The sequence below is a fragment of the Mizuhopecten yessoensis genome, unplaced genomic scaffold, assembly GCF_002113885.1.
Source record: "Mizuhopecten yessoensis strain PY_sf001 unplaced genomic scaffold, ASM211388v2 scaffold716335, whole genome shotgun sequence".
Lineage (NCBI taxonomy): Eukaryota > Metazoa > Mollusca > Bivalvia > Pectinida > Pectinidae > Mizuhopecten > Mizuhopecten yessoensis.
In genome coordinates this window covers 780,029-843,910 of record NW_018480065.1, presented here as the reverse complement: position 1 = coordinate 843,910, position 63,882 = coordinate 780,029, and the positions used below count along the sequence as shown (strand labels likewise).

The 63,882-nt window shown below is 36.5% G+C and overlaps 4 protein-coding genes across 6 annotated transcripts in view; 3 read left to right on the top strand and 1 right to left on the bottom strand.

Moving 5' to 3' along the window:
- LOC110443259 (glycine-rich cell wall structural protein 1.8-like) overlaps positions 1-4,265 on the bottom strand; it is a 20,322-nt gene extending 16,057 nt beyond the window's left edge. Inside the window, exons 1-2 of the mRNA XM_021487375.1 lie at positions 4,157-4,265; positions 3,337-3,826 (exon numbers count right to left, since the gene is read on the bottom strand). Coding sequence (XP_021343050.1) covers positions 3,337-3,811 — 475 coding nt within the window. The 5' untranslated portion in view covers positions 3,812-3,826; positions 4,157-4,265. The remainder of the gene's footprint in view (positions 1-3,336; positions 3,827-4,156) is intronic.
- Positions 4,266-21,620: 17,355 nt separating this feature from the next.
- On the top strand, positions 21,621-26,764 carry LOC110443267 (sulfotransferase family cytosolic 1B member 1-like). 2 transcript variants are annotated; one of them, XM_021487388.1, is made up of 6 exons: positions 21,621-21,706; positions 22,306-22,487; positions 23,556-23,876; positions 24,196-24,302; positions 25,383-25,554; positions 26,265-26,764. In XM_021487388.1, the coding sequence occupies exons 2-6, from the start codon at positions 22,313-22,315 to the stop codon at positions 26,372-26,374; spliced, it is 885 nt and encodes a 294-aa protein (XP_021343063.1). In that variant the 5' UTR covers positions 21,621-21,706; positions 22,306-22,312; the 3' UTR covers positions 26,375-26,764. The 2 variants fall into 2 exon arrangements, with proteins under 2 accessions (XP_021343063.1, XP_021343065.1); XM_021487390.1 differs by lacking the exon at positions 21,621-21,706 and adding an exon at positions 21,789-21,890.
- A 3,213-nt stretch (positions 26,765-29,977) lies between these two features.
- Positions 29,978-40,092, top strand: LOC110443265 (sulfotransferase 1 family member D1-like). Its single transcript, XM_021487386.1, has 6 exons — positions 29,978-30,236; positions 35,587-35,785; positions 36,406-36,726; positions 37,238-37,341; positions 38,191-38,365; positions 39,686-40,092. The coding sequence occupies exons 2-6, from the start codon at positions 35,611-35,613 to the stop codon at positions 39,799-39,801; spliced, it is 891 nt and encodes a 296-aa protein (XP_021343061.1). The 5' UTR covers positions 29,978-30,236; positions 35,587-35,610; the 3' UTR covers positions 39,802-40,092.
- A 2,618-nt stretch (positions 40,093-42,710) lies between these two features.
- LOC110443260 lies at positions 42,711-59,997 on the top strand. 2 transcript variants are annotated; one of them, XM_021487377.1, is made up of 4 exons: positions 42,711-43,102; positions 57,971-58,114; positions 58,447-58,559; positions 58,917-59,997. In XM_021487377.1, exons 1-4 carry the CDS (start codon positions 42,976-42,978, stop codon positions 59,091-59,093), a joined length of 561 nt encoding a protein of 186 aa, XP_021343052.1. In that variant the 5' UTR covers positions 42,711-42,975; the 3' UTR covers positions 59,094-59,997. The 2 variants fall into 2 exon arrangements, with proteins under 2 accessions (XP_021343052.1, XP_021343051.1); XM_021487376.1 differs by lacking the exon at positions 42,711-43,102 and adding an exon at positions 51,789-52,188.
- The last annotated feature ends 3,885 nt before the right edge of the window (positions 59,998-63,882 follow it).

Sequence of the window (63,882 nt, the reverse complement as noted above, 5' to 3'; positions counted from 1 at the left end):
TACATAAATTGCATATTGACTACATACTTTCCTTTTGTTTTAAACTGAGTTATGGCTGCTGGACACATCTCAAACTTGACTTTTTCAAATATCTCTCAATTTTAAGTGAATAAAAGGGTGCATGACACCCTTTATATGCTATAAGTATAAGATATCAATTGTTAGTATTGTATATTATATATAGCATATACTACTTGCTCAACACCTGTGGCTGAAGTCAGTTTCAGGTCCTGATTTGTTTTTTTACTTATCAAAGTTAACTTACAAATCAAAAATAGCATTTGCCACTACAACTACTGTAAAATAATTGATTTAATATATGAAGTTTGATTTGCTGGTAACTTTAAGTCTCCTAGCCTCAAGGAAAGTATCTGCTTTAATCGTTAAAGTTAACCGATCTATATTTGTGATTTACCATACCCCTTTTGGTACCCCCAGAAACCCACTTTCGGTCAAAGTTTTACCTTAGTTTTTCCGCATGTCATACAAAAGGACAGCTTTGAACAAAATAAGGAGATGAAAATCCGAATATACCGGGTCCAAAAAAGGGCCTTATAGACACCCTTCCTTTATCACAACATTTGTATTGCTCTTAAAGAAGAATAACATGTATGTATGTTTTTTTGTGATATTTCGAAGGCTTTTGATCGGGTTTGGCATAAGGGTTTGATGGTTAAGTTAAAATCCTACGGAATTGTTAGTGAATTATATACCTGGTTAGAAAATTATTTATTTCATCAGCAACAAAAAGTTTTCTTAAATAATTCGTATTCCCAATTAGGTTTGAACGAAGCAGTGGTTCCTCAAGGTTCAATTATTGGACCGCTATTGTTTTTAATATATATTAATGATACATTGCCGATGTGTTTGAATCAGCTGCTCGTCTTTTTGCAGATAATACTTCTTTATTACAGCCTTCGTCTTGTCATGAAATTCAAACAGTATTGAATAGGGATATTGAGTCTTTAAACTTATGATCTAAAACTTTAATCTAGACAAAACTGAGATAATATCTATTTCTAATTCTATTGACAAAGATGAAGATTTAAATTTGAAATTTAATGGAAAAGACTTAAATTTTACAGACCATCATAAGCATCTGGGAGTAGTATTTAATTCAAGCGCAAAGTTAGGGTATCCTATTAATTCCATTTATAGTTCAGTTATGAAGAAAATTAACGTCTTACGGAGATTGAAATATTTGCTAAATAGGAATAGTCTTTAAAAAAATTATAAATCATTCACTTTATCAGTTTTAGAATATGCTTGTGAATTATGGGATGATTTTACTAAATTTGAATCTAAAAAGTTAGAGAAAGCCCAAAGAGAACTTACTCGAATTATATCTGACCTTCCTTCATTTGCCCGTATCGAAGATTTACATTTTGAAACAGGTTTAGAAACTCTTTCTAATCGTCGAAAACGTAGAAAACTCCAATTTGTATATAGAATGCAAAACAACTTAACTCCAGATTATTTAAACGATCTCCTGCCACCTAGTATTGCAGAAAATAACAGGTACACTCTTAGAAATAACTGTGATTATAGAGTTCCTCTATTTGGGCTTTCTCTTAAAAGCTTTCCTTTATACCTTCCACTCATCGTAGCGCAAACTCGATAGATCTATCAGTACCATCGTTGCCTTCTATACATTCTTTTGAAAACTCTCTTACTTCGAATGTACAACCATCCCCTCCTATCTACTTATGTTTTGGAGAACGTAATTTAAATATCATACATACTAAACTGAGGCACAATTGTAGTTCCCTTAATTATGACCTTTACAGATTTAATCTTGTCGAGGGTCCATTTTGCATCTGTGGACATCCATGTGAGAATGCCTTTCATTTTTTCTTTGAGTGTCAACGTTTTAGCAACGAAAGGCGTATTTTGTTTCAGAATGTGAATGCCTTAGGTATCGATTTAAATTTAGAGCTTCTTTTGATTGGCAGTTCAGATCTTTCGGTGGACCTTAACCTTTACGTTTTTAGACATATGCATCACTTCATCGAATCCAGCAAAAGATTTTGAACGGTGCTTTTTTAAAGTTGTGTAATTGTACCTGTGTGGAAATTATATATATATATATCTAATTCATGTTTATACCTATTATCATTGTTGACATTTAATTGTTAATGCATGACGGAAGAAGGCTGTGATAAGTTGTAATAACTATTGCCCAATCCCTTGTTCAATTTTATTGGCAATAAATATGTTTAAAAAAAACAAATTTAATCAAAGACATATAAATTGTATCAAATACACTTTTCTTATCATGGCTGAATAGGGAAATGTTTGCTTTTCGCCTTTTTGCCTTTTCGCTTTGTCGTGGTGACCAAGTGACAAAGTGCAGTTTCGTTTTCCTAAGCGATGCTTTTTCAGCGTCAAAGCGCTGTCCAAGAAAAAGAATCGGGGCTTGTTTACTTCGTGACCACGACGAATCACCATATGGAAAGTATTTTTTAATCAGTTTCTTTTGAGAATGACAACAAAATGGGACTAATTTCTCCTTTAGCTCATGTATAGTTTTGATGAAATACCGACCGAAAAGCCGAGTTTTCTGGATTGAAATTTAATAGGAAAGCGAACTTTAAATGTAGTTTGGTTCCTTGATTACAGCGTGGTTTTTAACTTGTCTTCTACACAGAGGCTACATACTGTACGTTTACCAACCAGTGGAGTATAAGATGTGCCTCAAACTTGAAGTAGCCCATGAAAGGAGACACTTGTATTAATATCTTAGCGAACAACTGGTACATCTGACATTTATTCCTTATACATAGCACGCCGTCCAATATATTTCGGATTAACAAAAACTATTTTTTAATTCTATACCCTACACTTATTTACGTTGTCTATGAAGTACGTTGCCTGTGATTACCGTTGCAAAAATAAAGGAAAAAAAGCATTGCTTTCTCTGATATTTTAATATTTTTTGCCAAATTAACACACTCTATGTACACGGAAATCAAGTCGTCAATCCCAAGCCTCTTGTATGGATCGTATTGGGTTTAGTAACCTCCGAAACCTGCAAACAAAAATGCTGATTTTACAAAGGGTAGATTACAATTATATGTGGACGATTATATATCACATAATATTCATTCGTTGTCTAGGAATCGATAAATAAATACATATACATTTTAATCATGTTTGCTGAAATCATAATTCTTTCGACTCGAGTATAATGACACTTTAAAGGATAAATAATATACTCTATGGAAATGTCGAAATGTATCTACAATAAATGCTCATGCGCAACGAAGGATAAAATTGTTTGAAAATTCTATAAATAGATCGTCACGAAGACATTTCCCATATAAAATAATGACTTACCTGATTTCTTTCCTCTTCCGAATCCTCCGCCGATGTATCCACCCTTTCCACCGCCGAATCCACCGTATCCACTGCCGTATCTATTACCATATCCACCTCCAATAACGTGTCCGCCATTTCCGTATCCGCCGTTTCCGTATCCACCGTAACCACCGTAACCCTTGGACACTATCACCCTCTTTCCGTAACCTCGTCCGTACCCTTTGTATCCTCCAATACCTCCGTATCCGCCCTGTCCGCCATAGTAAGACGAACCTCCGTATGATCCGTATCCTTGGCCGATTCCATGTCCGATTCCTTGTCCGATTCCGTGTCCGATTCCGATTCCATGTCCGATTCCTTGGCCGATTCCGATTCCGTGTCCGATTCCGATTCCGTGTCCGATTCCGATTCCTCCAATGTAATCGTCATCGTTGTACCAGTCCTGGGACATGGCGGCAACCAGACACACAGCAAGAACGACTAATCTCAACATGATTATGATGGGTATCTGTAAGAAAACAAAACAGACGGCTACAGTGAAAAACACGGTTTATGGCTTTTTACAAAGGTCTAATAATGCAACACAAGGAAGTTGATTTCCAAATGAAGTTACCTTAACCTACATTTAAATCTGTATTGGTTTCCAACAATATAGTTTACACCGGTTTTATGAAGACAGCTTAAGGGATGTTCAATGTATAAGTAAACACTGTACAAAGATAAACTTGTATGCTTTAATCGAGAATTTGTATCTAAGAACTGGTTTCATTTACATGTAAATTACAGTGACCTTTTTGCAATGTTTTTTGTACGAGATAGAAACATATATTTCACTTACCTTCCTGTAGTCGGGGAATATATGTCAGCTCTTGATTCGTGGATGGAAAACGAATAACAACAGTTGAGAACATCGCCTCTTATATCCCGGTCCTGTAGTTATGCAGCGAGCCATTTTTCAATGAAACTTACATATATCCGCAATAACATGCGTGTAGCTTCCGTTACGTAACCACCCCCGGGGGACAGCACCTATTGTCCTGTTGTGCGCTCATATGACAAAATGGACATTGACGGGCCGAAATAAGGTTCCACAGAACTAAGACAGGCGAGCGGACACTTCTTGTCATTCGATTCATTAATAGCAATATACATGTAATTAGTGTTTGTCAGTTATGACAGACTACTCACTCTGCGTCATTGTAGCTCGGTCTTAGTTGCATAAGGTATGGATTGCAAACTTTATGAAAGGTCAAGCTAGGTCCATATTATTATAACTCATGTATGACGCAAAACAGGAAAACACGCCTGTTCCCCACTTTTTCTGAAAGCATTTCAAACCCCTAATTAATGGTTAATTAATAAATGCCAGTTTCAATTATTGTCGGCGATTTTTGGTGTCAAGAGTATGCTACAGTACCTTGTGTACCCAACCTGAAACCAGACCACCCGAATTATAGCAATGGGAACTTCGCACAAAACAAGTAGGCAATTATACAGGAAAAAGATTTTTCGCAATTATCATTTTAATCAGTTGTTCGGAAAACATGAAAATGAAGTTGCAGACTTTTCCTGAACAAAAATATAACATACGCGCATAGCCATAATTCTAGAAAGTTTGGAAAACATTCGTTTACGCAAGGAACGATTCGTGGGGTAAAACCCACAAAAATACTGTTTTTAAACAAAAATAATGAGATGTGAACTTTAAAACTAGAATCATACGTGTTTTTTTCTATTAATAAGCTGACTATAAAAAACCTGTTTTAAGTATAATGTCAAAATAAACTTGTATGTCTGTGTTATATTTTTCGAGCTTTTTTTAATACAATTAATCTCTTACGGAACATATACTTTTTTTTTTATTTAACCATGGGAAGTTTGTGCACGCCTACAAAGCTTATATCACTGGATTTTAGCCCTGATAAATGACTGATGTTATATTACTTAAATTATGATGTCATAGATGAAGATTAAGAATTTGATTTAAGTTGGGTAAATTTAAGTTATCACCATACTGCCAAATGGTTTCAAATTTACTTCAAGTGACAGGAAAGGGGATCGCGAGGTTTTATATATTTGGTCCTGGTATCATCAACGGTCTGAACTCTTAAGAACATTCTTAATTTAAATATTCCTAAATTTCGCACACATTCTCCAATTATCCTAGAGTTACATATGTTTTGCAATTCACCAACTGTTTAAGTCAAGATGCGATTTATTAACATAACATGTTGCTTTTTAACCATTTTAATTAACGTTTGAGGAAACATGATCCTTAAAAAATAAATTGGACTGAATTGAGAATTTAAAGCATTCTTAAAGTAAAACACTTCATAGAATATAAGGCCGGGCATCACGAATATAAACGACTTCCGAACACTCATTTATAAAACGAAGTCGAGGTACATGTACTCTTAGATAGTTTACAACACAGCTGTTTTAAAAGTATTAGTGTATATTCAAAATGTATTGGATGACCATGTACTATTTTCTTTCTATATTCCCAAAAGAAGATGACATATTATAATTAATTGAAACTGGTATATCGACTCTTTCTAGTCGGGGATAAACAACAAAGTTCAGCTCTTAAATAAATATTTTTCCAAACCTCACCTGATCATTTTTTTAGAGAAAATAATATATTAACTGGAATAAAAATCTTACAAACCAGTAAAGAGACATCATTTTTTCTATGAGTGTACACGTTTTGACAGTCAAATAACCATCATGTTGTGAAGGTTCAAATGCAGGTTTGGGTGGTGGAGGAATGCCGGAGTACCCAGAGGAAAAACACCGACCTGCGGCCAATGCCTCGTTAATGTAGGCCTCGAACCCGTCACTTCATCGAATCTAGCAATACTTTATTTTTTATTTTTTTTGATATTTATATATTAGTATTTGCCTTTCATCACTATGTCTGCTTTCATCGCTATCATGCTAGTATATTTATGGGCGACCATTCCACAAATTTCTTTCATTGTGTTTATATGATCTATTCAAAGAAGTTTGTTAAAACGTGGCATATGATTAGCTCATAATTTAAGTCTGTTTGATCATTCTTTTGTAACNACAAGACAAGACAAAATATATATGACATTGTTCCTCAGTACATGATTGTTCATACAATTTAAACAAAGATCATCATCATCATCAGACATCATCATCATCATCATCATGTAAGATATTATTATTAACACGTAAGCAGATATTAAGCAAAAAATTGCCAATGTCATGTACATACATAAAGACATACACCGAGACACTGATGCAAAAACAATATATATAAACCTATGACATCAAACACACAAGAGAAAAAACAAATAAACTGAAACAGAAAAAAACCCACAAAACACAAAACATAAAACATTACAGGGGATGGGGAGCACTGAGCACAGAAATGAGTTGACTTTGATTATTTTGAAACATAAGATATATTCTTTAATTTCTTTTTGCATTTACAATGTGAATATAATGCAATAAATAATTGTTGAAATAAATTTTAGAAACAAGTTTCAGAATTTATATAAATTCATCTCCTGTTGAAGATATACATATGAAAGAGGACCAAAATTATGATGGATGACTATAATATTTGAGAAAGAAATATGCAGCAATATATATGGGTTAAGAACAGAACGAAAGGGAGGGTAGGATAGGAAACAAAGCAAAAACATAGTTGACCGACCAGATATACCCTGTGTTAAATAAAGGTAAAGAGATAATAACACGGAGAATGCCACAGAAAATGACAGGTGTATGTTGAAACCTCATTAAAATATGTTTGAGCCGATAATGAAGTTATGACTGCACAATTCATTTTGCTGACCATGATGACTGACCATGAGAAATCTTGTCATACACTATTCTATGACATATGTTCGTAATGCTACTAAATCATGTATTATCTAACGTTAATTATATACTTAGGTCATGCGAAACATGATTTCTCTTTTATTAGCCGTGCAGAGGCTTGCCTGTCTCACAACAAGATGATTGTGCCTCTGACAACACACAAACATCATAGAAAAATACTCGAGTAACTTATTTCAGCGGTATTCATATGTAAAACCAGTGGCCGTGTGATCGCAATGAATACATTAACTTTATACCAAGTGTCCTTTCTTGACATGTAATGTTGTTTTAATAGACTAGACATGTTTTAAATATTATTGCACTTTTCAGCTTCAATGTTGAAAACATGTCTGGTGCATTCATAACGTCACAGAATGTTATAAAAATGGCATATCCTCTAGAGATCATTTGCCGATTTAAGAAACATAGTCTTTATTTTCTTATTCATAATCTTCTAAAAGATATTTCCAGTGAATCTTTTTGTAATTCTAGTAGTCTCTCAAGGCAGCATATATCTTGATTTGAGACTGGTATGGCCCTCCACAGCTAGTAAAATAGAAAATAAGCTCCGCATGATATAGGTTCATGCACAATGTATATACAAATGCGATTTCATAGTGTTTCATACCGTTTAGTTGCGTCGCTTAAGAGATTGACATGTCATAAGTCCCGCGACTAATTTTACGGGAAAAAATAGCCTTAATGCCTCATTATCTACAACGTTAGCCTTGCTATACAACGTTTTAATAACTATGTACTCATTATATTAAAATTACTTATATGAATTCCGATATTTAATTGGGTTCTTTGAATATGAGTAATCAGGGGTTGGAGAGATTTAGGGGGACTATAGCCTTTCATGGGGCTTGTTGAACCTTAAGAGCTGAGAATTGAGCCTTGAGGGATCCCAGCTTTAAAGAACCTATCTCCGAAAAGGATTTTCCAACTAAATTTCTTGATATTTTGTAATCAATTCAATAAATCATCAGTAATACCTATGGGCTGTAATTAAACAATAATACTTTTATTCCGAAACATGCCAATCCTTCAATAAACCAAACAACACATTGAGGCATGCTTCTATAAGACATGAGTAATATTCTTAATCTGGACAAACACAATGAAATACATCAACTGATATACTGTGAAATGACTTGTCATGAATCCTGATTGGTGTTCATAAAATAAAGAATAATCCAGAAGACGTTTCTGAATATATTTCAAAATGACTCTCGGGAAACCATTAGCTACCATAGATAACAGAGATATCGCTCTATTATTTGAAGCATCACCAATGTTTCATACAGAGGCAACACTTCTGCTTTCTGAGCTTTAGGATCAATTTCCACTTTTAAGTGAAAGATTATTTAGTAATAGTAAATGTTTACAACAGTATTGGCAGTGTATCTGAACAAACGGTGACGTATACCGTTGTTTCCTGCTACTTGTCCAAATTCCAATATTCGTAAAATGTCTATTATCTCTGAGTGTTTGACCTTAATAGTATGGAGACGACTCTCTGTCATGAACAAAAGGAATTTCTACATTGTCAACAACAATTTAATACGTAAATGAACAAAAGCAGGAATTAAGAACGTTCCATAGGTCATCGTCCTGTATTAAACAGTAATACTTTCTTCCGTAGGATGTACTATAGATGGAACTTGTCGAGCTGATCAAACTGATTTCCTCAGACGTTTGATTAATCTCCAACACGATCTTGGATATGTAGACGAGTGTTGGTGTAAGATTCAGTCAATACTTTTATGAAAGTCCAGACAAGCTTGTTCTCCGTGGTGTTTACCATGTTAGCTTGTGTTTTATTTTAGAATTTCGACAGACTTGCGAGATGACCTAGCTCTCCTATGACACCTATCCCTGACTGTGATGTTTATCCTTAATTCAGAAATCATCAAAGTTTATCACCTAGTCTAACAGTAACTTAAATCTGTGCTGGACATACATATACAAGCTTTGGCAAATAAAAAAACTACATTTATGCCTACTCCACATAAAACTCAACGCAGATATAGAATTGAATAAGGCCATCATTATAACAATTCATTATAATGATATCATGACACAAACTATGAAAATGATGTTTATTGTCAATTTACATCCTTAGGTGGAGATTCGACAGAATTGCGCTTACGCCCACACCAACACATATATATATAAATCACAAAACAAACAATATTAAAAAGGGGTGGCATGCAAGTTTTTTTCTTTTCAATAAGGCAAATTTGGTTTAAATTTCTAAAAAGATGCTGCCACAAAATGGCGCCGTTGAAAAATTTCTTAAAGATTTCTTACAGCCAATCAGATTGTAGCGTGGGATGTTAGCCAATCAATAACCTCAAAACAATGGAGGCACCAAGAAGGGGGGAGCGGCACCCTAAGGGGGCTATGTTCGTAGCAACTTTTTAACAATACTTGCCAAACAGTCTAATGGAGGGTTTATGTGTCGCGACATAAAATCAGCTATGTATATAACTTGCATATATAGAACTATTTCAGCAGACGCCAAACTATGATAGTGGAATTTTTTGTCTATAGACAGTTAAAACGTGGATCTATTCAAGTGATTTGAACAATTTCATAGATATAGGATCCGGTATTCTAGATCTAGCGTTTCAAATGCTAGTTGGTTCTGGTCTTACATTTCAGGGCGAAGTCCATATATTGATAGTAACTCGTACAAAGCCTGTTCGGGTTTAATCGTTAACATGTCTACAGCTGCACACCTATCTAATATATGTGCACACCTATCTAATATATGTGCACACCACCGACACATGTATGCACCGTACCGCACACATACACACGAACAGAGTGAAATATACCAACAGCATCGCTGACACCTTTCAACCGACATCAAAGAAAGAGGGAAATGGCTGCAGTAACGAGCGTGTCAAAACAGTGTTAGCTACGACAGGCGATGACTCGCTTGGAAGCGTACCACATGCAGTACTCCGCGCCTGTATTGGTCACCGTACGTGTGTCAGTTCATCATACTTACGGACAGACCGGACATTGCTGAAACACGTTTATCTGAGGTACTTTTACAGACGATATCACACCGTATATCCGTGTAACTAGGGCCAATCGTGTCAAAACTGACAATAACTGATTCACACAACTTCAGTGGTAGACGTACAGTCTTAGTATAATATATAGGTCAAGTCCCATCAACTGTTGCTGTGATAAAGCTGTAAACTAGTTCAGAAAAAAAATCCAGAAAATAAGCAGTTTCCTGTACATCAAATATCCTCAGCTGCACTGTTTTGGATTGGCAGGCCTTTAGCATGGCAAATCCTTAGCACGCCCATAATCCGACAAAATGTTCAAAGAGACTTTTTCGTATATTTTTTAATAGCTTGATATGAAATATTTTCCGAAAGAATACAAGTTTTTGACGTCGTAAAGCTCCTTTCTACAAGTTGGTTCTGATACATTACATTTATATTTCAGATACTTTTCCAGATAAAACAACGTTAAGGATGGTTAGGTAGATGATACAATTTGCAAGCACATCGTTAACAGTCCAACGGCGACGCCCTTGCCTCTACGAACGGCCATTGTGCAAAGAGCATAGTCTGTATCCTTGCAATGTCCTTGTGATAAATACCCAACTTTGAATATGGTTTGTCCTTGTGATAAATACCCAACTTTGAATATGGTTTGTCCTTGTGATAAATACCCAACTTTGAATATGGTTTGTCCTTGTGATAAATACCCAACTTTGAATATGGTTTGTCCTTGTGATAAATACCCAACTTTGAATATGGTTTGTCCTTGTGATAAATACCCAACTTTGAATATGGTTTTTCCTTGTGATAAATACCCAACTTTGAATATGGTTTGTCCTTGTGATAAATACCCAACTTTGAATATGGTTTTTCCTTGTGATAAATACCCAACTTTGAATATGGTTTGTCCTTGTGATAAATACCCAACTTTGAATATGGTTTTTCCTTGTGATAAATACCCAACTTTGAATATGGGTTTTCCTTGTGATAAATACCCAACTTTGAATATGGTTTTTCCTTGTGATAAATACCCAACTTTGGATATGGTTTGTCCTTGTGAGAAATACCCAACTTTGAATATGGTTTGCCCTTGTGATAAATCCCCAACTTTGAATATGGTTTGTCCTTGTGATAAATACCCAACTTTGAATATGGTTTCTCCTTGTGATTAATACCAAACTTTGGATATGGTTGTCCTTGTGATTAATACCTAACTTTGGATATGGTTTGTCCTTGTGATTAAGTAATACCAAACTTTGGATATGGTTTGTCCTCGTGATTAAGTAATACCCAACTTTGGATATGGTTTGTCCTTGTGATTAATACCCAACTTTGGGTATGGTTTGGCCTTTTGATTAATACCTAACTTTGGATATGGTTTGTCCTTGTGATTAAGTAATACCAAACTTTGGATATGGTTTGTCCTTGTGATTAAGTAATAACCAACTTTGGTTATGGTTGTCCTTGTGATTAATACCCAACTTTGGGTAGGTTTGTCCTCGTGATTAAGTAATACCCAACTTTGGATATGGTGGTCCTTGTGATTAATACCCAACTTTGGATATGGTTTGTCCTTTTGATTAATACCTAACTTTGGATATGGTTTGTCCTTGTGGTTAAGTAATACCCAACTTTAGATATGGTTTGTCCTTGTGATTAATACCCAACTTTGGATAGGTTTGTCCTCGTGATTAAGTAATACCCAACTTTGGTTATGGTTTGTCCTCCTGATTAAGTAATCCCCAACTTTTGATATGACTTGTCCTCGTGATTAAGTAATACCCAGCTTTTGATATGGTTTGTCCTCGTGATTAAGTAATATCCAACTTTGGTTATGGTTTGTCCTCCTGATGAAGTAATACCCAACTTTTGATATGACTCGTCCTCGTGATTAAGTAATACCCAACTTTGGTTATGGTTTGTCCTCCTGATTAAGTAATACCCAACTTTTGATATGGGTTGTCCTCGTGATTAAGTAATACCCAACTTTGGTTATGGTTTGTCCTCCTGATTAAGTAATACCCAACTTTTGATATGACTTGTCCTCGTGATTAAGTAATACCCAACTTTTGATATGGTTTGTCCTCGTGATTAAGTAATACCCAACTTTGGTTATGGTTTGTCCTCGTGATTAAGTAATACCCAGCTATGGATATGGTTGTCCTTGTGATCCTGATTAAGTAATACCCAACTTTTGATATGGGTTGTAAGTAATACCAAACTTTGGATATGGTTTGTCCTCGTGACTAAGTAATACCCAACTTTTGATATGGTTTGTCCTCGTGATTAAGTAATACCCAACTTTGGATATGGTTTGTCCTCGTGATTACGTAATACCCAGCTTTGGATATGGTTGTTCTTGTGTTTAATACCCAACTTTGGATATGGTTTGTCCTTGTGATTAAGTAATACCAAACTTTGGATATGGTTTGTCCTCGTGATTAGGTAATAGCCAACTTTTGATATGGTTTGTCCTTGTGATTAAGTAATATCCAACTTTTGATATGGTTTGTCCCTGTGATTAAGTAATACACAACTTTGGATATGGTTTGTCCTGGTCAATTAAGTAATACTCAACTTTGGATATGGTTTGTCCTGTTGATTAAGTAATACCCAACTTTGGATATGGTTTGTCCTCGTGATTAGGTAATAGCCAACTTTTGATATGGTTTGTCCTGGTCAATTAAGTAATACTCAACTTTGGATATGGTTTGTCCTTGTGATTAATACCTAACTTTGGGTATAATTTGTCCTCGTGATTAAGTAATACCCAACTTTGGATATGGTTTGTCCTTGTGATTAAGTAATACCCAACTTTGGATATGGTTTGTCCTTGTGATTAAGTAATACCCAACTTTGGATATGATTTGTCCTCGTGATTAAGTAATACCCAACTTTGGATATGGTTTGTCCTTGTGATTAAGTAGTACCCAACTTTGGAAATGGTTGGTCCTTGTGATTAAGTAATACCCAACTTTGGATATGGTTTGTCCTTGTGATTGAGTAATACCCAACTTTGGATATGGTTTGTCCTAGTGATAAATACCCACAAATTCGGTATTGTTTGTTCTTATGATGAATACCCAACATTTGATATGGTTTGATTCCATAAAATCGGAATATCAATGCAACATTACTGACCGGACAGAAAATTGCCAAACGGTAGCCTCTGAAATTAACCATTGAGTAGAACGTTATAGAAAAGGGTGAATATAAAAACTTCAAAATGCAAGGAACTTTAAAGGATGTATCAGCTCAATTTGTTTTCCTCTAATGTTGCCTAATAACAGAACACAGAAGAAAAGCCAATTATGCAGGTGGCACCAAATTAAGTGCCTCATACAATCATGCAGTTGGATTTATATGAGAGGTTTATCCTCTCTCAAGAACCTTTGTCAGTGCATTCGATATTCGGGCACTGATTATTTCTTGTTAAACACTAAAATGTATCGGCCGATTCTGTCGTCATACATCTATATGTTATGGAACAGGAACCTATATATTTAGGATTAATCTTAATCGCAAACCGTCGTCAGTTTCTATCAATAAGAAAATGGTTGACCTTTTCGGAAAATGCCAACGGTTACCGTTGTCGATTTGAATGAATGATGCGTCTGTTTGTACCTCCGGTGCACGCGACTTGTTTAGTTTCATTTAGTCATGATGTTGTCTTCTTCTTTGATTTGGTGTCAGATGATATAGATATCACAATATTGACATTAATTATCAGCATTCATATATATACGCTCGCAGTTAATGAGGAAAAACAAATAACGATGCTAGTATTTCAAACTGATAAATGCACTTAGAAAAGTGGCAGGAATCAGGAGTAAACTACATGGCTAAAACTTGGTACTGCATGTCACCTGTTTTGATTTTCTTGAGGTAGAAACTTCTCCGTTCAAATCAATGTTTTTTAAGGGGTTAACATTCTCAATATTCTGATGTTTGTTTTATCTTACATCGGTGTATAAGCTGACACGGTGACAATATACCAAGGACTATACACACATGGGTCATGTATTGTATGGTCAAAACAACATTACGCATCAATGGTTCTTTCGCTGGGATTTCGACAAAAATACAGACACTTTCTTCTAAACATTTTCCTCAGGTAGCAGTGTAAAGTGGAAATGGCCCGACTCTGAAAAACAAGGCACATGTCGAGGAAATGTAAACACAGCGGATTTATCCTACACAACACATATATACATTATATATATTTGTAAACTGCATTAAATTTACAATACATGTAAAGTACTGAGAAGTGTATAAACCTCTTTTTTTCTATGTATGTCACTTGTGTGAAAACCATGCCAAATAATGCTATTTTTGACCAAGAATTTGACTCCCGCAACTAGTATTTTTTTCCCCTAAGTTCTGTCTGAAATTAAAGCTGTCCTACTTGGTTGCAGAATTATCTGGGTCCCAGTAAAGTTGTACAACCTGATTTCTTTGCAATTTTGCGTCGTGTGCTGTTGTCAAAATTTTACCTCCTGTAAAGCTAGCTTTTCCTGTGTAGGCACCCTTTCGGATTATGGCCAAAATTTATTCTCGAACCAAAAAATTTTGTTTTGTTTTTTACAAATGTGCAGCTCACATAACCCACTTCATCATGCTTATACCAATTTTAGTACAGTTTTATTTTTATCTTTTTACATATCATTATACAGGGGTTAGCCATTTAATAAAAATATCACCCATGGCCACAACCCTCTACTGTACACTGCTACCTCAGGTTGGTAAGTATGAATAGTAGAAAGGTTATGTATCACAGCAAGTGTTTATGGACGAAGGTGACAGGGAACGTATCACCAAAACGTCACACATAATTCCTTACTGGTTGTAGAACATTACCTTTATGTTATTGATACAAACATACGTTTTTTTCAGTTTTAGCGGTGATAAAAAAAATAGTGAATTTGACTTTGGGGATCCATTCAATAATGAAGAATATCAATAAATGTAAAAACAAAAAGTATGTTTTATTTTAAGATATCATGATTTTTAAGGAATACTTCTTTTTAAATATCCTTTAATTTTTTGGTACCATTGATACCTTAAAGATTGATAGGTAAATAATGGAGGATGATAAGACATTTTGAAAAAAAAAATTATAAGGAACTATTATTTGTGTTCCAAAGCATCATATATCTTAAAAATTCTATAAACTAAATTTGTAAGTCGTTTTTTCGGAACAGTTATGCTCGATCCGATCTTCAAGTTCTATATGATTTCTATGATATCATACATATTTTAGACTTAATCCTGTTATAGCACTTTTCGCGCTTATTCGAAAATTGTGATAACCGCTTAAATCGCCCGTATTTCTCCATATTTTTTTATTTTTTATGTATGCATCGCTAAAATATGATTCACGGAAATTTAATAGGATTTGATAGGATATATAGATGATGGACGCAGGCAATTACTTGCCGCTGTGTCCATATCATATAATATAACAATTTTAATTTAAAAATAACTCCCATTGCTAGATTTGTAGCTAGCTAGGTGATTAGATTTACCAAACTCAAAATCTCTAATTGTTGTAGCCCGTATGACTGTTCCATATACATTGTATCTACCTAATATCTTATTTACAATGGGTTTTTTTCTGTATTTTTGGTGTATGCCCTCTTGTTCTAGATGACGAATCTAAATCAAAGCAGTAACTTTGTTGTCGTGAAAATTGTTTATAATTTTATAGACGTTAATTATTTCTCCCTTCATTCTTCGGTATGTCAGTGCTGAGATTCCGAATTTTTTAAGACTGTCGCTGGAGGATAGATCCTTCAGCCGAGGCATTCGTTGTGTTGCCCTTCTCTGTACCTTCCCACTTGTGTCAATGTCTTTAACTTTGTATGGGTTCCATACACTTGCCACGTATTTCAGGTGTAGACGAACCAGCGCATTTAACAGCTGTATATACGTTACTTCAACCAAATATACAAACGATCTTTTAATACGCTCTATCATGCTGTTTGCTTTGTTTACTGCCTGTTGAATATGAGGCGATAAGTTCAGATCCTTACCTATCAATACTCCAGTATCTTAACTTCTGCTGCATTAGCCATAAGGTAGCTTCTTACTTCCCTATCCTTTTGCTGAAAGTACTTTACATTTAAGAGGTTAAAATTTCAAAAGCCACGTGTTGTACCCGTCTTGTAACTTATCCAGGTCTTGTTGTATCACTTTTCTAGTCTCATCACACCTCATTTCTATGTAGATTTTTGTGTCATCGGCCAACAAGAAGGTATTCGACAAGGTACATTCTGATCTTTTGATGAATTTCCATTTACTATTACCCTTTGCTTCCTTTGTTTAAGACAGTTTTCTACCCAATTAGTGACTTGTTCGTTTATTCCGTACTTCCTATTTTCCCGATTAGTCTACGGTGTGGTACATTGTCAAATGCCTTTATGAACTCCATGTAAATGACACCAATATCCCCTCCATGACCAAAAATATCTGTCTAATCCTCAACTTGAAAAGTGTCGCTCATGCGCAGAAGCATCAGAATATTAATTATAATATAAATGTAAGTATGAATACAGTACGTAGTTTCGACAATTGTTATCCGAAATTTTGGTCCACCGTCATTCTTAATATATTCCTGTGACTGTGCGGTTTGTAACCTTTCTGACATAGCGGTCAAACGATTGTCGTCTGCTTCATTTTGCTGACTGATTGCTTCCTGGTTCCAATGAGTCGCCAGAATATAGCGACCTTGACATGACTGACCTTTGATGACATTGACCCAGTGAAAAAAAGCCGTAGGACAAACTGCTGCAAGTACAGGTAGCGCATTACAATACCTTATTTACAGGTCATTATCTATTACACATCGACAGTAATATGCAATTTATTACAAAAACAAATGTCACGTTGGAAATCAATGTGATGACAAAAAGCAATCCGCTGTACGAAATGTGAATGGCGCGCAGATCTATAGATCGATACAATCATATTATAACAACATAGTATTACCTTATCTATTGTTTTAATTAGATTTATGCATGTTATTGATAATCAATATCATATAATCTGATGTTAATGATCGATCAATTGGGTTTTACGTGTCCAACACCTGTAACTCACCACTGCCTCAACATGTTAGCGCTATTACAGGTATATTGATCGATGGCATCCGGTTTTTTCTATATCTATATAGACCAATAGGCTACCTTTATAACACTTTTTATACGTCATGTTGATCACTCGCTGGCTCCTGTGGTCAACAATGTGTCCTTCCATGAAGGTCAAGCAATTACCTAGTCATCATAAATATAAAGAAAAAACCTGAGCTCTATTACATTTACCCCATTCTAACGCTTGTTGGCGATTACTCGATTTCATATTCAACCGGGATTTGACAAGTCATAACTCATTTAAGGTTTGAATCTTGCTTTGGTCGATTTCATGGGGTGATGAATTAGCAGTTCATGTTGAATTTGTTTCAAGACCAACTCAATTCATCCCCCCATGAAATCGACCAAAGCAAGATTCAATCCTTATATTTCATATATTTCAATCAACGTGTTTTTTCAATAATTGGAACTTGTGAAGTCCATTCTGATCGTTTGTCTAAGTATTGACGTAATGTAAATAGAATAGTCCGTCATTGAAGGACCACCATACAACATGATGGTATACGTTGATAGTTCAATACAGCCAAATTATGTAGAAACAAAACACAAAACCATGCGTCATCGCGGGAGAATAATATCTAGACGCGGTACACAAGCTCAGCTGCGAGTCTACGGCAGCCATCTTTTTACTAGCTCGAAGTGGAGAACCGCTAAATTACGAGGTTCTACATCTTCTGGAAATTGTGAATGTCGAATTAGATAGGAAACCAGACTTGGCTTGAAAGGACAAAATATTGTATATGGCATTTGGCTGTTCGACTGAATTTCATATAAGACGGGACCACATGGATCTACAACAGGGGTTCGTTACAAATGTCTGAAATACACATATGGGTCACAGCACACATAAACATACATTTATACACATATGCTATACTGATATGGGTCACAGCACACACACACATACATTTATATGCATGTTTATGTGTGCTGTATCATATCAGTTGTAGCATGATATGTGTATTTCAGACATTTGCGACGAACCCCTGTGGATCTACGTTGTTTTCGATGTGTACCGGGGTTTATACTTACACTAGGCAGAATGGGTAAGTGGAGGGAGAATTTCTAGGGCAGTACATGATTTGTCACTACCGCTAGCAACCGTGAGCTGATGATATTTTGCTGATTGATCGTTTTTGATTCAATAACAATGTGAAATTTCATCAAGTGGTATCATCAATAGTTATCTCCCCTCGCAAAATCATACGCACAGGCAATGTTAATCTTATCAAATTCATCGGCAAAATACCAAATACATCTGGTAGTTATATTGAGTCCAACTTGAGTAGGAACTGAATTATTTAAGTACAGTTTTGGGACCGCACAACGCACCAAAAATAGCGTGCGCACACCGTGCATACATCGTTCACACACCGTCTTTGTGCGCTTCTCACCGCACAACTGTGCGATTTGGTATCATTTGTAGATCAAAATTACGGAATGACAAAAATACGGAAGGCTTGTATGCGATAATGTCCACTGTGTATATATCTGTAATTTCTCATCACAATAATCAAGATTATACAATTTCACAATGCGTGTTACACACTGATAGTATTACAGCGACCGTTAGCTATATATAGACTGTCAAGAATGGGTTTGGCTCCAATTAAGGTAACAGAACAGGTAAATAACAATTTTATGAGTGTCCGGAGTTTTACCTGACCAGTTCTGACACACAGAGCTGATATGCGATACCGTTTGACCGTAATGAATAGTATTTGTTATTTGCATTCGTTTGCCTATAGCTCCCCTTCACCTGGATTTCCACACCCCGGCCTTACCGACGAGCTACGTAAGTGCCCCAGGCGGGAAGAAAACTACGGTCCAGGTACATGTACAAAGTGGTTATGTTTACCTGTATACGGGATTGTGTTGTAATTTTACATGCGTCGATTAAGTTTGTTTAAAAACACAGAAAACACAATTTCTAAACATATGAAGGTATAGACAGAAAGATAAGTTTATAGATGCTGCTAGAATATAGAAACATACGTAAACATCAAGTTTATATGTTTAAACGCGAAACAGTATAAATTGTTAAGGCATTCCTCAATTTACACCAACCACGATTTTTAGCGCACACCGTCATCGTGTGCACAGATGTGCGCAAGCACTGATTGTCCAGTTTTTTATCGTTCGCCCATCGTGCACACACCGTTCACACACCGTGCACACATCGTGCGCACACCGCATCTCGTGTAACGTTGTGCGATCCCACAACTGTATGATTGCTTACAATTGTAGTTGTCCAAGGACAATAATGTATAGTAACGTTTCCATCGGAACAAAAAATCATTTATCAACGACTAGAATATGTTTAATGTTTATATACAGTTATATACAGGAATGTATGCATAGACCACCATCGAAACGTTGTAAAGTGTTGTTTTTATTACATGTTGTCTCTTAGTGCAGATGGTCTCTTAGTGCAGGTGGTCTCTTAGTGCGGGTGGACTCTTAGTGCAGGTTGTCTCTTAGTGCAGATGGTCTCTTAGTGCAAGTGGTCTCTTAGTGCAGGTGGTCTCTAAGTGCAGGTGGTCTCTTAGTGCAGGTGGTCTCTTAGTGCAGGTGGTCTCTTAGTGAAGTGGTCTCTTAGTGCAGGTGGTCTCTTAGTGCAGGTGGTCTCTTAGTGCAGCTTATATAAAATAACTACAATGGAAAGTGTCATTATTGGCCTCTGAACACAGGTGGTCTCTTCATAAAGTTGGTCTCTAGAACAGGTTTCACGGTATAGACATATTGAAGTAATTATTTTACATACAACATTTTCCATTTAGACGGGAAAACGCGTTAATTTCACCAAAGCAAGTTATATCGTATATGTTTATATTATTTCTAAAAAGCGACGTTTAGATTTTCGACAAGACTGAGTTACCTCTGACGCTAAGAGTCGAACCTAAGTCGACATAATGTATATTGCATTTGGAATGCTGACTCTGACCGGGTTGATTACTTTGTGAGAGTTACCTCGCTTCATCATGTAACTTTCGCAGTTATTTTAGATAAACATTGAGACAGATAAATCACAGTTTTAATTAGTTTCCAACCAAACTTTGTGTGCCATACTACCATCATGGTATATATTATCAAAAAGTATGAAAATATCATCATAAATATTTCTGAAGGCTCTAGATAAGTTTTAACCACATGTAACGTGTCTACTTTGAAGCTACATGCAATAAATCTTGAGAAGGACGCCAAATGTCTGTCATATTGAGACTTGTACATTTATAAACTTATGGTAATTTTGAATAGAATATAGCGTAGCGAGTTCGTTCCCTTTATGATATAGTCACTATGTGGTTGAAGTGTAATACGAGCCAGAGGCGTANAGTGTAATACGAGCCAGGGGCGTATCAAGGTGAGGGCGTAATGGGCGTACGCCCCCCTTTTCAAAAAAAAAAAATATCGTCATCTGCTACAGTGTAATATTGTATTGAATATGGCAATTTATCATATTAATTAATTAAACACATACTCTGATTTCTTTTTATACTGATTCCCCCATCCTGACTATTGAAATGTTAAGTAACGCCTTATACCCTAGAATTTGGAATTTCTCGTTATTGGTCTACTGCTGTTAAGATTCATCCAATCATTTTAACATACCATAGACAATTAATGGAGAGAATTCGGCATAAAAAAATGTCAAACCCTGACACTTTTACTATAAAATATACATGCTCCAAGTCAGGAACCGTTACATTAGTGCATTTCACAATTATTTTATGTTTTTTAGCAAAAAAAAAGGTCCAAAACATTTTTCGCCTCGCTCCGCTCGGCGATAAATTTGATTCTACGCCCCCTCTTTCAAATATCCTAGAAACGCCCCTGCGAGCCATATTAAACCATTCTTTTAAACAGCTTCGACAATTATATATCTGTCTCAAATGCGTAAAGATTTGTACGGTGAAATATTGCTCCGTGAAATCAGCTGATTAATGATCACTTATAAGTGTTTTTTTGTATTGTAAAACGCTTTTTTCAGGGGCTAGTTCTGGCTTGATATGGCGCTACATGTACTGTACGTAAATACCAAATATCCCAAAATGAAAAGAAATAGAAAAAAATATGTTATATGTTTGAGCATGGTGGATTTAAACAAGAAACGAAATAGGAGTAGACTTACGCTTATATTTATCTATGACTTTAACTTTACATTGCTTATTCTGTCGAAGGCGTTCGTTTTAAATTCCTTTACTGCGAGTTGGAGAACAGTTAAGCCTCGGATTAAAAGCTAGCCTTACATGTCTATACACTGAAGAACCCTGAGTGCCTCTATTGATTGTAAAGGGCTAAGTCTGGTGTTTGTGTTGGCCTAGTGCTACGGTTCAGTATTTAGGACACTGCCTACAGGTATGTTGTGACGAACGACTCAGTCGTGTTCGGTAGACATGTATGATACCTACATTTGTATACATTGACTGTTTTATATACATACTAAAGTTATGTGATTTGCTTTCATGACGATAATTAATGATAAGCGCCATTCTTTGTCAGATGTGATGTACGTCACCTGAAACACTGATGTTATAGAAAAGTACATGTCGTATATATATATGTAATGCATATGAATATGTTGATCGCATTGTCGTAATTCTGATTTGCCATTATACATTTATACAGTATATAATAGATTATTATGGCAAGTTGTAAACATAATATGCACAATTTAATTAATATTGAGGAAAATAGAGAAACTGTTATATAATGATCGCCTATATATTTACTACAGGAAAGGGGAGTAACTGCTACACAAACAAGCAAACGTATTGGTGGCACTTCACTATTTAAATTGCTTATATACTACAACTAGCATCAATTTAGTTTGTTGTTGTTGTTGTTGTTGTTTTGTGGGTGTGTATGTGTGTTTCTAAAATACTGACCTCTAACCACTAGCATTTATTATAAACATATATACAGTTTGTATGTCTTTTATAAATTACACTACACAGGCCAGTCATGCCTGTTGTGCGGGTACCTGACGAAGCAGGACACACCCTGACACTCCTAGAGGTGGACGGTACCTACCGGGCCACCAGTAGATCGGTACCCGGCCACGAAAACGAGATCAGGTCTATACCAACATGGCAGGCACGTGATGATGACGTTCTGATTTGTTCCTATCCTAAATCTGGTGAGAATGAAATAAAGATATAATATCTAAATACAGCCATGTTGCTCTATTCATGTATGAATTAAAGTCAATAAACAGAAAACTGAAAATACAATGACAGGGTGTTACATACTGTATTTGGTTGGAGCTAGAGTTCTACATGTGTATGCGTGCAGTCCTGTACAACTTATTGTATAAATATAATAATATCAGTGATTTACATTTTTTTTTATGAATTCCTGACGGCGGTTCTGTATGAGAATCTTTGTACTTTCCCCGTTTACAGATAAATATTAACAATTAGCGATTGCGATATACCTCGAGTTAGTTTTTTCGGGAATTAACAATAAATACAAACGAAACTTAGGTAAGACTTTCATCTTTTTTTTTTTGTGTTAACCTGCGAAAAGAAATAAAACCACTTTACCTATACGTATTCGACTAATTGATAAATCTGATAAAATTTAAAGTCATTGTCCAGAAAATAGATTGTATGGGTTTGTTAGTGTGGAACTCTCTGGAAAAGAAGATGAAAAAGTCATGTTAAAGTATAGCCAAACAGTTCAACTGTAGTTTCTGACATATGCAGTAATTTCTCCGTTACTATATGTTCCATGACTATGACACGACTGAACCGGATTATTACTGTACCGTTCACCGGGTAACTAAGTTTGCTAGAGCAACCATATTTTAATCGGAGGTCAAGAGTACGAATCCTGGCCTGGCCTTTTTACAATATAAGTGTCAGAACCGCGTTGCTGGGCATTTTATCTTTAATAAATTTCCATTGAGGTTCCGTATATTGTGTTTCTTTTTAAAAATGATTTATTAAAGTTTTTACATTTCGGCAGAAAGGTTTCCGATTACAGCTTTTAGCAGCGGTACGGGGATCCTAACGTGTTTTTTTCTCTCTTCAGAATAACAGGAGAGTTCTTTAAACACATCTCATGCATATGACGGTATTAAATAAAACAGTGCATTAGGAACGCCATTAATTTTCTTGTATGTCAAATGGACATCTTTTACTATCATTGCTACTATACATAATTAACAAAAGTCCCATGAACTTGCTTATCCGTTTAATCCCAGGAACACATTGGATATGGGAAGTAGTGTCCATGCTGATGAGGAGTAAGGCCGAACGAGTCCCTGGTGTCAAAGAGTCGGCCATGTTGGAACTGATACCGCAATCCCGGTTTGATAACCTCCCGTCTCCGAGAGTTCTCAACACCCATCTCCAGTACGGACAGGTGCCCAAAGACATGCTCAACCGGAGGTGTAAAATACTTTACATGATCCGGAATCCCAAGGACATATCCGTTTCCTTTTTTAACCATCACACAAAACTTCTGGATTATGAATTCACGGGATCATGGGAACAATATCTGCCTAGATTTCTTCGAGGAGATGGTAACTTGTGTGCAAATTTTTAAATCAGTTTAAGTTGTTTTGGGATCATAATATGTCAAAACTCGGTAAAGACTATTATATAAATCTCTTATAACCGTCGACACTTCCCGTAAACGAGATGGAAAGTGCTGATGGTTCCCGCTTGTTCGTGATGAGAGAAAAAAAATTTGAACACGGCTGTAAATATTCTCTGGCGCTTTGCTCTTTACATAAGCTTAAACATATTCTATTTTTTTTTACAACTAATCACGCAAAATATATGTCACCTTATTAGATGTCCTATCAATATCACAATATATTTCATTGTCTATATTTTCAGTGGACTGCGGCAGCTGGTTTGATTTCACGCTCAGTTGGGAAAACTTCATCGTTCAAATTCCTGACTATCCAATCCTTGCCGTTTACTTCGAAGATATGAAGAATTCGGTAGGTTGATAAAAATACTTCCTCGGGAAAATAGCGTGACGCCCAGAGTCGCGTCCCTTCCCGTAGGGACGTAGTTTGTCTGCCATGGCGTCAATATTCAGATCAATAACAGATCATTTAGATACGTTTCACACACTAAAAACTTTTCAGACCAAATTCGTAAGAACCTATTTGCCTTAACTACATCTTGAAAAAAAATCGCGATGTAAATATGTTCTCATTAATTACTCGTGAATATTTATATGTAGAGTACATAGATATACCTATAAAGCCACTTCCAACGTGAAAATATCCACTTTGTGATGAATTTAAAGAGTCACATCGCGAAAAGTTCGACACGCGAGTATGTCCATTTCACAGTAGTTAGTAAACATTGTTAGATAACAGTTAGCCATGAAACAAACTGCTGAATTAAACGGTTCCTCGGTCGATTAATAACGCTACGTGAACAACAGAAATAAACGAGTGATCGCCATCAGCCATTGTTTGCAAGTCCCTTAACTATGTGGCATACTAAATATATTAGTCCCCTTTCCCTCAGAAATAGATCTCATAACCATGGTACGTCAATGTACGAGTTGTCTGTTGTGGTATAGTGCCTTAACCGTTTAGGATCCGTGTCCCACTGCACTGTGAGTTTTCGTAGATTTACAGAAGTCTTCCCTTAATTTCGTTTCGGAGACGCACCGAGTGATCATGACCAGGGAGCTCTGTCGGTAAGAGGGGTAGCATCAACCTGAAGTCCATGGTTTGAATCCCGGCGTAGCCCCACTTAACTTTTAGTTTCGGAACACTGTTGTTGTTTTTATTTAGCTTTGCCTTTATCATTCTTGTGGTTTGTTTCATGCAAGTTTCGCAGGGGATGGTTTCCTGCTAGAAATGAGTTATTACATGATACGCTGTATAGTCATGTCAGAAAAAGATGTACAATGCATAGAACTACAGTGTCTGCCAGGAGTACGGAAATCCTTAAATACCTTCCCTTTATCAAGTCATCTGTTTGATTTTTATCTTTTTCTATCGATAATTAAATGATAACTCTGCATGCTTTGATTTAATCATTCAATCTTTCCTTTCTAGAACCCGTTACGGGAGATTGAAAGAATAGCGGCCTTCCTGGAGGTACCGTGTGACGTCATGTTCCTAGAGCGCGTGGCCCAACTATGTAATTTTAACGAGATGAAGAGGGACAAAGAGCCATTGGAGGACGCAGAAGACTGGAGGGATGGCAAACCTGATATGTACCGCAAAGGTAACCAATCAGGATAGTGTTAGTTGCAGGCACTGTAAACAAATACCAGAGGTAGCCAATCATAATACGTGTTACTTATGTAAACAACCAATGACATCAGTAGCCAATTGTAAAGCAAGTTACAAATGAACTGGTGCAATACAGCCAATGGTAGACGTGCTTATTATAACAAATGTAATAAAATCAATGACACGCATACATGTAAAATAACATTCCCAGTATATACGCAGCCAATCGTAGCACATGAACAATGTACTTACGCCATAAAACAGTGACAGGTGGCGTAGTGGTTAACGAACTCGCTTTCCACCAAGGGACTCGATTCCCCGATCGATTATGAAAAATGTGTTGGTTCACATGCCCGACCACATAGGCTTTCACCTGGAAGTCCAGTTTCCTACAACAATAACATAAGCCTCTGCGCGCTTCAATCCGGGCCAAGGAGAGTGATTAATATAACTTAGAAAACTTATTTCACAATTTCTGTAAAATAAATAAAGTTATATATCTAAAATGTCGGAACGTAATCAAAACGCGCTGAGAGTAAACGGAATGAGTACATTTGTTAACAGTTATATAAATGCATACAATATGTAAGCATCTCATGATCAGTCGTAACTAGATTAGGTTTTTATCATATGATTGCATTGATATTTAAGAAGCCAGTATATTGAGTTGTCCGACTTTGATGAATGTTTTGTTACTTTCAGGAGTTGTTGGCGACTGGAAAAACTGGTTTACTGTCGGACAAAACGACCTGTTTGACAAAGTCTTCTCTGAACGAATGAAAAACTCGCAAACAAATGTACGATTTTCTTGATCGATATTCAAAATAAAGAGCTCGCGTGACACATGTCGACTGGGTGTACCGACAGCTCGGCCATAGAATTGACCAATCTACGTCATCATGACGTATATCGCTTCATATGTAGGCAATGTACATGCAGGTGCATGAATATGTTTTTAGCAATTAGTTTCAGAGATATCGGTATTATCACTACTGATACGTCACAAAGTAAAACTATTCGAGATGCACGGCCAGCACTGGATAGTTAACGATACAGTTAATAATCCCCGCCGATTACTGGTGTTAATGTGTTTTCAGGGTAATATAATTGCCTATTAAATGACAGCGTTTTTGGTTTTTTGTTATTCATGTTTTTCAATAGAAACTACCAGCACTGTCCCCGTACATACTTATACTGTACATTCACATATAACGTACAAGTCATGATTTTACAGATTTATTTAAATGTCTACTCAGTTGACTTATGAACCTTCCCTGAATAGGGGGCCTTCTGCTGTTACCAAAACCTACCATTTATTTATTATACAATTATGGACTTTTGTGCTGGTGAATATGATGCGATATATTTACCAGCACAAAAACCCATAATTGTTTTATTATATGCTTCAACAATAAGATACAAAGAAGTCAAGGTTCTCAATGTAAAGTTTCGCCAGGGTTGAATCCAACAGTTCGGCATCGTAGCTTTCGAAACTATCGTCAGGGTTATTTCCCTTAAGATAAGCGTGGAGGACACGCACTGTATGCTCGGTTGCATTTTTGTGTTAACATCATCTTTATCTTCGAGTCGTTTTTGGACATTTTTCTGAGTTTCTTCTGTTGTTGTCTGACAGATCGTGTTCCGGTCCTGTTACCACTAAATACTGACCCTGTTACCACTAAATACCGGTCCTGTTACCTCTACATACTGGTCCTGTAACCACTAGATACCGACCATGTTACCTCTAAATACTGGTCCTGTAACCACTAGATACCGGCCATGTAATCACTCGATCTCGATCCTGTAACCAACAGATACGGGTCCTATTACCATTAAATACTGATCCTGTAACTAATAGAGACTGGTTCTGTTACCACTAAATATCGGTCATATTACCACTAGATACATGTCCTGTAACCACTAAATACTGGTCCTGTTGACACTAGATTCCGTTCCTGCTACCATTAAATACTTGTCCTGTTATCACTAGATACCGGTCCTGCTACCACTAAATACTGGTCCTGTAATTACTAGATACCGGCCATATACAGGATGTAACCATTACATGTATGTACCGACCTTGACAACTAGATACCGGCCATGTAATCACTCGATTTCGGTTTTGTAACCACCAGATACGGGTCCTGTTACCACTAAATACTTGTTCTCTAATCACTCGATAACTGTCGTGTTACCACGATATACTGGTCTTGTTGCCACTAGACACCGGTCCTGTTACCACTAGATACCGGTTCTGTTACCACTAAAAAACTGGTCATGTTACAGCTAGATACATGTCCTGTAACCACTAAATACTGGTCATGTTACCACTAGATACCGGCCATGTAACCACTAGATACCGACCTTGACCACTAGATACCGGTCATGTAATCACTCGATTTTGGTCCAGTAACCACCAGATACCTGTCCTGTTACCACTAGTTACTGATTATGTAATCACTAGACGCAAGCCATGTAACCACTAGATACCGTCCTTGACCACTAAATACCGGCCATGTACAAAATGTAATCACTCGATTTCGGTCCAGTAACTACCAGATACCTGTCCTGTTACCACTAGATACCTGTCCTGTGACCTCTAGATCCTGGTCCTGTTACCACTAAATATTGGTTCTGTTAACAGAAGATACCGGTCCTGTAATTACTCGATACTGGTCCTGCGACTACTAAATATAGGTCCTGTTACCACTAGATACCGGTCATGTTACCACTAGATACCGGTCCTGTAACCACTAGATACCGGTCATGAAACCACTAGGTACCTGTCATGTAACCACTAGATATCGGTCCTGTAACCTCTAGATATCGGTCATGTTACCACTAGATACCGGTCCTGTAACCACTAGATACCGGTCATGTTACCACTAGATACCGGTCCTGTAACCACTAGATACCAGTCATGTTTCCACAAGATACCGGTCCTTTTACCACTAAATACTGACCCTGTAACCACTAGATACTGGTTCTGTTACCACTAGATACTGGTCCTGTTATACATTTACCATAAGATACCGGTCATGTTACCACTAGATACCGTCCTGTTACCACTTAATACTGATCCTGTAATCACTAGATACCGGTTATGTTACCACTAGATACCGGTCCTGTAACCACTAGATACCGGTCATGTTACCACAAGATACCGGTCCTGTAACCACTAGATATCGGTCCTGTAACCACTAGGTACCGGTTCTGTTACCACTAGATACCGGTCATGTTACCACTAGATACCGGTCCTGTAACCACAAGATACCGGTCCTTTTACCACTAAATACTGATCATGTAACCACTAGATACTGGTTCTGATACCACTAGATAATGGTCCTGTTATACATTTACCCCAATATACCGGTCCTGTTACCACTAGATACCGTCCTGTTACCACTTAATACTGATCCTGTAACCACTAGATACCGGTCCTGTTACCACTAGATCCTTGAATCGTTACCATTAGATACCGAACGTTTTAACTCCAAATACTTGCCATTTTACTCATTTAAATATCGGACTAAGTTACAAATGTTATGATAATATCTATTTAAACTGCATAATATTTCATGTTAAAGTCAAAACAAAAATAGCAAATGAACTTTCGGTTTACAATACATGTTTTTTTTCGTATTTAGCGTGCAATGTCAGTTTTAAGACATTAATTATGGTGTATTTTATAGTTGACGGTGTTTTTTTCTACAGTTGGAAAGATGATGAAAACATACGTTCATATATTATGCAACTCCTTTATATATTTTGTTTTATGATCTGGGACAGATAATAAATGCATATTTTAAAACACACACGAACATGCTCGAAGTGTAATCTAAATGTTGAGAAAGCATATGGCCCTGCATTCGTACACGTCGTGTTTGTACAGTGGGAGCGATGATAAGATATGCGGGTGACTGGTGTGTACAAAGTGTCAAGCTGAGGTAAGCCTAGGGTCGACCGAGGATACTGGAAAAACAAGAGGTTCGAGGGGCCCGTACCCGTACACCTGTATTTTATTTTCGTCTTGCAATGTCATTAGGTGTTACTATTTTAGTAGCGATATAAACAGTACGAATTTAATCAGCATATATCTCGAGGCATTTTCTGGTGTATACATGTTAGAATTATCATGTATACAAGACGTTTCAGAGGCTATAGTCAACACCAGGCAAAAACTTAAATCCCCAAAGATTGTGTTTATTCGAGTATACATGTACAGCAGGTAGCAGTTAGCAATTTTGTAGAACTACAATTAAAGAACATATACGTACGCACTTCAAAAATGTGTCAACACTTCAACTGTATTTTTGTTTTACATCATGTGGTAAACAGCAGGACGTTCCAGATTTTACCTTTTTATTTAACTCGGAACGTCAGCTTGAATAAATTATTATTAGTGGATGGTTGTACTATGATACCGGTAATAGGTACATTGTTTTGTTATATTGTACGATCTTTGGTTGATGAAAAACGCATCTGACAGTCGTTATTATGGTACGGTTGGTGACGTGTAGACCTAATATTTAAGTATTAGTTACACAATTATTCTAACCGGCCTCTCCCCACACTTATCTCAACTTTAATCTTCCAGTACAGCCTTCCCCGTCGAGGGCCCCCAACCACAGCCTCGATTTGCGTTTGGTTCAGCTACAGCGCAGCACCAGTTTGGTAAGTTACTCATTGTATGTTATCAAGTTGCGATCTTGCAAGAAGTTTTATTCACATTACAGTTATTGTTTTGCCTTCCTTACCAACTTTGTTGTTGATCCGTACAGCTACCGCTTAAGTTTTATACATGTATATAAACGACCAATGTATAATCCAACTGATAATGTCCCATATATATATGGCTATAGTAATTCGTGTACAGACTGGCCATATCTACGGGGCACCTATCATTATTTACCAGCGCTAACATACGAAAGGACAGGTCAGGCCGATACGTCCGCCACAGTGCCCAGGAACGTCCCAGAATACGACCACTAATATCGTACACTTACACATTATACTATAGTCGGCTTCTAAAGGACAATGATTCAATGAGAATCTTTTTAAGTTGAGGTACACATTGCGTACTTCAGTCAGGTAGTGTATACACCAATATCGTCAGTAAGCCTATATAGCTTTAAATGACAGTTACGCCGCGCAGTGCATAAAACGGATTTACGCCGCGCAGTTCATAGAACGGATTTGTAAATAGAAAAACGCTGTCATTATTTCGCAGCATATCAGCCTTCAACATGTCCTTAAAGTTTCTTGTTCCACTGCAGATAAAACGATAGAGAGTTCCACATTTTTTTCATAGTTCCGCTCCTTAGGGTCGTTTTAGATATAAATGCAGTAGGGATTTTGCTAGAGAACTACCGATTAATCAGGATAATATGACCGGAGGTCGAGGGTTCGAAAATATTATCATGAAATCCAAACAATATTGAATGAATAGGGATCTACAGTCTTTAAACGTATGGTCTAAAACTTGGTTGGTAACATTTAATCCAGACAAAACCGAGGTGATATGTATTTCTAATTCTATCGATCGACATAGATGAAGATTTTAGATTTGAAATTTGATGGAAAAGACTGAAATTTTACAGACCATCATAATTAGCATCTGGGAGTAGTTTTTAATTCAAGCGCAAAGTGTGTGTGTGTGGGGGGGGGGGGGTAGAATATGGGAGGGTTGTACTAAATTTGAATCAGAAATATTAGAGAAAGCCCAAAGAGATGCTGCTCGAATTATATCCGGTCTTCCTTCATATGCCCGTACATTTTAAAACAGGTTTAGAAACTCTTTCTAATCGTTGAAAACGTAGAAAAACTCCAACTTTTATATAGAATGCAAAACAACCTAACTCCAGATTATTTAAACGATCTCCTGCCACCTACTTTTGCAGAAAATAACAGGTACACTCTTAGAAATAACAGTGATTATAGAGTTCCTCTATTTGGGACTTTTCTTACAAATCTTCCCTTTATACCTTCCACTCTTCGTAGCTGGAACTCGATAGATCTATTAGTACGATCGTTGTCCTCTTTACATTTATTTAAAAACTCTCTTACCTCAAATGTACAAGTATCCCCTCCTATCTACTTCAGTTTTGGAGAACGTAAATTAAATATTATACATACTAAACTGAGGCACAATTGACGTTTCCTTAAGTATGACCTTTACAGATTTAATCTTGTCGAGGGTCCATTTTGCATCTGTGGACATCCATGTGAGAATACCTGTCATTTTTTCAACATTTTAGCAATGAAAGGCGTATTTTGTTTCAAAATTTGAATGCCTTAGGTATAGATTTAAATTTAAAGATTCTTTTGTTTGGCAATCCAATTCTTTCTGTAGACCTTAACTCTTACGTTTTTATACATGTGCATAACTTCATCAAATCCAGCAAATGATTTTGAATGGTGCTTTTTTAAAGTTGTGTATTTGTACCTGTATGAATTTGATATATATATCTACTTCATGTTTATGCCTATTATCATTGTTGACATGTAATTGAAAATGTATGACGGGAGAAGGCTGTGATCAGTTGTGAAAACAGGTGCCCAATCCTTTGTTCAATTTTATTGGCAATACATATGTTTAAAGTAAAGAGGGTTCGAACACATGGACGTGGGTATCGGTTACAGTTGGTATTTGTGACCTATCCTGTTGGACGTGTGTATTGGTTATAGTTGGTATTTTTGGACCTACCCTGTTGGACGTGGGTATTGGCTACAGTTGGTATGTTTGGACCTATCCTGTTGGACGTGTGTATTGGTTACAGTTGGTATTTTTGGACCTATCCTGATGGACGTTGGAATTGGTTACAGTTGGTATTTTTGGACCTACCCTGTTGGACGTGGGTATTGGCTACAGTTGGTATGTTTGGACCTATCCTGTTGGACGTGTGTATTGGTTACAGTTGGTATTTTTGGACCTATCCTGATGGACGTTGGAATTGGTTACAGTTGGTAATTTTGGACCTACCCTGTTGGACGTGGGTATTGGCTACAGTTGGTATGTTTGGACCTATCCTGTTGGACGTGGCTATTGGTTACAGTTGGTATTTGTGACCTATCCTGTTGGACGTGTGTATTGGTTATAGTTGGTATTTTTGGTTATAGTTGGTATTTTTGGACCTATCCTGTGGACGTGGATATTGGTTATAGTTGGTATTTTGGACCTATCCTGTTGGACGTGGGTATCGGTTAAAGTTGGTATTTTTGGACCTATCCTGTGGACGTGGATATTGGTTATAGTTGGTATTTTTGGACCTATCCTGTTAGACGTGGGTATGGGTTACAGTTGGGATTTTTGGACCTATCTTGTTGGACGTTGGTATTGGTTACAGTTGGTATTTTTAGACCTATCTTGTTTGACGCGGGTATTGGTTACAGTTGTTATTTTTGGACCTACCCTGTTGGACGTGGGTATTGGCTACAGTTCGTATTTTTGGACCTATCCTGTTGGACGTGGGTATTGGTTACGGTTGGTATTTTTGGGCCTATTCTGTTGGACGTGGATATTGGTTACAGATGGTATTTTTGGACCTATCCGGTTGCACGTTGTAATAGGTTATAGTTGGTATTTTTGGACCTATTCTGTTGGAAGTGGATATTGGTTACAGTTGGTATTTTTGGACCTATCCGGTTGCACGTTGTAATTGGTTATGTGGGTATTGGTTACAGTTGTTATTTTTGGACCTACCCTGTTGGACGTGGGTATTGGCTACAGTTCGTATTTTTGGACCTATCCTGTTGGACGTGGGTATCGGTTAAAGTTGGTATTTTTGGACCTATCCTGCGGACGTGGATATTGGTTATAGTTGGTATTTTTGACCTATCCTGTTGGACGTGGGTATTGGTTATAGTTGGTATTTGTGACCTATCCTGTTGTACGTGTGTATTGGTTATAGTTGGTATTTTTTACCTATCCTGTTGGACGGGTGTATTGGTTATAGTTGGTATTTTTGGACCTACCCTGGTGGACGTGGGCATTGGTTACAGTTGGTATTTTTGGACCTATTCTGTTGGATGTTGTAATTGGTTATAGTTGGTATTTTTGGGCCTATTCTGTTGGACGTGGATATTGGTTACAGTTGGTATTTTTGGACCTATCCGGTTGCACGTTGTAATTGGTTATAGTTGGTATTTTTGGACCTATTCTGTTGGACGTTGTAATTGGTTATAGTTGGTATTTTTGGACCTATCCTGTTGGACGTTGGAATTGGTGACAGTTGGTAATTTTGGACCTATCTTGTTGGACGTGGATATTGGTTACAGTTGGTATTTTTGGACCTATCCTGTTGGACGTGGGTATTGGTTATAGTTGGTATTTTTGGACCTACCCTGTTGGACGTGGGTATTGGTTACAGTTGGTATTTTTGGACCAACCCTGTTGGACGTGTGTATTGGTTACGGTTGGTATCTTAAGACCTATCCTGTTGGACGTGGATATTGGTTATAGTTGGTATTTTTGGACCTATCCTGTTGGACGTTGGTATTGGTTACAGTTGGTATTTTTGGACCTATCCTGTTGGACGTGGGTATTGGTTACAGTTGCGATGTTTGGACCTATCCTGTTGGACGTGGATATTGGGTATAGTTGGTATTTTTGGACCTACCCTGTTGGACGTTGGAATTGGTTACAGTTGGTATTTTTGGACCTATCCTGTCGTAATACAGTCGTTGATTGTAAGATTTAATCGAAAATGATTTATTGAAATTTAGCTGTGCCATAACGTTAAAATTGGCAGTGGAATAAGGTACCTTTTTTAATAAATGTGCGTCAATATCTATGACACATTTTCATTATTTACTATCAATCATTCGTTAAAAGCTTTTAATTATTTCCAATCATCCGATGTTACAAACCTCCTAGTGAGATATGATATAATACAACACTACATGTTTATGTTTGTAGAAAGGCCAGACGGAACTTTGATAAAGTGTGTAACATGTTTTTTCCGAGTAACATATTATTGCGAGCTTTGATGTTAAATATAAATTCACTAAAATACAAAAATCGATTAAATATCAACTTATCTATGTTTCGCTCCGACACACACGGATTTTCATGGATTAACATGACATCGACATTGTGTAGTTCACATTTTGATCCACATCAAACATTGCTGATTTGTGTGTTGATAGATTTCGGCTGTGGTAACTTCGTTTACTACCGAAGCGTGTCATTTTAAAAGGGAAATGCAATCGATTTGTTAAAAAATGCGTAAACTGCGTGTATATATCTAGTCCAAAATAAACCATAGCAGAATGTTTCAACAGTCAAACGCATAGTTCTTTTTCAAAGGTACAGCACCGCTAAACTTCGCTCTCTATTTCTTTTTAGCAGAATGAAACTTCCATTTCTGTTTTGTCCTACATAATGTTACGGATGTCCCAATGTGCCCCTTTAAAATAACATTTCCTGTCAAATTTTGGCACGCTCCTTCTGCTTTTATGATTATTTTTGTTAAATGTCTTTTTATAAGTGAATTATAAAATCGTTTAGCAAACCAAGTGACGACATAGATCATTATCAATAATTAAGACGAAAACGCGTCTATGGTGTAACCATTACCTCTGACCCAGTCAAACACATAGTCGTCGCCTGGTTAGTAGCCGGAAAACGGCTTCGCGCACTTATACTTGACATACATGTAAGTCTTTGGAATTTTAAATCTGTTTATACCAATATACTTGTAATATTGATGAAATTGTATGATTTCAATTTTAACCGGTTTTTTTCAGCATGGTGAATTTTATCAAAAAATATCAGTTGCTTAACCTCTATACATTTTTGTTATATTCCCTACATTCCCTTTTTACCAAAACCAAAAGTCAAGGGAAAACAATCTTTTTAAGGAAGGGTACGAACTCGATCTAATAAAATGTTCGTCCTTATGTACCAAATTTAGCAAAGCAGGTCACGACCAATCAGATTGCAGGACAATTGTAAGCCATGTTAAAAACATGATTAACCACAATAAAAACGGGACTAGTTGTTTATATGACTGTTTTCTTTCAGTGCCTTTCACCTTCACCTTTAAAGATGCCTTCGAAGAAGTTACCAGACAATGCCGGGACGTCCGTTACGGTAATGGATCTGGACGGCTACTATCTCCCGACATTCAATGAACTGAAAAATCACGAGGAAGAACTGCGCTCCATTCCTGATTGGCAGGCAAGAGATGACGACCTCATGATTTGTACCTATCCAAAATCAGGTATGTTTTGTACATATTTAAAACCAGGGTTATCTCTCGGATGTCGAAAGACATTTTGTTCTGGGGAGCAACCGATCTATCTGATGTGAAGTATTCCTTACCATGGTGTACATTACATTTAACCTATCAATATCAATTGCTCCAGTAAATGGCTACGGTAGCATATTTAGCACCTGGTTGAAAACAATTACAATTATTAATCTGTCCAGAAATATTAACAATCTGTCCAAGTCGAGTTTCGTTTTGTTCTCTCATGTCCGAAGTACGCTTCCGTACATGACATGTGGGCGACTTATGTAGAATGTATCCAATGCATGATAGGATATGTTCTTAGTTTATTTATAACGGACATTGCAGAGATCAAAATTGAACAACTGCTCAGCTAGCAACCATATTGAACTTTCTCTCGTTTTCACTATTTTCTGTCTTTGTTGTCTCCCTTTGTACGGCGAGTGGAACTGGGTGAGGTAATGGAGTGTGTTGTTAGCTGCTTAAAACTCCAAATAACAAATAAATATCAACAGTTTTCAATTTACAAATTACACCATACATATATGCCTGTCTTTAAGACGTACTATACATAAGCAACTGTTATCGATGTATCGTGTTTCATTCTATAGGTACTCACTGGATATGGGAGATCGTTAGTATGCTGGTGAAGAAGAAGGCGGAACGGGTCTCTGCTGTCAAGGAGACGGCCATGCTGGAAATTATGGCAAAAGCTACTCTTGACAACATGCCGTCCCCCCGTGTTCTCAATAGCCACGTGTATTTTGAGTATCTGCCAAAGGACTTTGCCAAAAGGAGGTGTAAGATCATTTATGCGATGCGTAATCCTAAAGACGTGGCTGTGTCTTTTTTCAACCACCATAGTAAAATATGTGAATATGAATTCTCGGGAACATGGGAAAACTACGTCCAAAGATTCTTAAAAGGAGACGGTAAATATTGAGTTTAGGATATCTGTATGTCGATTTTGAGCCATATTGCCATTTACATGTACATAATACATAAATGTAGTCATATGACAATACCATATCGCGAAAAGTTCAATTACGTAATACAACCACGATCCTAGCAAACACTTAAAAAATACATGTATAATGTAATATGGTCATTCCGTTAAAATTACTAGAAAACAATGAAAGATGGATTGATACACGTTCAGTATGTTAAGCATTCTTTTTCTTTATTTTCATGTTGTTATGAATATGATATGACGAGTAGACACTATGTATGAGGCAATCTCATTGTTTTTATACGCATCACATTCCCCTCTCGATATATATATACCGTACGTTATAAGAGGGGTATGTCGTTTCGGAGTGAAGACAGCTCACCATTACTAAGTCACGCGAGACGTGTGCTACACCTTTGTTAATTACCAATGCGTTGAATGCAATACTTTTGTTAAACTGAATTTACGTTGTCTTTAATAATTTCATTCAACAGTCGACTATGGAACTTGGTTCGACTACACGCAAAAGTGGGAAAAATTCATGGCGGACAACCCAGAGTACCCAATTTTTATGACGACTTACGAGGACATGAAACAGGTAACAATATATGGTTCCATGTATAACGTCGACCCGGCGAACGGTGTTTAGTATTACTCCAGGTGGTTTTAGGCCTTCTATCGTTATTTTTAATATGGTAGTTTCACTAGCGATGCTGGTAATTTATAAAAAAAAAAAAAATTGGAAACCACGCACTTAGTCAATGGAATGCCTATATGCTTTACTAGCAAAGAAAAACAATTGTTTGATGAAACCGGATAAGAGACTGGCTCCGTAAGGTAATCTATAACATGAGAGATTAAATATTTTACGAAGAATAATTTTCGTTAATTTTCCTTGATGATTTTGACGAAATGTATCTGCGAACACCAAAACTAATATATGACCCCTCTCCTCCTCCCCAGTTTTTTGTGATAGATGTATGCCTGCTCATGGTCAACAATCTATTATACATGAAAATGTTTTCATTGAAGTTAGATCAGACGAAATATATGCCCACCTTCCTACACCTCTCTCCTCCTTAAACCCAATAAATCTCGTTTCGTCCTCTTTTTAGCATTAGTATCGGATGCATGTACCTTTGAGCCTTGCTTACCAGCTACGACTAATCCGGTTGTCCAACCATCAAGCCAGTATTTAAGGCGACAGAATGACACTCTAAACGTACGATGTTGTCGCATTAGTTCAGTTCACTCACAATGTCACTGAAAGTCTATTGGTACAAAATAATTAAAGGAATTATCAGCACCTAGATGTATACCCCCACGCATATTTTGAAAAGATAATCTTCTGAGAATCGTCTGGTCAGCATCATGTATTGGAATGTTTGTCCCTAACACATGAGTACCACACAACTGATGGTTCACACATCTGTCTGTGTGTTTGTAGGACCCCCTCCGACAGGTGACACGGATCGCCAAGTTCCTTGAGATAGATTGTGACCAAGCTTTCCTCCAGGAGGTCACCGACCTCTGTCAGTTTGACCGCATGAAGAAGGAGAAGGATGCTCTAGGAGAGCAGGTCGACGCCTGGAAGGACGGTGTGCCCGGGATGTATCGAAAGGGTGAGACACCTATCCTTAATATTAAGTGCGCTTCAATGGGTACATCAAGTGGACAACCTCTTAAACAGCTCATTGCTTCTCATCGTTGAGTAAAGCAGAGGTTAACGATTGAAGTAGTGCAATGCAGTAGTTGATCTACGAATTTTTCGAAATCTGAAAACTCCACTCTCGAGACAGGCATCTTCTCTACACTCTTGGCCGAGTATGTCATGATAAAATTGAAGTTACTGCGCCACTTTTGCATATGATTTAAGTATACTAGTTTGATAATTTGATTTACATCAATAGATCGCGTGGCAGAATATAACAGTAAACACACTGGCATTGAAGTGTGATGTCACTTCTTTTTACTCTTCAAATGACAGATATCAGCTTAGCTCTTGCTCATATTTAGCCCACCATTATCAGATGGTGGGTTATTCAAATCACCCTTTTTTCTTGGTCCGTTGTCCGTCCGCCCTTAAACAAAAATATGTTATGCTATTTTTCAGATCATTGTGGAGGGATCTTTCTCACATTTCACATAAAGGTTCCTTATGGGCCCTTATTATGCAAATCGAATTATTATGCAAGATGTGCAATCTTGGATTTTGAGAGTTGAAGATTGTTAGCACTATTTCTAAGAAATTGCAGGAGGGATCTATCTCAAATTTTATATGTATGTTTTCCATTAGTCCCCTGTTAAAATACCCTTGTCCTAATTGGAATTCATCCTTCATCGACAGTTCTGCTTATTATGTAATAATTACAACCTTTTAGCATTTTGCATATAGTTATACAATTCTTACATTGAATAAAATAACTTTTGTCATAGTAACAAATAACATATGACATTAAGAGGTTTAAGTTAATGTACAAGATCCCCGTTTAGGATTTCAAACCTGTTAACGGTTAATAGTATATGTAAAGAAAATGAAGAGCAAATAAAGTAAAATATCATCTTCTGTATATCACATAAAGATCATTTTCTGGAGGGCGCCAAGATCCTTCTTGTTGATAACTGAAATTAATCAAATAGCTAACCGCATGCTTTTTATTTTGTTATAACATATTCAAGAATATAGAGAAGAGATATCAATGGCGGAACCCGTAAATAAATTTCGAAGTTGTATCAAAGATGAAACAAATAACACGTGTCATCATTTTATACCAATAAATCTACCACTTGAATGTTGAATAATACCGAAATGTATATGCAATAATCAAGGATCGGATTTTAACGTTAATGTTTTGAATACTGCAATTTGAAAACACAATATTATAGCTATACATCATAAGGATAAAACACTGCCAATATAAGATTTGTCTCATTGTTTCCAGGACAGGTTGGAGACTGGAAGAACTGGTTTACGGTGGCGCAGAGTGAACTTTTTGATCGTGTTTACCAGGAACGAATGAAAGACTCGAAGGTTCAACCAAGATTTACGTTATCTTAATGATAACACGTGCATATTTTTTATAGACAAGCTACTGATGTTGAGACGGCATTGATTTAATATTGCAAATCTGTTATCAGCTACAATATACGTATACAGATATATGTAATATCCGAGTGAAAAACCTAATATCAACGACAAAATCCCATATACTACTGAATCCATATTGATTTATGTTTGTAGGATACGAATTAGTTAAAATACCTTAATTGGAGGCGCGGTAGTCTAGTGGTAGGACGCCGGGCTCGTGACCGAAGGGTTGCGGGTTCGAGTCACGGCACGGCACTGTGTTGTATCTTTGAGCAAGATACTTTACTCCGCTTGTTTCAGTGTACTCAGCTGTAAATGTGTACGTGGTTGGGTAGTGCTAGAATTGTTGAATGCTAGCTGTTAGCGCCGAAATGGCAGCTTCGGCTGTATGCTCCTCAGGGAGTTGAGAAAGGTATTGGCTGGTTGCAAAGGCCTTAAAACCACGGATGATAATTTGTGAACCGCTTTGAGACGACCTACGATCTAGGTTGTGATAAAGCGGTATAAAGAACCTCGAATATTTATTATTATTATTATTATTATTATTATTATACTTGGAAAATTAAGTAATTGCAACTGTAATTACATTACGATGTCAAATATAAATTTTGATAACCTTACATAACCACTCTTATGTTTTCAAACTTCCGACACTCATTGGATTACATTGCTACTTTTGTTGTTGTTATCCACTGGTGTCCCAATGAGCATAATATCATTTGTCAACCTTTGAGTTACGTCGTCACATAACCATGCTCTGCTGCGACATTTTCCATTATCACGTTATAATCCACGACAATTTTTCTCCAATCAGAAACAATAATCATGCTCATTACTGGTGATTACTGGTTATATTGTTCACCTTGCTCTAATTAGTTAATTTTCATTTTTTGAAACTTAACCAACTCGATCGACTTAGGGAACTTGTATGTTTACATTGTCGCAAATGTTTCCTTGCCTCATAAATAATAAAAAGTATAATGTTGCCTCTCTAAATAAAGGCAAACCAATTATTATGTTTCTAGTAGGTCTTGATGGAAGGAGGTTGTGTCAAATTATGTCTACATTAGTGGCATGGGTCATGCATATATTTTATCTTAATATTTATGTATACTGTAATGTTTATTGTGATGTATTGACACTAAATCTGTTTTGTATTAACATAATCATGTATTTTGAAATAGTAATTTTGGTGCTGTTCGTTACGTCACTACAATGGTTTCGTCAAAATCATAACGTTGGAGACAGCTGGCTGCTAAGGTATAGTTTCTATTTGTCTTGTCTGTTCAATGTACTGAGGTTTACCCACAGTGTGAAGAACAAAACCGAGATATACTAAGATTAGATTTCACCAATCATAACTGGTCGACGTCTTCTCACGTGTAAGATTCCCGTCTTTCCCGATCGAGAGGTTCAGCGCAACAGGCTTGGGAATTTCAATATATAAGTTATCTTAAGTAAGGCAAGGTCGGAGGTTCAAAGTTATGCTACTGAAAATTGTTACAAATGATATAATATTTTTTATATAGAAACGCAGTTCCTTTATTGGGGTTATCATGTGTATATGAATTAATTCTTATGAAATATTTATGATGATAAATAAATAAAATCACTATATAAAGAAGTGTTCCTTGACCATTTCTTACATTCCATTGTATCACCTTGGACAAATATTATATACTAAATCTATCAGATTTGCAAATTCCGAAATCAAATCAAAGCACGTAGCTTTATGGTACGGAATAGAGCGATTCATGGACATTTTAACTAAATTATTTCAAAACATGTATATTTAATTTTTTATACTTTTGCATTTGTTAACGGCATATGCATTTATACATATATAGTTTTGATTAATTAAATACATTTAATAATTATATATGATCATTTCAAAATTGATCATCTAACTTGACATGACTGAGGACACTAAGGTAATCTTGTAACGAAAACTGATTTCTAGAAATACTGTACCATATGCATTCATATCTCAAGTGTTTTGAAACACTGAACAGAGTGGGCGTGTTCGCAGGAGCGTTCTATGTGATGCACTCTGATGTGACTTCGTTATCATTTTAACTCGCACAGACGATTTTGAACATATGGTTTTGTACTTATCATTACTAACCAACAGAGAAATGTAGGAATATTCCATCTTTAGATAGAAGTACCGCATGCATGAATAGTGGGCCGCACTTATCATTCCTAACCAACAGAGAGACGTCGGAATATTCCATCTTTAGATAGAAGTACCGCATGCATGAATAGTGGGCCAATCGAGATAAATGATATCGAATTGGTTTTCCCACAATTCTCTTACAAAGAGGTTATAGATTTTACAGTCATTTGATCCACATGGATGTCTTAACTAAAGGTATTCCTGCCCTGAAAATATTTTCATTTCTGATTTTAAAACAAGATGACTACATCGTTCACAACGTCTTCTGAAGTATTCCCACACTGACCATCTATAACTATGAATTTATCATCCTACAGGTATGTTTTATAGAGAGGTATATACACGATACATATTATTCATCGACCCCTAAGTATGCATTATACACGTGACACATATCTATATCTATATATGTTTATCGGATGTCGCTCTGATGCAAGACGTTATTTTAATACAAGACGTGAGGTCATTAAATTATCATTTAATTCAGCGGAATATTTTTCCCGCCAAAACACATTCTGCAGCTGACATCACTCCATGGAATAACTGATGTGAAGCATTTGCATACCGCTTAAAATGGAAACTTATGGTAAAGCATTCTTCTATCAATCGAAATATATTATCGGTTAATTAGTTTGGTGTCATAATAATATAACATTAGTGGACAGAGAGAATTCCGTCTTTGTACCGTGTAACTATTTCTGCACGAGATACTGTGATGCTAAATGCATGATTGCGAATGACGTATATATTATCCTATAGGATTTAAATATGCATTATCATTCATTGTCCAATTAACAATATATGTATCTCTCTCGCTAGTGCACATAAACACATACAATGCATAATTAACGTTGACAGGTAACATACATATATTCAGGTTGTTGCAATATTGTACCGACAAATTAAATTAATGTTACATAAACAGTTAGGAGACAAGTAGATGAATAAACAGGTGTTGCAATGGGACAATGAAATACCGTACGTTATGTTATCATACAGCATTAGATTGGGAAGGTATGTTAATTTGTTATTCAGTACGTCTTTACATACCACTCGTCGAGGGCCCCAGTAACCAATTGACGCCAAGTACAGCAGGTTGGTAAGTTGCACATTGCGTTCTTTTTTAAGGACGCTGCTTCCTTGAAAATGAGGTTCATTTGCATTGAATATATATTAATATTATTTTTGTTAACATTTGATTAGTGTACAGCAAAAATGTTTTATAACTGCTTGGGCTCATAATACATGTCCTGAGAGGATTTGATTATGTTATATGTCTAAGATGTCATCTTCAGCCATACTTGTTATCTGTATCTGGAACATTCGTGAGTATCTGCCACCGCTGTGTATACTGTAAGCCTCTAGCCGAGGACTGCCACAAACATACTACCACTACCTACGAAATGTGAACAATGTAATGTGTAGCCATCAATCTATATGAATGCTGTTTAGACAGTAACTACTTTTATGTGAAAGTTTTAGGTGCATATACTAGAACATCAGCCAATTTATATACTGATGGCTTCAATAGATATGTTACTATATTTAAAACCTCCTCTTTAATTTTTAGAATGTCGGGTTGAGTAGTGGTAGGAACTGAGGATATTTCTTTGCTAGGCGATTATGTGTCTTAGGTCGTGATTTGATGCCCAGAGAGGAAATGGATCTTACTTGGTCACTTGAATTTCTATGATATTTATCCAATTGATAAAACATTGTATCATACACATTGATTTATGTTGATGCGAAGGTTAAGACATAAACTACCTGTCGAAAAAGTACTATGTTTAACATGTACTAATATTTGTACGATTTGTTTCCATGCATACATTATACATTGCGGTCGAGGTATTTGTAACTGTACAGTTGTTCATTGTTAGATGTAAGTTATATTGTAGATTAGAGTAAACGTAACCGCTCTTTGTTTACATGTACTCGCTGGACTTGTTTAGAGGAGTTTGCAAGATTGTAAGTTTTATCGGACGTGATATCGGGATTACGTGTAATGATTGGTTTAAGGTGGCTCAACACACCACGAAAATTTGGATAAAACCCATTGAAATCTAACTATTGTGTTTCCTATAATTACCCAATACAAATACACTGACCAATATATCAGGAAACTTAATTATAATGTTTGTGTGCAATGTACATATTTGATTTGTTTTACGTACACATCGTTTGAGTTCATACGATATTACAATTTCTTAAAAAAGTAAGTTTTCCTTTTTCTTTTACGAACCAACATTACTAGCAACTTTTGCATCCTACTTCAACTATCCTTTCAACAAACCTTTGCGCATACTTGTATGGAATTAGACGATGACATTTCATACCCAAAAGAAATAAAACAAAGACAACATCACTTATATAGATAAATTATTGCATCTTAAAGAATTAATTTGTTTGGTTTTATGGGATTAGCGTCCTACAAACAGCTGAAGTTATTACATGAAATGGGGGTGGCACGTTACATGAAGCACGTGCGTGCATGCTGGAGGTGGTATGTTAGTCCTACCTCAATGATGTCGCCTATCTCAGTACTCCACCAAGTGTCATTACTCTGACATCGTGTAATTAGTTTGTTTTGTTAATAAGTTCAAATTTAACATAATCATACTTAATGTAATGCAATATTCATCAATACCCTCTAACTCACAATGTAGCTTCGACACATGTCAAAGGAAAATGACACAGAGGAGTCTGTGGCGTCTAATACCCTCTAACTCACAATGTAGATTCTACACGGGTCAAAGGAAAATGACGCAGAGCAGTCTGTGGCGTCTAATACCCTCTTACTCATAATGTAGTTTCTACACATGTCAAAAGAAAATGACACAGAGCAGTCTGTGGCGTCTAATACTCTCTAACTCCCAATGAAGCTTCTACACAGGTCAAAAGAAAATGACACAGAGGAGTGAGTGGCGTCTTATACCCTAATACCCTCTAACTCCCAATGAAGCTTCTACACAGGTCAAAGGACAATGACGCAGAGGAGTATGTGGCGTCTAATACCCTTTAACTCATAATGTAGCTTCTACACATGTCAAAGGAAAATGACACAGAGGAGTCTGTGGCGTCTTATACCCTAATACTCTGTAACTCCCAATGAAGCTTCTACACAGGTCAAAGAAAAATGACACAGAAGAGTATGTGGTGTCTAATACCCTCTTACTCATAATGTAGCTTCTACACAGGTCAACGGAAAATGACTCAGAGGAGTCTGTGGCGTCTAATACCCTCTAACTTACAATGTAGCTTCACACGGGTCAAAGGAAAATGACGCAGAGCAGTCTGTGGCGTCTAATACCCTAATACCCTCTAACTCACAATGTAGCTTCTACACAGGTCAAAGGAAAATGACGCAGAGGAGTATGTGGCGTCTAATACCCTAATACCCTCTAACTCACAATGTAGCTTCTACGCATGTCAAAGGAAAATGACACAGAGGAGTCTGTGGCGTCTTATACCCTAATACTCTGTAACTCCCAATGAAGCTTCTACACAGGTCAAAGGAGAATGACGCAGAGGAGTATGTGGCGACTAATACCCTAATACCCTCTAACCCACAATGTAGCTTCTACACAGGGCAAAGGAAAATGACGCAGAGCAGTCTGTGGCGTCTAATACCCTCTTACTCATAATATTGTTTACACACATGTCTAAGGAAAATGATACAGAGGAGTCTGTGGCGTCTAATTCCCTAATTCCCTCTAACTCACAATGTAGCTTCACACGGGTCAAAGGAAAATGACACAGAGGAGTCTGTGGCGTCTAATACACTCTAACTCACAATGTAGCTTCTACACATGTCAAAGGAAAATGACACACATGGGTCTGTGGCGTCTAATACACTCTAACTCACAATGTAGCTTCACACGGGTCAAAGGAAAATGACACAGAGGAGTCTGTGGCGTCTAATACCCTAATACCCTCTAACTCACAATGTAGCTTTTACATAGGTCAAAGTAAAATGACACAGAGGAGTGAGTGGCGTCTTATACCTTAATACCCTCTAACTCCCAATGAAGCTTCTACACATGTCAAAGGAAAATGACACAGAGCAGTCTGTGGCGTCTAATACCCTCTTACTCATAATGTAGCTTCTACACATGTCAAAGGAAAATGACACAGAGGAGTCTGTGGCGTCTAATACCCTAATACCCTCTAACTCCCAATGAAGCTTCTACACATGTCAAAGGAAAATGACACAGAGCAGTCTGTGGCGTCTAATACCCTCTTACTCATAATGTAGCTTCTACACAGGTCAAAGGAAAATGACACAGAGGAGTCTCTGGCGTCTAATACCCTCTAACTCACAATGCAGCTTCTACACAGGTCAAAGAAAAATGACGCAGAGGAGTCTGTGGCGTCTAATACCCTCTAACTCACAATGTAGCTTTTACATAGGTCAAAGTAAAATGACACAGAGGAGTCTCTGACGTCTAATACCCTCTGACTCACAATGTAGCTTCACACGGGTCAAAGGAAAATATCGCTGAGAAATCTGTGGCGTCTAATACACTCTAACTCACAATGTAGTTTCTACACAGGTAAAAGGAAAATGACGCAGAGCACTCTGTGGCGTCTAATACCCTCTAGCTCACAATGTAGCTTTTACATAGGTTAAAGTAAAATGACACAGAGGAGTCTCTGGCGTCTAATACACTCTAACTCACAATGTAGCTTCTACACGGGTCAAAGGAAAATGACGCTGAGAAATCTGTGGCGTCTAATACCCTCTAACTCACAATGTAGCTTCTACACGGGACAAAGGAAAATGTGACAGAGCAGTCTGTGGCATCTAATACCCTCTAACTCATAATGTAGCTTCTACACAGGTCAAAGGAAAATGACGCAGAGCAGTCTGTGGCGTATAATACCCTCTAACTCACAATGTAGCTTCTACACAGGTCTAAGGAAAATAACGCAGAGCAGTCTGTGGCGTCTAATACCCTCTAACTCACAATGTAGCTTCTACACAGGTCAAAGTAAAATGACACAGAAGTATGTGGCGTTTTTATTTTCAACATTCAGTAGGGTATTTGAAATCAACGTGGTCTGTTAATTTGGTGTTATTTAAATAGAGCACATCGTCGAAATATCGAAACATATGAAAGCGATAAAGACGATGTACATGTACAGCTCCCAAGAAATCTGACCTAGTTGATTTACGTCAACAGTGCTCATCCGCTAATCTACGATTTATCTCGTAAGAGGAAAACTGATGCTTATTGTTTTAAACAGGTTCCTGTTTACAGTTAACCAGTGCAGTATTGTCACTCTACACAACAACATAGCAGTAAAAGATTCAATATATTGTCCCTGAAAAGCAAATTATTTTCCAAGGCTGAAGGATGCAGAAACTATTGCTATTATTGTCAAGATTACAAGAAACTTCGATTTTTCAAGAATTTGAAAATAAAGTAAAATATGGGTAAATACATGTGTGAGCGCTGTGAACAAATTCTGATAAAGCTTGCATTGTTTTCGTGTAAAATTTTTTGTAACGGGTAAAAAGGTATATGTACATAAATGTATATTAATGTTAAAAACTAGCAAAAACATTTACAAAATAAAGGGCACATTAACATAAACGGCTGTGTTGTGTCCCCTTTAAGAGGTCCAGGACTTGTTGAATTTGCTGCGTTTCTTCGAATTCATCTTCTTTCTTCTTAATTTTCTTCCGTCAAATGGTGTCCGGCGTTTTTCTCAGAAACTTTCATTTTCCGACTGACATTGTATCATGCACAATTGATTGGTACATTTGTGGGTGTACGACAAGGAGATACAAACGGTCCCTCTCTTTTTTCTGATTTTGATCCAACTTAGTATATTAGGGTATTATGGTGAATAGAAATCCTTCTAAAATATCATTAACCATCAAACTACACGGCCAGTTTTCGGACACTTATTTAACGGTCTCCGTCACAATTCAAATATGTTTTTCTTCTTTCTTCTTATGATTTTTCGTCGCCCGATGGTTGATGGAATTTTCTCAAAAAAAAATATACAAAATACTTATGAAACTTAACATGAGTGATGGTAGGCATTTGCTGGTGGTATGCGTGATGTGTTAACATTTAGCACTAGTTATCAAACATTGTCGTTGTGGCCCTAATTTTATTGACACATTTATGAATACTAATTAGATACTAATGAAATACCAATGATATACAAATGCTCATTAACAATGACTGATTTTTTTTATCAAATTTGTATGTAAGTGTACTATGACATCGCAAATTCTTTCCAGTGCATCATTTCCGACTACACGGAGCAGTTTATAGGGCTTCTGGAACTCCCACCGTTACATTTAAAACTTGTTGGTATTAGGTTTGAGGAAGATATTTGTTATACTGTTTGTATACGACACTCTTAAGTAATAATTACCAAGAAAACATAGCTGTAATGAAATTTTCGCGTTTTTCGTCCCCAATAACAATAGGAAATATATCATGATAGCGGATACTATTCCACAGCACATCATATTTCTCTTTCCGTACCGTTGTCGTGTACACACGACAACAATATGTCATCCTGGTCTCCATTGTCGTGTACAGACGACAAAATAAAGGGCCGTCTCATCCCCGTTGTCGTGTACTCGCCACGACAAGAGACTTTGATGTAACCTGCCTGATGTTTAGTTTGTTATCGCACGAGACTGTCGCGAAAAAACAATTAATTGTCGCTAAAATCAGAACCCATCAGTTTGGAAGAAATAAATTTATTTGTGCAGAGTACACTTTTTATTATGTGACTTAACGTTTTCGCATTTGCCGCAAGATGTTTACGTTTGGTGCCTCAAATGTAAACAAGATGGCGGCAACCCAATTCGATACGAACACTCGTTAATTCATCATCAGATATTTGTTGAGACTTATGGAAGTAAATTTGAATATTCTAATGTAAGTCTTGATCAAATCTACTTGTATTTAGAAAAAAAACTCAACGACTCCACATTCGTAACCATAATCAATCCCCATTGGAAACCTGCACTACAACGCTGTGTTAAACACAAGGAATCGTATTGTTTATTGCCAGACAAATGTCGATTTCTCAGTCATTATCAGCTACCAGTTAGTCATTATGCTACGAAAATGAAGAAATGTTAGTCTATGAACCAGAATATGAAACAATAACAATATTTGTTCACGGTTACCTGTTTAATTATTGCAGCAGTTACACCTAGTCTAAAAAGTACATTAATAATCCGCCATTTTGTTATATGCGCGGGGGCGAGTCTAATAAGTACATCCGGTACGGAATCCGGACCAGAGTTGCGGTAAGGAAAAAGATATAATCATAGCATGTGAAACGTAAAATTTACATTTGGCGAGTATGGATCTGAGTATTTGACTAAATATTATTTTCCTGTGTGTCAATTAGTCTGATTGTGTTATTTCGATATGTCAAATGTACAAAAAGCATAAAATTGATAAAAATATGATATACATTTTGTGAACCATTTAGATAGTTCAACGATACAATAAACACTATAATTTCATGAAAAAAGAAATTATCTGGGTTTGTGCTACACTGGGCAGTTGTCATATCAGGCGAGGTGAACGTGAACATGATTCATTATTATGCCGGTGATGCTGAGCAGGAAGGAAGACCACAGTGATTCATATTCTAGAAAATGTTTATAGTTAACAAGGAAAACTAAATTCAGTTCCCTTTCATTTCACTTGAAAGTAAGTATGTATTTATACGTTAATCTTGATATTTAAAGCAGGAATTTCTGCGAAAATACCATTGTTACCATGTATTTGTAAATAACTGGTTTGAAGTTTGTTCTATTATGTTGAATTAAATATCAGTTTGTATAATCTTTCATTTATGCATTTCACAAAGGCTAGAATGTCCCCTTGTCTCTAGAATAATGAATTATTTAGAAAAAAAAAAAATAACTCTAACAATTACGTTCTCAATGTAAGGGGAGATAAGCTAGTAGTAAAACACTGCCGATAAAATTCTTCGTAAAAACTTTTGGGCTGATAGCCAGTCTACAAAAAGCCATTCCCGTTCAAAATATATGAAAGTGTTAAAACCTAATTGCTTAGAGTAAAATGACAATTTAGGAAGCGAAGGAGTTCAGTTCACAACACTTTTGTTTCCAACAATTATGAAAATAATTGAGAGTTATGACCAAAATGACGTAAGTTTGACTACCGCGGTTCTTGAGAAGATGAGGATGCTTAGATTTTGATATTTAGTTTTCAGATTAAGGGTGTTTTTATTGACACCAGTGAAAACTAACCAGCAACGGAGAAGGAACTGACGGAAATACTTAGCAGATACAAGAAGTGCTCTGATNAACAAACAAAAATAAGCAGAAAAGATGGAAATGAAAAGATGGAAAAAAATGATAAGTTGATAAGAAGAGATTATTACGTTTTATAGGGGTTCTTTAATCTTAACAGCTGATAACTTTTAAAACATCGTCAAGGAGGAGGAGGAGGAGGGAGGAGGAGGGAGGAGGGAGGAGGGAGGAGGAAACATGTTAAGTTAAGCTAAACATCATTTGAACATTTTCTTTAGTATATCGTTGTTAAACCCGACGATAAAACGAAAGGCTTTACTTTAGCAATAATAAAAGCATTGGCCACGTTGGCTAGCAATATTTGTTTAAACATATTTTATTGCCAGTTCAAATCCTCGGCTTATTGTCCTGCAAAAAAGGCAGTAAACAATATATCATACACAGAAAAGGACGGAAGTCATTTGACATGTACATAACAATCATCCTCACCTCTGTTGGTGAAGGTCAAACCGCTTGTTTTCCACTTTAAAGCGTATGTGTAAACGTATCTAGACTGATGTATTTTCCGGTATAGTATTAACAATAATAATAACAATATACAACATTTGATACAGCGTTCTATCTAGCTTACCTAAGCCGCTCTACAGTTCATACATTTGTATATATACACGTAATCAACAAACTGATATTAAATATAATAACACTTCAACAACAAACTTATATAAAACATTATAACACGTTATCAACAAAGTAATATAAACATTATAACACGTTATCAACAAACTAATATAAAACATTATAACACGTTATCAACAAACTAAAATAAAACATTATAATACGTTATCAACAAACTAAAATAAAACATTATAATACGTTATCAACAAACTAAAATAAAACATTATAACACGTTATCCACAAACTAAAATAAAACATTATAACACGTTATCAACAAACTAAAACAAAACATTATAACACGTTATCAACAAACTAAAACAAAACATTATAACACGTTATCAACAAACTAAAATAAAACATTATAACACATTATCAACAAACTAGTGTAAACATTATAACACATTATCATAAAACTTATATAAAACATTATATCACATTATCAACAACCTCATTATAAATCATTATAACACAATGACACAACCTTAACTGAAATTAAATATATCGATAAAGCCATGGCAAGTATGGAAACAAAAAAGATTTCAAAGTAATTCCATATTGTAGAAAAAGACACAACATTCTCGGCCGGTGTTATACAGTGTTATACAATTAATATGAAGTACAATATATGCACAGTGTCATGATATGTGGGTGTCATCTGTAAGGTCATGATGTTGAATTCGATCAAGATTGAAGCATCCCGAATTGGGCATAAATTAAAACAAAATGAAAAATTGAGTCGGTCCTTCACATCGACAGGCCTAGATAACAGTTCAAAAATCCTTCAAACAATAAGCGATCTTAATTAGCAATATCAATGTTAATTTTCTTATAAAACATCTGTCAAGTGAGCTTCGCTTCAAAAACATATCAGGTGATAATGTTAGTACCGAACGTGTACAGCTGTTACATAGACCCATTTTGTATAAAATACAACTAACGTCACAACACGTACACCGGAAGGGCTTATTCTGCTGACTGTTCGCTGTTTCATCAAATCTCGTGTAAATACGCGAGAAATGCTTCCTGTGTGTGTGTCAGTTGTACATTTACATCATGGATGATCGATGGTGGAATACGTTAACATGTTGGTGCTTCTGGCTGACGTTTCCCTTCTCCTTTTATCTCCATTGTTTTGGATTCTTCTCACCGACCTGGGTGAAATGGATAGGATGTGGATCGCAAGGTCTTTTCTACACTGTCAGTGAAAATACAACGAATACCTGTATTAGCGATGGAGAATGTAAGTATTTGATTTTCGATGACTAGTAATAAAAGTTCGCGATCCTTTTATTTTTTAAACATCCCTAATAAAGGAATGTTAAACTGTGAGGACAGGTTTTTAAAAAATAAATGACATAACTAAAGTATAAATTACAAGGAGAAAGAGACTAGATGTCAGGAGAGGTAAGCGTATTTTGTTTCACCATCGACATCTGCTATTTGGGTATTTGTCGATTTAAGCTTTAGTCGAGAGCTTTTTTTCAATGTTGAAAGTTATAAACAATACCGAACACACATTTTACTTCATCTTTCAGTGAGATTCGTTAGGATTGGTTCCATTTTTTTCGAGAAGGACAAATTACAAATGTATTTAGCAAAAAAGCACTTTAAGGTTTCTGATTATGTAGAGCAGCTATTCGTGAAATTGTAAATATATTACGTTAAAAGTTGTTCTTTTACATTGTTACTTTATAGATATTTATTCGGACTGATAACAATATATGATTATCATCATTGTAAGTTATTGTGCTGATAACTGAATCCATATTTTATCAATATTTGAAATCGCTGATATCTACAATTCTTATTTTGTAATTGACAGCAGACATTATGACAGTCACAATGCGAGATTTCCGTCTCGAAGTAGAAGACACAACGAGTTTAACGATTTTAACATTGCTCTTTAAGAGTAGAAACTATCATTAATTAACAAACTATACACATCGCCGGATGATTTACTGTTAACGAGTGCTTACAGTGTAATCTTGCTGTGCTTCAAAAAATTAAAATAGCATTTATTGAATAAAACAACAAACGCAAGATTGACAGTAATGGCCACGGTGTTTTATTAATCAAGCAATGGGCGTCACTTACTGCCCTCATATGCATCAAGAAGGCGTCAATAACTGCCCGCATATGTTTTATAAATAAATATATATTTTCAAGCAAGGGGCGTCACTTACTGCCCTTATATGCATCAAGAGGGCGTCAATAACTGCCGGCATATGTTTTATATTTTTTTCAAGCAAGGGGCGTCACTTACTGCCCACATATGCCTCAAGAGGGCGTCACTCACTGCCCGCATCTGTTTTATTTTTTCCAAGCAATTGTCAATTAAATTAATTAAAGTCTTTTGTGATCCAGGAGAATCCAATGATCATAAAGTATTTATGTCAATACACTTATATGCAAATAAAATGTGTTTATAATTTTCAAAATGAACTGATGTTAGCAAAGTCCTGCCACATGGTACATGAAAAGGACTCACCTTTTCATGTACCGCCGCCACAAAGAAATGTAGTGGGGTACGAAGCTAACAACAGGAACACCACAGGACCACCGTGGCCATTGGCCAACAATTCTAAAACATGTTTATGTAACTCACAGAAAATTCACACAACTCAATATAAGGGGAACACCCTGTCCCCTCAGAAAAATATCCTTTCAATCCCTCCCTGTAAACAGTTAAGTAAAATATCATTGCCTATGTTGCTAGGGTGCACTTTATCTTTGTCAAATAGTTCCTGCTGGCCCACTCTCATGTCGGGATATCTTAAATAACCACCACCCAGGCCGAGTACCTTCTTAGCCACTTCCCTATTTACTCTGACTCTTGCATGGTTGACTGCTGTCACATTCAACTTTGACGGGGCAGCATCTGTGACCATACTACAATAGTATGAGGGAACATCCTCACCAAGTACTCAATTTCCATACATATGTGCTCCCTTAAGTTCAATGCTCCAATTTATAAAAGTCGTTCGCCTCACAGTGAACTGTCAACATGGAGGGCTCCCCTCTGGCATTAACCATGTCCTGTACCTGGGATAAAACAGAGTCCCATTTCATGCCTTTATATCTTGCAAAGCTACAACTTCAAGAGACATATCTTCTTTTTTTGTAACTGTTAATTCCCCCACCCTGAAAAAAAAACAAAAAAATGCCATTAAAATGCTGCAGAAAACATTGTTGACTCGTATGTTGAGCTACATAATAAAGGCAAAACCCCAATAATCTTTCTGAGAATATCGCAAGTGATTTGGACCCTTAAATCCTTACTCTGCTTCAACCTCCTTCCAATAATTTTTTAACAAGGAAACTTGCATGAATTGCGGGAGCATTTAATATGAAAACTAACGCCTGCCAAGTAAGTATGAACAGTTGCTGCAGACATTCATTTGTCGGCCATATACGGAAAAAAAATTAATATGTTACTCAAAGGTGGGCGCCAAACATTTGAGAGTTCACTCCCTTGAACAAACAATTTGTACATCCTAACCCCTTTTTCATAAGCTATTGCTGTATTCTGAGAGATGGAAGCGGTGATTAATTCATCAAATTTGTTCTGAAACTGTCCAAGAATGCCTGCGGGATATTCGTAGGATGCTGGTCGGCGTCGGGTGCTATTTCCTTGAATCTTGACCACTTAAAACGTGACAACGCATCGGCAATTGAATTATCTCTCCCTTTCACATGCCTAGCTTTGATCTGGATATTGCTTCTAAGACAGTAAAAAACTAAAGGACGTATAAAAGACATCACACGTTCCGAGTGAGATGATGATTTGTTCAGGATCTCAACCAATGCCTGAAACTCGCTTCCCCATGTGTATAATGCAATAACAATAGGAATCAACTCTAGGAATGTGATGTCCCTCTGTATATCCAAACCGTACCAACTACTTGGCCACATGAACACTATCCAATGTTTCCCATACACGGCACCACAACCTAAATCCATACTACCAGCACTATCTGTGAACAGTTCAAAATCAGCACTCAATACCCAATCCTGCTCGAAAAAATGAAAGGTACCATTAAAATCCTGGAAGAATTCTAGCCACGCCCAGATGTCCGCCGGGACCCCCTTTGTCAAACGAATGTGGTGGTTTGGACTTGTAGCATTGCCTAATAATCCATATAACCTCCTGGAAAATGCTCTAGCCCCTGGCATTGCCCTCACACAAAAAGCTTATTTACCCAACAAACTTTGAAGGTCTTTCAACAATATTTTTGTTTTCTCAGCTACATCTTGTAAAATCAATGTTATTTCTAGGACCTTATCCATGGGAATCCGAACAACTTGTTCAACAGTATCTATTTCTAATCCTAGAAATACCAAACACGTTACTGGGCCCTCTGTCTTTTCATCTGCCACCGGCACTCCTAGCTCCTGACAAAAATCATCAAAACATTCCATGGCTTTGATGCAATCATTATTATTCGCTTTTCCACCAAAGAGAAAATCGTCAAGATAAAGTTCAACGGATTGAGAAAAACACTTGCTACGTACTACCCCTTCGATAAATGTTGAAAAAAATTCAAACGATGCACATGAAATACTACACCCCATGGGTAAACACTTGTCAAAGTAATAATCAGCACCTACTTTCATACCTAGTAAGTCAAAATCCCCAGGAAAAATTGGTAGCAGACGAAAAGCCGACTTGATATCTTTCTTCCCCAACAAAGCCCCTTTTCCAAGATTCTGAACCATTTTCATTGCCTGATCAATTGAGGTATAATGGACAGAAGTGAGAGCCCCATCAATACATTCATTGACACTGTCATGTTCAGGATATGATAAATTCTGAATTAATCTCCAACCCCCGGTTTTTTTTGGAACTAAACCAATGGGAGAAACTCTAAGATTGGAAATAGGCCTACTTTTAAAGGCCCCATTACCCTTCCTGCATCAACTTCCTGCTTTAATTTTGACAACAAAATATCTTCAAATTGAAATGTAGATAAAAGGTTTTTTGACTCTCTAGGAAATCTTGAACCAGAATAATGAAGCTTGAAACCCCTTTCGAAACCAACGTTCAGATATTGTGACGCTACTCTGTCAGGATGAATGTCCAAGTATTTATTGAGAGTGGTATTGTTGATTGGAGTTTTTCCGAGAGCCCATATCTCGAAATGGTATCTAATGTAGTTGGGTGCTTTATTATTCTCTTTATTTCCTCCAAATTACTCTGCCTCTGGGTGAGGGTGCTACTTTGACCAGAATTCAGGCCCTGTCTAGGCCCATTGTTTGGTGAAGGCATTCTTTGGCCACTTATATTAGCCTGCCCCCTGAAAGCTTGGTTTTGGTTACGGAAGCAGTTTATTTTAGAATGGCCTCCCCCACATACTACACATTTATGCAAATAACCACAATTCGTCCTGTGGCACACACCTCTGAAGTTAAATTCATAACAAACACCACGCACTCCGACATTTTTGTTTTGCGATGCATTAGCATCCGAGGACCTCAATACATTTATTGTTAAACATGTAAGCCATAGTTCCCCGTCAACTACCGCCCATGACCGATCAGGCTGACGGGCTTGACGGAGACGAAATTGCTCGTCATATCTCCTCCAACCTAACCCACCAAACGATTTAAAGGCCGTTCTAACAATTGACATATATTTCAATAGTTCTTGCCCTCTACCATGCTTCTGTGTGTAGATAGCAACATAAACTATGAAGGCATCTGTCCATGCCTCAATGGTATCTAATGTGTATTTTGCCCCCCTCTGTTTGATGACAAAGACGCCATCAACCAAAGGTAAACTTTGAGTGCTTTTCTGATGGTTTGTCTCCATCAGTATGCCCAAATCAAAAAACTCTGAGCCCCAAATTTTTTCCCTGGTAGCCTGGGAGACATGGGGCCCTACCGTGTCCCCTACACTCAGGAGTGGGGAAGGCATATTAAACATGTCAATACCTGAGCCCAAATTTGCAGACATAGGTCCTCCTCCCGAGACTGATGGGACTTGTCCCGATCCCGTGGGGTGGCTCTCTGCAACCTTGGGGACTGTCACCTGCATGTCAGGCTCATCCATGGCGCCCAGCTCAGACTCCTCCTCCTCATGCTGTGCCTGGTATGACCGAGCTCCTCCCCCCTGTTGGCCCTGGCATAAGGGCTGTTAAATTTCCTTCGCTTGCTTGGGGGCACAGTCAGCTTCTCAACAGATTAATACAAAACTTTAACACATAAATGATGAGCTAATGCCACATTAGTTATAACTGACTCAGCTGAATATATTGAAATTTAAACAAGGGTTTTCCCCCCTGGCCCTCGTTTACTGCACAGCAAATAATTAACCTCAATTCGGGTTAAGTCAATCAACATCGACATGTTATATCACAATTTGGAATATATCATACAAGCATATAAATAACATCACGGATGCTGCTAATATTCTGAAATACGCGCAAATACCCCCAGGATCTCCGGCGAGCCCAAGCTTGTTCACTAATAGTTATGAGCATTTTAAAATTCTTAAATTAAACTCCTTGTTACTGTTAATGATGCTTAGTCATTGATGCGTATGAATGAATAACGTTAATTCATCGTACATTCTTGTGTTCAGCGACTCGTTTATTAGGTTCATTTACATGTGCTCCGTGCCATCCCACGAACACACGAGGGAACACATCTAATTAATGATTTTGTTTGCGCCCTGTGAACGCTTTAGTTGCATTTATACACGTAATACGTGTCAAGCACATACATATTAGCATCCAATGTAGTTGAAGAACTCGATGGCTATCTATGATTGTAGATTTAAAAATCAGTAATCGTCAACTTTTTCTTTCAACTTTCACCGTGACAAATTCGAATTGAAAGGTCATTTCCGGTGCAGGTCAAAAGGTTGATGGGGTCTGTAACTTGCTTACATGTGACAGGGGAGGCAACTCGTGCAGTAAATGACTCTCTTACATAATGCAATTAGGCATAGATAGTTCGAAATAAAGGTTGTTCCTTAAATAACACAAGTTACCATTAATAACTTGCAATATTTTCCTTTTTAGACTTAAGTCCGGCAGCTCTTGGTTTACAGGCTACATCATTGGTAATATACCCTATGGCTCTGTGTTTGACTTGGGCGTGGATTAAGAGTTCTGAGTTGACATGGATTTGGTTGCAGTTCACAATCGTTCTCTATGGAGTTGCAGGTACCTCATTTAAATTTCCTGTGTTTCCCTTTTGTATGATATAGTATTTTATCACAGGAATACCCTGTTATGAGTGTAATAGCACCCATTACATAAATTGTGTTATGACCACACGTGTACTAACACCTTGGAGGATTTTGATTGGTCAGTCGAGTGTGTTAATACGCGTGACGTTGTTTGTAAACAGCAGTCCTTTCGTTTATTACGAATCGTAGAAAAATATATGTCTACTTTCACAGTTAATGATCTGGTCAATATAGACAACAGTTGGCTCGCAAACATCATACTTGTTAAAAATAAAACTGAACTTCATATGTGTTTTGTTGATAAAGGACTATTCAGCCTGGTAGGGTGCATCATGGTATGTACCATAGACGCGGGGGCATTCTCATACGGCTTAGGTTTCTTCGCGTGTCTCATCAACAGTGTCTACGTCCTGATACAGGTCAGTGTGACGTTAAATGGTCGATACTTTTGTACCTGGTACTCTGGTGACTTTGATATGATATCTACACATGATCCAGGGGAGAATTTTATAATGTGATAAACTCACTCAAAGTTTTAAGTGTATCATGAGAAATTTTGATTGATATCTTATTATTTTCCAATGGTGTGTTTTGAGATTATCAAAAGTGATAATGATTTCATAAGAGAACTTTACCTAGTTGTCCTATTGTGATAGAAATAGCACCTACATATACAGAATATAATAATGCTTCACACTTAAATTTGACGTTTTGTGATTATTATTTATCATGTTCAGAATATTCATTCTAACGAGCCCATTTACTCACTTTTTCAGGCTATCATAGCGTGTTACTGTCTTGGCAAGTCCGGTTATACAGGTTCCGCTCACAGCGGCGTATCTGTGGCCTCGGCGGCGTTGAAAGTCGTACTTATGAACTTTGTGAAGATGCTGTTTTGTAGTAACTTTAAATGCGAAAGGAGACGGAATATCCAGCATGGTGCAGATGTTTAAGTTTTCGCTGGATTAAGGACTAATAATGTGTCTATGTTAATCAAAATGGAAAAAAACATACTTCCAAATCATTATTCTGTAACCTTGAAGACTTGAGATAAATGACAGAGATAATTTGTTTATGTTTTCTATTGAGATTTTGGCAAAAAAACAACATTTGAAGTATATTAATATGAGGGTTCAATCATCAGACAGAATGTAAATATAATTTAATTATCATTCACACTTTAAGACATGTTTGCTGGTTATTTAATTAATTTTATTAAATAATCTAATTAACAGGAATGCAAACTTAATCACTTCTGATTAATTACTTTGAAATAAACATGTAACAGCACGGCTGATATTGTTTATCCCTCGAAAACTTGTACAAAACGTTGTCTTTGGTGTAATCAGGTAAGTACTTAACTAATTGAACGATGTAAAGATACGTGTATATTTAGTGTAATACGGTAAAACGGTTTTGTATGGAATTATTATTACAATAATAAATAAATAGTCGATGATCTGCCTCAGAGGACAGAGTTACTGTACACATTCTTGCTTTCGCTCTTTGTTGTATTCTCACAGAAGTGTTGACATTGCTAGGTCTTCTTTACTGTATCAAATATATTCGTGGATTTAAATTTTACAATGTAACAGTTGACATTTTGAATAAGGAAATGAAATATTCTCAAGCAATGTGTTTACTTTTTTTCTAAAGCATATATACCGTTATATCTTGAATGTTCAAGAACTTAAGTCTGCAGATGACCTGCTCCAGGAGATTATCCATGGGTTACAGTGTATCTCCTACATAAAATCAATATTAAAAAATAAAGATGTCCAGGTCCATTACCAACGTCAGGTACATGTAACTATCACTTGTTTTCATCTGGATATTTAACGATGTTAGAAATAAAACCTTTCGATTAAGATAGAATTTTGATGATTTTTTTTTACTTTACAGTGTATGATAAATACCGTTGATATACTAAAACGCCATCCATCATTCTGATGGAAGCAGCTTTGTGACTCCTAGTACCACACGTAGTACTAATAATAGATGATATTCCGTCTTTGCGTATTGCAGAGTTATCTTCTCTTGGGAGCAGGTTTTGATTGTTACGTCATTGGTTTGTGCGAGAAAATTACGTCGTTTTCTCAAAAATTGATGACGTTACTCTCACAAACAAGTGACGTAACAACGTAACTCTAACGTATCTGATACAACAGAAGACTTTATATTACGTCTATGCTATTATTGTGTTTTGAACCTTGTTTTAAAATCGGAGCTTGAATATGATAGCATACACAATGTATATAGAAATATGAACAATCTTTTAGGTACGAAGTGTTTGATAACATAAATAAGTTTTGCCTGTTGTTGTTTTTCGATAATAATATTAAAAGGTTAGGTGATAGACATGGAGAAGAACGAAACCTGTTAAACAGGCACGCTTAGGTTATATCCGTGTACCGGGCTGTCTTTCGTCTTTTATTAACAAAACAAGCATTTAGCGTGGCTATAGAACGGGCCATTCTTTTCTTAAAACAGTAGTTATTCAAATGAATTCAAATAATGTATAAGGGACATGGAAACTTAACTATTCACTCCTCATTATATGGAATATGTAAACACTAACAAAATTTATTTTTATTTTGAAAACAGAAATAACAGTTTTAAAATAATATTTAAATTACATAAGAAAAAGGAAAAACAAAAAGAAAACAGAACATGATTTAAGAGGAAATTTGTTCATTTTAAAACTAAAACTCAAAATATCAACTTAATAACTGCTTGACATTTGTACGTTAGTTTTCTAAACTAGAGTCCGATGTTCTGGAATGGGAAACCACATATAAGAAATTTAGGTATGACCTTGAAACTTGTGTAAATAACGAAAATCCAGGGTCTGATGGATTTTAAACATTTTTGTTTTATTTAATGATTTTGGGAAAATAGATTTAGTTTATAATTAGATTTATTAATCAAGTTAGGACAGTATATCCGTAAGGCCAATGCTATCTAAATAATTGGCGCTTTATCTAACACTCATGCAGTCTAAGGAAGCACCGAAACATAACATGTATTTCCTCGACTGAGAAACAAATTAACGGTTTTATGATACCAAATTTGGAGGGGGCGTTCACTTTATGAAGCTCTATTGGTGGTTATTCTAAAACGACATTCCAAAGATGGATGTCTCCACCTACTTTGTCTCTCTACTTGGTCAGCTTCGCTTCAATGAAGCTTATAACTCATCAGCAAATTAGTCGATCTCGATCTATACAGACAAAGCAAGCAACACAATACATGTCTACGGTTCGGTAACTTCAAATCGAACGCGAAATCTTTGTAACTGGCATTGATTTGCTTAGTACATGTATGAATACTTGACAAATCCAGCGAGATTGGATGACTCAAGTGATCACAGCCTGATTCAAGATGTCTCCACGATATAAACCGGTCTATTTCAGAGGACAAGTCGAGTACACAAAGCTGTGTGATTATTTTTGGTAAAAAAATAAAACTTCACAAAAAGAATTGTAATATTACGCCAACAACTGAGAGATTTTAAGCATATTGACTGCATGATTTAAGAGAGCTTCCATGGATAAAAGTTAATAGTTATATTTGATGGTGAATGTTAATATACTATAATGATGTTTATGAATTGTCATATTTATGTTTGATATATGCAAGATTGTGAGGCGGTATATGAGGTAAAGGTCTCGTTAAGTTCAATTGTCAAATAAATCTGAACCTGTATACCTCCAAAGGTAGGTGATGTGTAGAAGGAAGGCGAGCTTTGTTGCATTCCCCTTTGGTGTTCATTCACTTTACACAGTTAAGTAACGTATATCTCGGAGATAATAATAGTGCCAGGTATGATAAATTTCAGGTAAAGATACATTTATCATGTTACCTTTATTCCGGTCCCAACGGACTTTTTGGGGAGCAGTTTTAGTGATTTTCTTGTTTTTTATATGGTAAAATATTCAAGTAATGATGGAGGAATATTTACCATATGTAGTATAAAGAAACAAAGGCTCAAGTGACAAAATGTGATCACTTTTCTTTCATCAAAGTGCATCGTTCATGAACTTCAATTTTTTTTAATTCTTCTTAGGAAGCAGTGAATTCATAGATTTCTTTCAAACTTAGTAAGACTCATCATTGGTGGAAGAGGTTATCAAATTGTAAATTTGGTATTCCTGCCCCATTCCAATTGACCAATGCTTCAGAAATCATCTCCAGATTCAGATGTACGAGAATCAACTCTCTTTTGTGAATGGAAAGATGCTTAGGTGCTATATCTAATTTGTAAATTTCAGGAAATAATTCAAACTTTGTTTGCTTAGTAATGATGAGATGATGTAAGGAAATAAGACCCTACCTTGCCCCTTGTGCTGGAGGGGCAGGGTTTAAAGGGGGACCATTGGCTAAAATTTCAAAACGCCTTTTCTTCAGACTTAGCTGTACCAGAATCAAAAGCACTTCATAAATGAAAAGGTCCTAAATTGCTTTATCTGAATTGTAAATGTATTTACTCCTGGTTATCAGTTCTCCCTTTGGGAAACTGGGGTAAAGTTTACTAGACTTTATACAGGGAAATAACACTTTTTGGTATATTTTGTCCATTTTCAGCAGGAAATAATTCAAGTGTGGTTGGAAAAAAGATGATGCGATGGCAATTAGTATCAGTAGGTGTTATGAGAAAATAGGATCCAGCCTCCCTCCTGAAGCTGGAGGTGTGGGGCCATATAACATGGAAAAAAGTTTTTTTCCTCGAACTAGGATGTACTAGAATCTTATTTTCCACATGGATGAAAAGGTCCCTATGTGCTTTATCTGAATTGTTATTTTAATGCTATTTTTCTCTTTGGGAGGGGGTACAGTTTATTATTGCTTAAAAAAGTGTAAAGGAAAGAACACTTTTGGGTACAATTTGTCCACATTAGCAGGAAATAATTAAAACCTGATTGGAATAATCATTATGAAATTGAAATTAGATGGTTTCAGAAAGTAAGGTTCCGAACAGCTATCCCAAGGGTAGGACAAAAGTAAAACCAAATGGCTAAATAACATACTACATTGTATTACTTTTTTATTCAATACCAAAACAATTCACTTTAATATTTTTTAGTTTTTTCCTTCTGAAGACATGAGGTGTAATGCATTTTTTCTTTGAACAAATGCTCATTTCTTCCATTTCATGTCTGTACAATTGTTTAAACATGCATTATGTTTGGATCAATACCATTAGTCTAACATTTTACCAGTGCACATTATTTCAGCAGTATGATTAAATATGCACTATTCAAGTTAGAATCTATTATCATTTTGCTATAATGAACATCAAATCATTTTGATATTACAGTTATCTGATACTCTGAACCGAACACATATAACAATGGGTCCTTTACACGGTTCCTTTACTACATGTAAAAGACATTATCGAAAAAAATGTACACATTTCCTGCTCTAACTATATATGCTGGGAATGCAAAACATGCAAAATTTCTGAACAACTGCATGGTATAATGTATATCTAAAGGATACATACAGTGCAGTTTCCATACTTGCCGACAATGGGAATTAATCATATCAAATTAATTCCGGTTATCTTATGAGGACCGTTATTCTAGTCGAAAGTCTCAGAATTTGTATAGGAGTTACCTCCCTTGGACCTTTTCGTCTACTTTGCTCCTTGAGAAATCTTCAGCTTTGGAGATAGGAACTAGTAGCCATACATTTAAAGCAAAGGATTAGATTGTTCATAATTTACAGTTTACTTTTCCAAAT

Coding starts and splice junctions, on each gene's coding strand:
- LOC110443260 (XM_021487376.1), top strand. CDS start 52,002: ATGGATGATCGATGGTGGAATACGTTAACATGTTGGTGCTTCTGGCTG. Junction 58,115..58,446: donor CGTTCTCTATGGAGTTGCAG/GTACCTCATTTA, acceptor TTGTTGATAAAG/GACTATTCAGCCTGGTAGGG. Junction 58,560..58,916: donor GTGTCTACGTCCTGATACAG/GTCAGTGTGACG, acceptor TCACTTTTTCAG/GCTATCATAGCGTGTTACTG.
- LOC110443265 (XM_021487386.1), top strand. CDS start 35,611: ATGCCTTCGAAGAAGTTACCAGACAATGCCGGGACGTCCGTTACGGTA. Junction 36,727..37,237: donor AAGATTCTTAAAAGGAGACG/GTAAATATTGAG, acceptor TTCATTCAACAG/TCGACTATGGAACTTGGTTC. Junction 37,342..38,190: donor CTTACGAGGACATGAAACAG/GTAACAATATAT, acceptor GTGTGTTTGTAG/GACCCCCTCCGACAGGTGAC.
- LOC110443267 (XM_021487388.1), top strand. CDS start 22,313: ATGCCTGTTGTGCGGGTACCTGACGAAGCAGGACACACCCTGACACTC. Junction 22,488..23,555: donor TTGTTCCTATCCTAAATCTG/GTGAGAATGAAA, acceptor GTTTAATCCCAG/GAACACATTGGATATGGGAA. Junction 23,877..24,195: donor TAGATTTCTTCGAGGAGATG/GTAACTTGTGTG, acceptor CTATATTTTCAG/TGGACTGCGGCAGCTGGTTT.